Genomic DNA, 72089 nt, shown 5'->3' on the forward strand with positions numbered 1-72089 from the left:
AAAGTGTCCACCATAAATACCTATGCATGGCATTTCTAACCATTCCAAGTAATTCTCATGCGCTACCTTTAAAACCTTCAAAATGCTTCTCAATTTGTGTTTATGTTTCATAGCTCATGAGGAAGTATGTGGTGTTTAGCTTTCAACCTTGTCATTTACTTTTGACGGACTCTCATATGGACTAGTGGCACATCCGCTTATCCAATAATTTTGCAAAAAGAGCTGGCAATGGGATTCCCAGTCCCAAATTAATTAACCTAAATAGACACTCCTCCATGGTTTGTGATTGTTGGACGGCACCCGAAGATTCGGTTAGCCATGGCTTGTGTAAGCAAAGGTTGGGGGGAGTGTCATCATCATAATAAAACTAAAATAAAAAGGCACTCCTTCATGGTATGAGATTGTTGGCAGGCACCCGAGGATTCGGTTAGCCATGGTTTGTGTAAGAAAGGTTGGAAGGAGTGTCACATAAATATGCAAATAATTCATGGGAGCCGCTCTTGAGAGTCCGGTTGGCGAGGTAGTTGGTGTACCCATTACCATTCGTTGACAACAACAAACACCTCTCAAAATGATTTTACTCCTGATTTCAAAAAATGAAAAGCTCTAGCGCATGTTAATCCCTGCTTCCCTCTGCGAAGGGTCAATCTTTTACTTTTATGTTGTGTCTCCATTATTTCTTTGAGCACTATCTTGAGAGCACAACTGTCATTCTTAGTATAATATGCTTGTCTCAAAATATGATTGATTGTGGTATAACTTTGATGCTTTTATCTTTGACAATCACTACTTCTAGTCTTTCTATGAACTCCAGAGGTGCCCGGGCATTTATGTTTTGCCAATCAAATACAGGCAAGCGAGATACCACTTTATCATACTCTCTTATGAACATTGCAATCCTGCTTACATACATGATTCATGATGCTTATTATTAATTGTTGGTACCTCTCCATGATTGACATAGCTGTTAGATGATCCTATTTGCATATATCTCATTATGAACTGCTTAAGTATTAGCCATAGCATGAGAATATATACATCATATGAGCAAATGTGTTCGTGAAAGTTCTTTTATCGCTCAGTTGTTAACTGAATTGCTTGAGGACAAGCAATAAGCTAAGCTTGGGGGGAGTTGATACGTTCAAAACGTATCTACTTTCCCGAACACTTTTGCTATTGTTTTGCCTCTAATTTGTGTATTTTGGATACAACTAACACGGACTAACGCTGTTTTCAGCAGAACTGTTCTGGTGTCTCGTTTTTGTGCAGAAATCCAACTTTCGGGAAAATCCTCGGAATTTATGCAGAAGGCCCTATTTTCCCAGAATACTGACGGAGCCAGAAGGACAATTAAGGTGGAGGCTCGAGGGCCCCACACCATAAGGCGGCGCGGCCTAGGGGGGCCCGCGCGGCTCTATGGTGTGGCCCCCTTGGCCGGCCTCCGACGCCCTCCTTCGGACTATTTATCGGCCTCGACCTAAAAACGCAGGGAGAGAAGTCGAAGTCGCCAGAAACCCTCCAGAATGCCGCCACATCGCGAAACTCCGTCGCGGGAGCCAGAAGTCTCCGTTCTGGCACTCCGCCGGGACGGGGAATTGGAGGAGATCATCGCCATCATCACCGCCAACGCCTCTACATCAACCAGCCATGTTTCCCCCATCCATGTGTGAGTAATTCCCCCGCTGTAGGCCGAAGGGGATGGTAGGGATTGGATGAGATTGGTCATGTAATAGCATAAGATTGTTAGGGCATAGTGCCTAGTGTCCGTAATTGGTACTTTGATGATATTGTTGCAACTTGTTATGCTTAATGCTTGTCACTAGGGCCCGAGTGCCATGATCTCAGATCTGAACATGTTATTGTTTCATCATGATATTCATTGTTTATTGATCTTACCTGCAAGTTGTATACACATGTCACTGTCCGGAACCGATGGCCCCGAAGTGACAGAAATCGGGACAACCGGAGGGGATGGTAGTGATGTGAGGATCACATGTGTTCACGGAGTGTTAATGCTTTGCTCCGGTACTCTATTAAAAGGAGTACCTTAATATCCAGTAGTTTCCCTTGAGGCCCGGCTGCCACCGGCTGGTAGGACAAAAGATGTTGTGCAAGTTTCTCATTGCGAGCACGTACGACTATAATTGGAACACATGCCTATTGATTGCTTTGTACTTGGACACCGTTTTATTATTATCTGCAAATGCCCTGCTATGATTGTTACATGAGTTTCTCTCATCCATGCAACGCCCGTTCATCCGTCCCCGTGCTTACAGTATTTTAATCCTGCTGTTTACTAAAATCACTACTGCTGTCTTTGTTACTCTGCTGCTGTTATTTCACTATCGCATCGCTATAAAACTGTTACTACTGATAAACTCTTGCGAGCAAGTCTGTTTCCAGGTGCAGCTGAATTGACAACTCCGCTGTTAAGGCTTCCAAGTGTTCTTTGTCTCCCCTTGTGTCGAATCAATAAATTGGGTTTTACTTCCCTCGAAGACTGTTGCGATCCCCTATACTTGTGGGTCATCACACATCACCAAACCCTGCAAAAACAAGTTAGACGCCTCTAATTTGGTTTGCATATTTTACGTGGTTTAGGGTTTTCGAGTAAGATCCAATCTACCTACGAACATGAACCACAACGGTGATACTAGTGTTGACAATAGAAGTGTAAATTACAATCTTTACTATGGTGGGAGAGACAGACACCCGCGAAGCCACTTATGCAATACAAGTTGCATGTCAAGCGTGGAGCAAGTCTCATGAGACGCGGTCATGTAAAGTTAGCCCGGGCCGCTTCATCCCACCATCCCGCAAGAAGCAAAGTACACAAACTAAAGCAACAAAAGCATCACCGCCCACAAAATCATTGTGTTCTACTCGTGCAACAGATCTAGGCATAGACATGGCTCTGATACCACTGATGGGGTTCGTAGCATAGAAAACAAAAATTTTCCTACCGCAAGACGAATAAAACCAACAAATCTAATCTATGGAACACCCAAGATCTAATCTACAAGATCGAAGCAACGAGATGGAGATGAGACTAACCCTCGAAGATTCCAAAGTCTACGAGATTAATCTTGTTGTTGATGTAGACGATCGTCCCCGGTGCTGCAATCCGGCAGCACTTCCGTACTCGGTCGCGCGTACGATGTCGATGAAGCTCCTTCCTCTCCCCGTTCCAGCGGGCAGCGGAGGTGTGGTAGATCTCCACGGAATCCCAGCAGCACGACGGCGTGGTGGTGGTGGTGGAGAAGAATTCCTGCAGGGCTTCGCCCAAGCCGGAGCAGGAGAAACTGGGAGGGAGGAGAGGTGGCAAATTAGGGTTGCGTACGGAGCAGCTTTGGCCAGCCAAACTATCCCACTATATATAGTCGGGAACTAGGGTTAGGGTTTCACAAAACCCATCTAGTGTCGGCGCCTGGTGGGCCCACACAACACCCTGGCGCGGCCTGGGAGGGGCCCGCGCCGGCCTGTTGTGTGGCCCACCCCTGGCTCTTCTCCTTCTCCCCTTTGGACTCCGTCTACGTGACAGAAAAATAAGAACTTCTGTTTTTATTTCGTCCAATTCCGAGAATGTTTCCAGAACAACTTTTCTTGAAATACAAAACAGCAGAATTCTTCCAGAACAATTCCGGTCCTCCTCGTGATGTCTTGGATCCCATCCGAGACTCCGAACAACATTCGGTCTCCATCTCATATTCTGAATCTACCTATGCGACATCGAACCTTAAGCGCGTCACCCTACGGTTCGTGAACAATGCAGACATGGTCGAGACTCCTCTCCGAGCAATAACCAATAGCGGGATCTGGAGATCCATAATGGCTCCCACATATTCAACGATGACTTAGTGATCGATTGAACCAATTACATACAATGCCAATTCCCTTTGTCTCGCGATATTTTACTTGTCCGAGGTTCGATCATTGGTATCTCCATACCTTGTTCAACCTCGTTACCGACAAGTACTCTTTACTCGTACCGTGGTATGTGATCTCTTATAAACCATTCATATGCTTGCAAGCTAATCAGATGACATTCCACCGAGAGGGCCCAGAGTATATCTATCCGTCATCAGGATGGACAAATTCCACTATTGATCCATATGCCTCAACTCACACTTTCCGAATACTTAATCCCATCTTTATAACCACCCATTTACACAATGGCGTTTGATGTAATCAAAGTACCCTTCCGGTGTAAGTGATTTACATGATCTCATGGTCGAAGGACTAAGACAACTATGTATCGAAAGCTTATAGCATTTTGAACTTAATGACTTGATCTTATGCTACGCTTATTTGGGTGTGTGTCCATTACATCATTCAACTAATGACATAACCTTGTTATTAATAACATCCAATGTTCATGATCACGAAACCATGATCATCCATTAATCAACAAGCTAGTTTATACAAGAGGCTTACTAGGGACTCCTTGTTGTTTACATAACACACATGTATCAATGTTTCGGTTAATACAATTATAGCATGGTATGCAAACATTTATCATAAACACAAAGATATTATAATAACCACTTTATTATTGCCTCTTGGGCATATCTCCAACAGTTGGGCCTCCAAGAGCAGAGATTTGTAGAACAGCAGCAAGTTTCCCTTAAGTGGATCTCCCAAGGTTTATCGAACTCGGGGAGGAAGAGGTCAAAGATATCCCTCTCAAGCAACCCTGCAATCACGATACAAGAAGTCTCTTGTGTCCCCAACACACCTAATACACTTGTCAGATGTATAGGTGCACTAGTTCAGCGAAGAGATAGTGAAATACAAGTGGTATGAATGAATATGAGCAGTAGTAACGGCGCCAGAAAAGTGCTTGCTGGCGTGCAGTTGATGGTAGTAATATTGCAGGAAGTAAAGATGCAGTAAAACAGTAAACAAGCGATGATTGCAGTATTTGGAAACAAGGCCTAGGGATCATACTTTCACTAGTGGACACTCTCAACATTGATCACATAATAAATAAGTTCTCTTCCTTTGTGCTACATATACTCTTGTTTGATAATGAACACCATTCGTTGTGTAGGGCTACAAGAGCACCTCAATGCCGGAGTTAACAAGCTCCACAACATTCGGCATTCATATTTAAGCAACCTTTAGAGCATAATAGATCTTTGCAACTAAAACCGAGTACTAACATAGCATACACACTGTCACCTTTACACTATGAAGGGGGAATAAATCACATCAATACTATCATAGTAATAATTAACTCCATAACCTACAAGAGATTATGATCATAACCTACGCCAAGAACTACACGATGCACACACTGTCACCATTACACCGTGAAGGAGGAATAGACTACTTTAATAACATCACAAGAGTAGCACATAGACTAATAGTGATACAAAGCTCATATGAATCTCAATCATGTAGGGCAGCTCATGAGATCATTGTATTGAAGTACATAGGAGAGATATTAACCACATAGCTACCGGTACAGCCCTTAGCCTCGATGGAGAACTACTCCCTCCTCATGGGAGACAGCAGCGGTGATGAAGATGGCGGTGGTGTCGATGGAGATGCCTTCTGGGGGCACTTCCCCGTCCCGGCGGCGTGCCGGAACAGAGATTCCTGTCCCCCAGATCTTGGCTTCGCGCTGGCGGCGGCTCTGGAAGGTTTCTCGTACCGTGGCTTTTCCGTATCAAAGATTTAGGTCAGGGACCTTTAAATAGGCGAAGAGGCGGAGTCGGAGGGGGTACAGAGCCGCCACACATTAGGGTGGCGCGGGCCCTAGCCTGGCCGCGCCAGCCCCATGTGTGGGCCCCCTGTGGCTCTCCTCTGGTGGCTCTCGGGTGTTCTGGAAGCTTCGTGGAATTCTAAGATGCTGGGCGTTGATTTCGTCCAATTCCGAGAATATTTCCTTACTAGGATTTCTGAAAACAAAAACAGCAGAAAACAGGAACTGGCACTTCGGCATCTCGTCAATAGGTTAGTTCCGAAAAACGCATCAAAACGATATAAAGTGTGAACAAAACATGTTGGTATTGTCATAAAACTAGCATGGAACATAAGAAATTATAGATACGTTTGAGACGTATCATGGACCTATGACATGTGTCAAAGTGTGGTTCAAGATGTAATGGTGCAAAAGTAGCTCCCCTAAACCCTAGCCCCTAAACTGGGGAGGCTTCGAGCCCTAAACCCCTCTAAACCCCTAAACCATGACACCGGAGCTACAGAACCATGCATCATAAAGCCTAACCCTAACCCTAAACCCTAAACCTATACCTAACCATAAATACTTACCTTTAACCTAAACCCTAGCCCTATACCCTAGACCCTAGCCCTAACCCTACACCTAACCCTAACCTGTAGATCAGGCACACCCTCGATCGTGTGATAATGGCTCTAGCTGCGGGTATATGTGCCAAAGGGTCCCAATCTTGGTTCTCCATGTGTATATGTCCCAAACAAACCTAAAAGAATGAAAATGTACATTGGTGCACCCTCGCGCGGAGAAATCTAGGGGGGTAGACCCGCCGGGGCACACGTTCCGCTGTTTTGGGGGGAGGAGGAGGAGAACGACCGCCGGAGCACCGAAACCCCACCAAATCTTGCATGTGGACCTATGACATGTGTCAAAGTGTGGTGCAAGGTCTAATGGTGCAGAAGTAGCTCCTCTAAACCCTAGACCCTAAACTAGGGAGGCTTCGAGCCCTAAACCCCACTAAACCCCTAAACCACGACACCGGAGCTGCAGAACCATGCATCATAAACCCTAACCCTAACCCTAAACCCTAAACCTATACCTAACCATAAATACTTACCTTTAACCTAAACCGTAGCCCTACACCCTAGACCCTAGCCCTAACCCTACACCTAACCCTAACCAGTAGATCAGGCACACCCTCGATCGTGTGATAATGGCTCTAGCTGCCGGTATATGTGCAAAAGGGTCCCAATCTTGGTTCTCCATGTGTATATGTCCCAAAAAAACCTAAAAGAATGAAAATGTACATTGGTGCACTCTCGCGCGGAGAAATCTAGGCTGGTAGACCCGCCGGGGCACACGTTTCGCTATTTTGGGGGGAGGAGGGGGAGAACGACCGCTGGCGCACAGGAACCCCACCAAATATTGCATGTGGACCTATGACATGTGTAAAAGTGTGGTGCAAGGTCTAATGGTGCAAAAGTAGCTCCCCTAAACCCTAGACCCTAAACTGGGGAGGCTTCGAGCCCTAAACCCCACTAAACCCCTAAACCACGACACCAGAGCTGTAGAACAATGCATCATAAACCCTAACCCTAACCCTAAACCCTAAACCTATACCTAACCATAAATATTTACCTTTAACCTAAACCCTAGCCCTACACCCTAGACCCTAGCCCTAACCCTACACCTAACCCTAACCAGTAGATCAGGCACACCCTCGATCGTGTGATAATGGCTCTAGCTGCGGGTATATGTGCCAAAAGGTCCCAATCTTGGTTCTCCATGTGTATATGTCCTAAACAAACCTAAAAGAATGAAAATGTACATTGGTTCACCCTCGCACGGAGAAATCTAGGGGGGTAGACCCGCCGGGGAACACGTTCCGCTGTTTTGGGGGGGAGGAGGGGGAGAACGACCGCCGGAGCACCGGAACCCCACCAAATCTTGCATGTGGACCTATTACATGTGTCAAAGTGTGGTGCAAGGTCTAATGGTGCAGAAGTAGCTCCTCTAAACCCTAGACCCTAAACTGGGGAGGCTTCGAGCCCTAAACCCCTCTAAACCCCTGAACCACGACACCGGAGCTGCAGAACCATGCATCATTAACCCTAACCCTAACCGTAAACCCTAAACCTATACCTAACCATAAATACTTACCTTTAACCTAAACCCTAGCCCTACACCCTAGACCCTAGCCCTAACGCTACACCTAACCCTAACCAGTAGATCAGGCACACCCTCGATCGTGTGATAATGGCTCTAGCTGCGGGTATATGTGCCAAAGGGTCCCAATTTTGGTTCTCCGTGTGTATATGTCCTAAACAAACCTAAAAGAACTAAAATGTACTTTGGTGCACCCTCGCGCGGAGAAATTTAGGGGGGTAGACCCGCCGGGGCACACGTTCCGCTGTTTTGGGGGGAGGAGGGGGAGAACGACCGCCGGAGCACCGGAACCCCACCAAATCTTGCATGTGGACCTATGACATGTTTCAAAGTGTGGTGCCAGGTCTAATGGTGCAGAAGTAGCTCCTCTAAACCCTAGACCCTAAACTGGGGAGGCTTCGAGCCCTAAACCCCTCTAAACCCCTAAACCACGACACCGGAGCTGCAGAACCATGCATCATAAACCCTAACCCTAACTGTTGGAGATATGCCCAAGAGGCAATAATAAAAGTGGTTATTATATATCTTTATGTTTATGATAAATGTTTATATACCATGCTATAATTGTATTAACCGAAACATTGATACATGTGTGTTATGTAAACAACAATGAGTCTCTAGTAAGCCTCTTAACTAGCTTGTTGATTAATAGATGATTAGTTTCATAATCATGAACATTGGATGTTATTAATAACAAGTTTATATCATTATATGAATGATGTAATGGACACACCCAATTAACCGTAGCATAAGATCACGTCATTAAGTTATTTGCTATAAGCTTTCGATACATAGTTACCTAGTCCTTTCGACCATGAGATCATGTAAATCACTTATACCGGAAAGGTACTTTGATTACATCAAACACCACTACGTAAATGGGTGGTTATAAAGGTGGGATTAAGTATCCGGAAAGTATGAGTTGAGGCATATGGATCAACAGTGGGATTTGTCCATTCCAATGACGGATAGATATACTCTGGGCCCTCTCGGTGGAATTTCGTCTAATGTCTTGCAAGCATATGAATAAGTTCATAAGAGACCACATACCACGGTACGAGTAAAGAGTACTTGTCAGGAGACGAGGTTGAACAAGGTATAGAGTGATACCGATGATCAAACCTCGGACAAGTAAAATATCGCGTGACAAAGGGAATTGGTATCGTATGTGAATGGTTCATTCGATCACTAAGTCATCGTTGAATATGTGGGAGCCATTATGGATCTCCAGATCCCGCTATTGGTTATTGGTCGGAGAGAGATCTCAACCATGTCTACATAGTTCGCGAACCGTAGGGTGACACACTTAAGGTATGATGTTGTAATAGTAGAACTTGAATATGGAATGGAGTTCGAAGTATTGTTCGAAGTCTCGGATGGGATCCCGGACATCACGAGGAGTTCCGGAATGGTCCGGAGAATAAGATTCATATATAGGAAGTCATTTTATAAGTTTGAAAATGATCCGGTGCATTTATGGAAGGTTCTAGAAGGTTCTAGAAAAGTCCGGAAGAAATCACTTTGGAAGGCGGAGTCCCGGAGGGACTCCACCACCATGGCCGGCCAACCCTAGAGGGTGGAGTCCCAGGTGGACTCCACCAAAGGTGGCCGGCCACCCCCTCCCAAGGAAAGGTGGGAATCCCACCTCAAGTGGGAATCCCACCTTGGGTAGGTTTCATATCATATGGAAGGTTTTGGTTTGGGGTCTTATTCGAAGACTTGTAGACCAACTCTTGGGTGTTCCACCTATATAATGAGGGACAAGGGGAGGGGGCCGGCCACCCCAACACCACAAGGTGGCCGCACCCTATAGTGGCCGGCGCCCCCCTCTCCCAAACCCTAGCCGCCCCCTCTCCTCCACCTCTCCCGCAACGCTTAGCGAAGCTCCGCCGGAGTTCTCCATCGCCACCGCCACCACACCGTCGTGCTGCCGGATTCAAGGAGGAGCTACTACTTCCGCTGCCCGCTGGAACGGGGAGAAGGACGTCGTCTTCATCAACACCGAACGTGTGACCGAGTACGGAGGTGCTGCCCGATCGTGGCGCCGTGATCAAGATCTTCTACGCGCTTTTGCAAGCGGCAACTGATCGTCTACCGCAGCAACAAGAGCCTCATCTTGTAGGCTTTGGAAATCTTCAAGGGTGAGTCTCGATGATCTCCTCGTTGCTCCCGTCTTCTAGATTGCATCTTGGCTTGGATTGCATTCTCGCGGTAGGAAATTTTTTGTTTTCTATGCAACGAATCCCTACAGTGGTATCAGAGCCAGGTCTATGCATAGATGGTTGCACGAGTAGAACACAATGGTTTTGTGCACGTTGATGCTTATGTTGTCTTTAGTTTGAGTACTTTGCATCTTTGTGGCATAGTGGGATGAAGCGGCTCGGGCTAAATTTACATGACCGCGTTCATGAGATTTGCTCCACGCTCGACATGCAACTTGTATTGCATAAGTGGCTTTGCGGGTGTCTGTCTCTCCTACTATAGTGAAGATTCAATTTACTCTTCTATTGACAACACTAGTATCACCGTTGTGGTTCATGTTCGTAGGTAGATTGGATCTCACTCGAAAACCCTAAAGCACGTAAATTGTGCAAACCAAATTAGAGAACGTCTAACTTGTTTTTGCAGGGTTTGGTGATCTGATATGGCCATAATGTGATGATGACTATGTATGAGATGATCATTATTGTATTGTGGCAACCGGCAGGAGCCTTATGGTTGTCTTTAAATTTCATGTTGAGTAGTATTTCAAAGTAGTTGTAATAGTTGCTACATGGAGGACAATAATGAAGACGGCGCCATTGACCTTGGTGCTTCGCCGACGATGATGGAGATCATGCCCGTTGATGATGAAGATCATGTCCGTGCTTTGGAGATGAAGATCAAAGGCGCATAGACAAAAGGGCCATATCATATCACATATGAACTGCATGTGATGTTAATCCTTTATGCATCTTATTTTGCTTAGATCACGACGGTAGCATTATAAGATGATCCCTCTCACTAAAATATCAAGATAATAAAGTGTTCATCCTTAGAAGCACCGTTGCCAAGACTTGTCGTTTCGAAGCATCTCGTGATGATCGGGTGTGATAGACTCAACAAGTGCATACAACGGGTGCAAGCCAGTTTTGCACATGCGGATACTAAGGTGGCCTTGACGAGCCTAGCATGTACAGACATGGTCTCGGAACACGTGATACCGAAAGGTAGAGCATGAATCATATGATTGATATGATGAACACTTTGACTGTTCGCCATTGAAATTACATCTTGTCTCGTGATGATCGGACTTGGTGTGGTGGATTTGGTTCGTGTGATCACTAAGACAATGCGAGGGATATTGTTTTGAGTGGGAGTTCACCTAGTTTTTAATTATGTTGAATTAAAATTTGAACTCAATTTGTCATAAACATTAGTCTAAACTATTGCAAATATATGTTGTAGATATGGCGTCCCCAATCAATTTTAACCAGTTCCTAGAGAAAGAAAAGCTTAAGAGCAACGGTAGCAACTTCACCGACTGGTTCCGTCATGTGAGGATCTTCCTCAATGGCGGAAATCTGCAATATGTGCTTGATGCACCGCTAGGTGACCCTCCTGCAGAAACTGAAACCGATGAAGTAAAGAATGTTTACGCGACTCGGAAAACTCGGTACTCTCAAGTTCAGTGTGCCATCCTGTGCAGTCTGGAAGCCGATCTTCAAAAACGTTTTGAGCACCACGATCCACATGAGTTAATCAATGAGTTGAAAACTATCTTTGAAACTCATGCGGCCGTGGAATGCTATGAAGCATCGAAACACTTCTTCAGTTGCATGATGGAAGAAGGCAGCTCCGTTAGTGAGCACATGCTCGCCATGACCGGGCATGCGAAGAAACTCAGTGATTTGGGAATAGTGATTCCTAACCGACTGGGGATTAATCGTGTCCTTCAATCACTGCCACCTAGTTACAAGAACTTTGTGATGAACTACAATATGCAGAACATGAACAAAGAGTTACCTGAACTCTTCTCCATGCTGAAATCTACCGAGATTGAGATCAAGAAAGAGCACCAAGTGTTGATGGTCAACAAGACCACCAGTTTCAAGAAACAGGGCAAGTCTAAGGGAAAATTCAAGAAGGGTGGCAAGAAAGCTGCCACGCCTCCTGTGAAACCTAAGACTGGCCCTAAGCCTGATGCTGAGTGTTATTACTGCAAGGAGAAGGGACACTGGAAGCGTAATTGCTCCAAGTATTTGGCGGATCTGAAGAGCGGCCTTGTCAAGAAGAAGAAAGAAGGTATATCTGATATACATGTTATAGATGTTTATCTTACTGGTTCTCGCACTAGTACCTGGGTATTTGATACTGGTTCGGTTGCTCATATTTGTAACTCGAAACAGGAACTAAAGAATAAACGAAGACTACTAAAGGATGAAGTGACGATGCGCGTTGGAAATGGATCCAAAGTCGATGTGATCGCTGTCGGCACACTTCCTCTACATCTACCTTCGGGATTAGTTTTAAGCCTCAATAATTGTTATTTTATACCCGCGTTAAGCATGAACATTATATCTGGATCTTGTTTAATGCAAGACGGTTATTCATTCAAGTATGAGAATAATGGTTGTTCTATTTTTATGAATAATATCTTTTATGGTCGAGCACCTGAAAAGAATGGCTTATTTCTATTAGATCTCGATAGTAGTGATACACATATACATAACATTGATGCTAAGCGAATTAAATTGAATGATAATTCTACTTATATGTGGCACTGTCGTCTTGGTCATATTGGAGTGAAACGCATGAAGAAACTCCATACCGATGGATTACTTGAATCACTTGACTTTGAGTCACTTGATAGATGCGAAGCATGTCTAATGGGAAAAATGACTAAGACTCCATTCTCTGGTATTATGGAGCGAGCTACTGACTTATTGGAAATCATACATACCGATGTGTGCGGACCAATGAGTGTAGCATCGCGCGGTGGTTATCGTTATGTTCTAACCTTCACAGATGATCTGAGTAGATATGGGTATATCTATTTCATGAAACATAAATCCGAAACTTTTGAGAAGTTTAAGAAATTCCAAAGTGAAGTAGAAAATCAACGTAACAAGAAGATTAAATTTCTACGATCTGATCGCGGAGGTGAATATCTGAGTTATGAGTTTGGCATGCATTTAAAGAAATGCGGAATACTTTCATAATTGACACCGCCGGGAACACCTCAACGAAACGGTGTGTCCGAACGTCGTAATCGAACTCTCTTAGATATGGTTCGTTCTATGATGTCTCTTACTGATTTGCCGTTATCATTTTGGAGTTACGCATTAGAGACAGCCGCATTCACTTTAAATAGAGCACCATCAAAATCCGTTGAAACGACACCATATGAATTATGGTTTAATAAGAAACCTAAGCTGTCGTTCCTAAAAGTTTGGGGTTGCGAAGCCTATGTAAAAAAGTTACAACCGGACAAGCTAGAACCCAAAGCGGAGAAATGCGTCTTCATAGGATACCCTAAGGAAACTATAGGGTATACTTTCTATCACAGATCCGAAGGCAAGATCTTTGTTGCTAAGAACGGAACCTTTCTTGAGAAAGAATTTCTCACTAAAGAAGTGACTGGAAGAAAAGTAGAACTCGATGAGATTGATGAATCTTCACTCATTGATCAGAGTAGCGCAGTACCGGAAGATGTTCCTGTGCCGCCTACACCGTCAACAGAGGAAGCTAATGATGATGATCATGAAACTTCAAACGAGATAACTACTGAACCTCGCAGATCGACAAGGGAACGTGCCACTCCTGATTGGTATGATCCTTGTCTAAATGTCATGATTGTGGACAACAATGATGAAGACCCTGCGACGTATGAAGAAGCGATGATGAGCCCAGATTCCAACAAATGGCAAGAAGCCATGAAATTCGAAATGGGATCCATGTATGATAACAAAGTGTGGACTTTGGTAGACTTACCTGATAGCCGCAAGGCTGTCGAGAATAAATGGATCTTCAAGAGAAAAACAGATGCTGATGGTAATATTACTGTCTATAAAGCTCGACTTGTCGCAAAGGGTTTCCGACAAATTCAAGGTGTTGACTATGATGAGACTTTCTCACCTGTAGCGAAGCTAAAATCTGTGAGGATTTTGTTAGCAATAGCTGCATTTTTCGATTATGAGATTTGGCAGATGGATGTCAAAACGGCGTTCCTTAATGGAGACATTGAGGAAGAGTTGTATATGGTACAACCCAAAGGTTTTGTCGATCCTAAAAATGCTGACAAAGTATGCAAACTTCAGCGTTCAATTTATGGACTGAAGCAAGCATCAAGAAGTTGGAACCGACGCTTTGATAAGGTGATCAAAGACTTCGGGTTTATACAGTGTCATGGAGAGGCCTGTATTTACAAGAAAGTGAGTGGGAGCTCTGTAGCATTCCTAATATTATATGTAGTTGACATATTATTAATTGGGAATGATATAGAACTATTAAGCAGTGTAAAGGGTTATTTGAATAATAGTTTTTCAATGAAAGACCTTGGTGAAGCATTATATATATTAGGCATCAAGATTTATAGAGATAGATCAAGACGTCTAATAGGGCTATCACAAAGTACATACCTGGACAAGATTCTAAAGAAGTTTAGAATGGACGAAAGTAAGAAAGGATTCTTACCTATGTTACCAGGCAAGGTCTTGAGTAAGACTCAAGGTCCGGCTACGGCAGAAGAAAGAGAAAGGATGAGTCAGATCCCCTATGCCTCGGCAGTAGGCTCTATCATGTATGCCATGCTATGTACTAGACCGGATATAGCACATGTTGTTAGTTTGACTAGCAGATATCAAAGTGATCCAGGAATGGAACACTGGACAGCGGTCAAGAATATCCTGAAGTACTTGAAAAGAACTAAGGATATGTTTCTTTGTTATGGAGGTGACCAAGAGCTCGTTGTAACAAGTTACACCGATGCAAGTTGGAACACTGATCCTGATGACTCTAAGTCACAGTCTGGGTACGTGTTTATATTGAATGGTGCTGCAGTAAGCTGGGCAAGCTCGAAGCAGTGCACGGTGGCAAAGTCATAAACAGAATCGGAGTACATAGCAGCTTCAGAGGCTTCATCAGAAGCGGTATGGATGAAGAGGTTCATTGTAGAGCTCGGTGTGGTTCCTAGTGCATTGGACCCATTAGTCATCTACTGTGACAACATGGGTGCCATCGCCAATGCACAAGAACCAAGGTCACACAAGAGGCTGAAGCATATCAAGCTGCGTTATCATTCGATTCGCGAGTACATCGAAGATGGAGAAGTAAAGATTTGCAAAGTACACACTGATCTGAATGTAGCAGATCCGTTGACTAAAGCTCTCCCTAGGGCAAAGCATGACCAACACCAGAATGCCATGGGTGTTAGGTACCTTACAATGTAATCTAGATTATTGACTCTAGTGCAAGTGGGAGACTGTTGGAGATATGCCCAAGAGGCAATAATAAAAGTGGTTATTATATATCTTTATGTTTATGATAAATGTTTATATACCATGCTATAATTGTATTAACCGAAACATTGATACATGTGTGTTATGTAAACAACAATGAGTCTCTAGTAAGCCTCTTAACTAGCTTGTTGATTAATAGATGATTAGTTTCATAATCATGAACATTGGATGTTATTAATAACAAGGTTATATCATTATATGAATGATGTAATGGACACACCCAATTAAGCGTAGCATAAGATCACGTCATTAAGTTATTTGCTATAAGCTTTCGATACATAGTTACCTAGTCCTTTCGACCATGAGATCATGTAAATCACTTATACCGGAAAGGTACTTTGATTACACCAAACACCACTGCGTAAATGGGTGGTTATAAAGGTGGGATTAAGTATCCAGAAAGTATGAGTTGAGGCATATGGATCAACAGTGGGATTTGTCCATTCCGATGACGGATAGATATACTCTGGGCCCTCTCGGTGGAATGTCGTCTAATGTCTTGCAAGCATATGAATAAGTTCATAAGAGACCACATACCACGGTACGAGTAAAGAGTACTTGTCAGGAGACGAGGTTGAACAAGGTATAGAGTGATACCGATGATCAAACCTCGGACAAGTAAAATATCGCGTGACAAAGGGAATTGGTATCGTATGTGAATGGTTCATTCAATCACTAAGTCATCGTTGAATATGTGGGAGCCATTATGGATCTCCAGCTCCCGCTATTGGTTATTGGTCGGAGAGATATCTCAACCATGTCTACATAGTTCGCGAACCGTAGGGTGACACACTTAAGGTTTGATGTTGTAATAGTAGAACTTGAATATGGAATGGAGTTCAAAGTATTGTTCGAAGTCTCGGATGGGATCCCGGACATCACGAGGAGTTCCGGAATGGTCCGGAGAATAAGATTCATATATAGGAAGTCATTTTATAAGTTTGAAAATGATCCGGTGCATTTATGGAAGGTTCTAGAAGGTTCTAGAAGGTTCTAGAAAAGTCCGGAAGAAATCACTTTGGAAGGCGGAGTCCCGGAGGGACTCCACCACCATGGCTGGCCAACCCTAGAGGGTGGAGTCCCAGGTGGACTCCACCAAAGGTGGCCGGCCACCCCCTCCCAAGGAAAGATGGGAATCCCACCTCAAGTGGGAATCCCACCTTGGGTAGGTTTCATGTCATATGGAAGGTTTTGGTTTGGGGTCTTATTCGAAGACTTGTAGACCAACTCTTGGGTGTTCCACCTATATAATGAGGGACAAGGGGAGGGGGCCGGCCACCCCAACACCACAAGGTGGCCGCACCCTATAGTGGCCGGCGCCCCCCTCTCCCAAACCCTAGCCGCCCCCTCTCCTCCACCTCTCCCGCAACGCTTAGCGAAGCTCCGCCGGAGTTCTCCATCGCCACCGCCACCACGCCGTCGTGCTGCCGGATTCAAGGAGGAGCTACTACTTCCGCTGCCCGCTGGAACGGGGAGAAGGACGTCGTCTTCATCAACACCGAACGTGTGACCGAGTACGGAGGTGCTGCCCGATCGTGGCGCCGTGATCAAGATCTTCTACGCGCTTTTGCAAGCGGCAAGTGATCATCTACCGCAGCAACAAGAGCCTCATCTTGTAGGCTTTGGAAATCTTCAAGGGTGAGTCTCGATGATCTCCTCGTTGCTCCCGTCTTCTAGATTGCATCTTGGCTTGGATTGCGTTCTCGCGGTAGGAATTTTTTTGTTTTCTATGCAACGAATCCCTACACTAACCCTACACCTAACCCTAACCAGTAGATCAGGCACAACCTCGATCGTGTGATAATGGCTCTAGCTGCGGGTATATATGCCAAAGGGTCCCAATCTTGGTTCTCCATGTGTATATGTCCCAAACAAACCTAGAAGAATGAAAATGTACATTGGTGCACCCTCGCGCGGAGAAATCTAGGGGGTAGACCCGCCGGGGAACACGTTCCGCTGTTTTGGGGGGAGGAGGGGGAGAACGACCGCCGGAGCACCGAAACCCCACCAAATCTTGCATGTGGACCTATGACATGTGTCAAAGTGTGGTGCAAGGTCTAATGGTGCAGAAGTAGCTCCTCTAAACCCTAGACCCTAAACTGGGGAGGCTTCGAGCCCTAAACCCCTCTAAACCCCTAAACCACGACACCGGAGCTGCAGAACCATGCATCATAAACCCTAACCCTAACCCTAAACCCTAAACCTATACCTAACCATAAATACTTACCTTTAACCTAAACCCTAGCCCTACACCCTAGACCCTAGCCCTAGCCCTAACCCTACACCTAACCCTAACCAGTACATCAGGCACACCCTCGATCGTGTGATAATGACTCTAGTTGCGGGTATATGTGCCAAAGGGTCCCAATCTTGGTTCTCCATGTTTATATGTCCCAAACAAACCTAAAAGAATGAAAATGTACATTGTTGCACCCTCGCGCGGAGAAATCTAGGGGGGTAGACCCGCCGGGACACACGTTCCGCTGTTTTGGGGGGAGGAGGGGGAGAACGACCGCCGGAGCACCGGAAGCCCACCAAATCTTGCATGTGGACCTATGACATGTGTCAAAGTGTGGTGCAAGGTCTAATGGTGCAGAAGTAGCTCCTCTAAACCCTAGACCCTAAACTGGGGAGGCTTCGAGCCCTAAACCCCACTAAACCCCTAAACCACGACACCGGAGCTGCAGAACCATGCATCATAAACCCTAACCCTAACCCTAAACCCTAAACCTATACCTAACCATAAATACTTACCTTTAACCTAAACCGTAGCCCTACACCCTAGACCCTAGCCCTAACCCTACACCTAACCCTAACCAGTAGATCAGGCACACCCTCGATCGTGTGATAATGGCTCTAGCTGCCGGTATATGTGCGAAAGGGTCCCAATCTTGGTTCTCCATGTGTATATGTCCCAAAAAAACCTAAAAGAATGAAAATGTACATTGGTGCACCCTCGCGCGGAGAAATCTAGGGGGGTAGACCCGCCGGGGCACACGTTCCGCTGTTTTGGGGGGAGGAGGGGGAGAACGACCGCCGGAGCACCGGAACCCCACCAAATCTTGCATGTGGACCTATGACATGTGTCAAAGTGTGGTGCAAGGTCTAATGGTGCAGAAGTAGCTCCTCTAAACCCTAGACCCTAAACTGGGGAGGCTTCGAGCCCTAAACCCCTCTAAACCCCTAAACCACGACACCGGAGCTGCAGAACCATGCATCATAAACCCTAACCCTAACCCTAAACCCTAAACCTATACCTAACCATAAATACTTACCTTTAACCTGAACCCTAGCCCTACACCCTAGACCCTAGCCCTAACCCTACACCTAACCCTAACCAGTAGATCAGGCACTCCCTCGATCGTGTAATAATGGCTCTAGCTGCGGGTATATGTGCCAAAGGGTCCCAATCTTGGTTCTCCATGTGTATATGTCCTAAACAGACCTAAAAGAATGAAAATGTACATTGGTGCACCCTCGCGCGGAGAAATCTAGGGGGGTAGACCCGCCAGGGCACACGTTCCGCTGTTTTGGGGGGAGGAGGGGGAGAACGACCGCCGGAGCACCGGAACCCCACCAAATCTTGCGTGTGAACCTATGATATGTGTCAAAGTGTGGTGCAAGGTCTAATGGTGCAAAAGTAGCTCCCCTAAACCCTAAACCCTAAACTGGGGAGGCTTCGAGCCCTAAACCCCTCTAAACCCCTAAACCACGGCACCGGAGCTGCAGAACCATGCATCATAAACCCTAGCCATAACCCTAAACCCTAAACCTATACCTAACCATAAATACTTACCTTTAACCTAAACCCTAGCCCTACACCCTAAACCCTAGCCCTAACCCTACACCTAACCCTAACCAGTAGATCAGGCACACCCTCGATCGTGTGATAATGGCTCGAGCTGCGGGTGTATGTGCCAAAGGGTCCCAATCTTGGTTCTCCATGTGTATGTCCTAAACAAACCTAAAAGAATGAAAAAGTACTTTGGTGCACCCTCGCGCGAAGAAATCTAGGGGGGTAGACCCGCCGGGGCACACGTTCCGTTGTTTTGGGGGAGGAGGGGGAGAACGACCGCCGGAGCACCGGAACCCCACCAAATCTTGCGTGTGGACCTATGATATGTGTCAAAGTGTGGTGCAAGGTCTAATGGTGCAAAAGTAGCTTCCCGGTGTGACCTTCCTCACATTTGGGCGATAACACTCAGCAGATTTTCCGAAGCGTCGATTGCTCCGAAACCCTCATATATGTGGGGGATGAACATGGAGAGTAATTTTGTATTGCATTGTCTTAAGTAACACTAATAAATAGTCATCAAAAAGTAAAACTAATTAAAAAATAAATATAAGTATTAGATGAAATAAAATAGAGAGAAAAAACAAATAAAATGAATGGTGGCGCACGACAAAGAAAGATTCGCACGGCAAAGGAGCCTTTGCCGTGCATCTTGTCTTGCCGCACGGCAAAGGGTGCGCCACGGCAACGTCCAGACCCTTTGCCGTGCATCTTTTCTTTGCCGTGCGGTGTGCAGGATCTTTGCCGTGATGCTTTTCTTTGCCGTGCGTGCTTCTTAGGCTTTGCCGTGCAAAGCTTCTTTGCCGTGCGCCACGGCAGAGTATGCCGTGCGGCAGTTGCTCGAAATCGTTGCCGTGCGATTTGTCTTTGCCGTGCGTGCTGCTTGCTCCGCACGGCAAAGATTTCTTTGCCGTGCAGCGGCTCACGGCAATGATTGCCTGCATGGCAACGGCAATTTTTCCCGTAGTGATAATTTAAATTATATAGGTCAAATTAGCGACCTAGGGATACAGGTAGTAATAAATGTCACACAAGCTTTTTATTCTTTTTGGTTCGCCGGTATTTCAGTGAACCTTCATCTTGGTTCGGTGTTCAGTTTTAAACCGATATCACAGTGGAAAATAACTGATCAAAACAGCAACAGACCATCAATTTTGGCCAGATTTTTAACACGGATCTTGGAACACGTAATTTGGCACTAGAGCGAGGGGACTTACTGTAGTTGTCGCCGGTTAGCGAGGACGTGGAGTGTTGCAACTCGTACGATCGAGTTTTTAGACATAAAGCAGTTTTTAGACATAAAGCATCCAGTTTCCAGCTTTAAATTAATAAAGCCCCACGGCTTGACGTTACATCAGTACACAACACGATATTTGCATAGCACGATCTCCCTCTAAAACCCCTCCAAAATCTAATACATCTCGGTAAAGCCTGCTAGTCCAGGAGACCCCAACATCGCCCTAACCCCAAGGAAACTGCTGGGCGTCCCCCGGGGGATCTGATTCCCCAGCCCCCGGGTCCCCAGCCGTCGGATCAACCATTTTGACGGTTAGATTTGCATGTAGCAAAAAAACATCTCCGGCAGCAAAAAATCACCCCCGGCAGCAAATGACTGAAGCAAAAAACGGTTCGTTTAGAAAAAGAAAATAAAAAGGCTGGGCTCGCCGGAGACCTCACCGGAGACCTCGCCGGAGACCACGTAGCAAACATATTACGCAGATGTAGCAAAACCGCAAATAAATTGTAGCAAATATTTTTATTCATATGCTGCAAATCCTCAGTGACGTGTAGCAGCACTGCCCAAGGTAGCAACTCCGGCCACCCAAGGTAGCAGCGCACATGTCGGCCGGCTCCGGTGAGAAACCTCGCTAGTGTCGACCACGATGGTAGCACCACCGACGGACGAAAGTAGCGGACACCGTCGCCACTTGTAGCAGCGCCGATGGCCGGACGTAGCAGGCGCCGCCGCCGCTTGCAGCAGAGCCGCCGGCCTTTGGTAGGGCCGGATGTAGCAGGCGCCGCCGCTTGCAGCAGAGCCTCCGGCGTTTGGTAGCAGCGCCGCTGGCCGTACGAAGCAGGCGCCACCGCTGTTTGCAGCAGCGCCGCCGGCCGGACGTAGCAGGCGTCCTCGCCGCTTGCAGCGGCACCGCCGGCCGGACGTAGCAGCACCACCGGCGGGACGTAGCATACGCCGCCTCCTTCGGTAGCATCGCCGCCGTCCGAACGTAGCATACGCCGACAATGGATGTAGCATCACTGGCGGGCGGCATGTACTATGGTGGGCACTCGCTAGTGGTCGCAGCGGCGCCGCCCACCGTTTGTAGCACAGACGGTCAAGCCTCGTAGCACGCCCCCGTTCCCTTGAAGCGCTGGCGGCAGCAGGACTGCCTGAGATCATGGAGAAGGCCTGCGACAACAACATGCAGAGGGTCGGGGCTTGCAGCACTACCACCATGGGGGACGGCCGGCGGCGCTCCGTGGGGATGGCCGGTGCGCAGCGGCTTCACGAGCTGAGGAGGTGGTCAGGGTAGCCTGAAGCCGCGCGCAAGAGAGGCGGTGCTCGGCTTGGGCGCCGACGAGGACCCGGCGCGGCATCTGTAGGAGGAGGAGATCGGGGGAGGCGACGGCCGTGCAGGGAAGGCGCGGGAGAACGGCGGCTCGGCGGCTCGGCGGAGGAGTGCGCGAGCGGAGGATGTGGAGGGGATCAGGGCAGGGGAGCCGGCGACAAAGAGGTCCTCGGCGGCGGCGCCATGGCCGCACCTCATAGCGGCGCGAGGAGTCAAGGACGGAGAGCGCGCGCGGACGAGCTCAGGACCCTCATCTCCATCTCCGGGAGGAAGCTCCGGCCAGCAGGGCACGGGCGGGCGCGACGCCAGGCGGTGGCGGCTGCCGGCCGCGCGGGGCAGTAGCAGAGTCGTGCGAGCGGATACGATTCTTGTGGTGGACGATGGGTTGGTGGGGCCTGGGAAAGAGACGTCCTCACGTTCGTGTCCGTAGCCGTAGGATTGATGCGATCCAACGACGCGCGACCCGGAGGTTGCGTCGCTCGCAGCCTCCGGGGGATCTGGATCATTTTCCTAACCCCAATCCACGTGAATTGGGCAAACACATTGAAAAGTATACACCGATGCTTTCTGGATGGCTACATAAAGCACACTTGCCATCAAACTGGTAATGTCTTTTTAGAATCTAGTCATTGGAAGGGAGGCGCCCCTTAGCTAGGTGCCATGTGAAAATCTTGATTTTTAAGGGAGTCCCCGCCTTACATCTTCTTTGGTGTGACCCCCACTGGTACAAATATTGGATAGAGGAAACTTGCAAACGCTTCCAGAGACTGAGACACCCTCTGAGTGTTAGTCCATAGAGCTCTGCCAGCAGTTGTTGCCATTGTAAGACCTCAGCTCTGTCAAAAAGCCCTGACATCTGGATGAGACGTGCGCGCATGGGGGCTAGATGTGTTGTCCCTATACTAGATCTAATGTCCCCGCTATGAAATGAGAGAGGAAGGGGTGACTAGCTACCCAGGGGCTTTCGTTTTTTTACCCTCTCGTTTAGGGTTTCTGTGCTCTGGCGGCGTCCCTGTGCCCGTCGTGAGATCGCTCGCTACCCAGCCCACCACCCTCGCCCGATCCGATCCCAGTTTCCCTCGTGGCCGAGGCCTGCCCTCGCTTGCGCTGTCGTCTGTCTCGTGGTGCCTCGACGCCCCACGTTCCTCTAGATCCTTGCAGCATGATGGGAGATACGGGTGCCCACGCCTCTGATGCTGCGGGAGGGAAGGAAGAGGAGATTGAGGACATGCTTAGTCACTTGGAATTGAATGAGGACGAACTTGACGATGTGGTCATAGGCAGTGAAGATGCAAAGGAATACAAAAAGGAGGCCCGATGGCTCGCGATCGGGAAAGTGTTGACGCCGAGATCGTTTAGCTCTGAGGCCCTTTTCGAGAAGATGAAGAGCATCTGGAATCTCTCTCGCGATCCGATATGCAGAGAGGCGGGTGAGAATCTGTTTATTTTTCAGATGCATTGTTTAGGTGATTGGAAAAAGGTTGTCCATCAAGGTCCTTGGACGTTCCGCGGTTGGGGCCTGCTAGTAGAAGACTATGATGGTCTGAGCGACCCTGAGGAATTTGTATTCAGAGGGATGCATGTGTGGGCTCAGATACATGGTATTCCAGAATTATACCGTAAAAAAGAGGTTATTGATGACCTTGCTCGGCGGATTGGTGCTGTCAAAGAAGTTCAGATGACCCCAAAGCTGTATTTTGAAGGCAATTATGTCCGGCTCCGTGTCAAGGTTGATACCACTAAGCCTCTGATGCGCTTTGTTTCCCTAACTATTCCGGATGAGGGACGAAAGAGGTTGGCAGTAAAGTATGAAAAAGTGCCTTTCTTTTGCAAGCGCTGCGGCCTATTTGGTCATGATCACGAAGAATGTGGTGATGGTGTGTGGGATGATAAACAGCTGCAGTATGGTACCTGGATGCTAGCTGTTCGAAGGTCCACGCAACCCGCCCAAGCCCCTAGGCGCTTTACCCCAAAGGTTCCGGCCCACGGCGGTTTTAGTGGTGGGGGAGGTCTTCGTGCTAATGTGCCTAGAAAGAGATCGTACGGGGACGCAGGCCTTGATAAGGACGATGATCTACAAAACACGGCTGAAAGTCCGCTGAAGAATGGCCTGCCCATTGTTCCCTTTGAAAAAGAATCTGAGAAGGGCGCAAGAAAGAAACTTGAGCTACAGCCGGGAGATCCTGAAAATAATGGAGGTGCCATCGCCTCCCTGATGAGCTCTGATACTGATGGTACAATGGAGGTTCCTCCTCCCCCTCCACCCTATATCAAAAATAAAGATAGATCGAAGGTACGAAAAAAAGATGAATCTGAAATTCCCTCGGCATCATCGGCGGCCTCCTCCGAGGAGGACCGCCGGGCCCAATGAGTCTACTAGGTTGGAACAGCCGGGGAGGGGCACCCGCGACTGTTCATGAACTAGTCACTCTAGTTCAAACTTACAAGCCCTGTTTGGTTTTCTTATGTGAAACCAGACAATCGGAGGAGCGTGTTAAAAACCTTCGTTTTCGGATTGGTATGAAGAACTGTTTCCATGTAAAGGGAGAAGGTTCTGGCGGAGGTATTGCCCTTTTCTCTCAAGAGGGCCTGGTGGTGGAGCTCCTCTCTTTTAGTAATCGCTACATTGATACTCATATTAGTGGTGGCCCTTTTGAATCAAAGTGGCGGGGCACTTTCGTGTATGGAGAACCACGTGCAAGTGAGCGGCATCATATGTGGGCGAAACTTCGACAGATTAAACCTCGATCTCAGGAACCATGGTTAATGTTGGGTGACTTCAATGAAGCGATGTGGCAAGAGGAGCATTTTTCTCAGTCCAAAAGATCTGAAAGGCTAATGATGGACTTTCGGGAAGTCCTATCACACTGTGATCTGTATGATATAGGCTTTACTGGCACTCCGTGGACTTTCGATAACAAGCAGAAGGGTTCTCGAAATGTGAAAGTTAGACTGGATAGGGCGGTGGCTTCCCCAGCTTGGTCTGCTATCTTCCCGTCGATGAGACTCACTCACCTCACCTCATCTAGGTCTGATCACTGCCCCCTCCTCCTCTCTGTTGATTCTGGACCAGGCCGTGCTCCTTCCAGACCCATAAGGAGATATGAGATCATGTGGGAAAGGGAACCATCGTTGGCTCCGGCAGTTGAAGAGGCGTGGTCACGCCGCGTTCCAATTCATGACCTGGGCGACATCAATACATCGCTGAAAACTGTTATGAGCAGCCTATATAATTGGAAATCTGTACACATAGGGTCTGTTCCAAAAGAATTGGAGAGAAAACGGAAGCTGTTGGGAGAGCTCGCTCTGTTAACCGATGATGAAAGCATTGCCAAAAAAGATACCCTGTCAAAGGAGATGGACGAGCTTCTGTATAAGGAGGAAATGATGTGGCTTCAATGCTCCCGTATTTCCTGGCTGCGTGAGGGTGATCGAAACACCAAGTATTTTCATAGACGAGCCTCTCGTCGGAAAAAGAAAAATCGCATTAGCAAGCTGAAGAGAGCGGATGGCTCTTGGACCGTCGATGCAAAAGAAATGGAGGAAATCACTCGTACGTTCTTCCAGGACCTCTACTCTAAGGATGACAACACGGATCATAGGATCATTACTGACTTGCTGCAGTGCTGTGTGGACGAAGAGATGAATGACCGCCTCTGTGCTCCGTTTTCAGAGAAGGAGATCAGCGACGCCTTGTTTCAAATAGGTCCTCTTAAGGCGCCGGGCCCGGACGGTTTCCCGGCCAGATTTCTGCAGCGGAATTGGGATATTCTGCGAGAGGACGTTGTCGTTGCTGTCCAAAAATTCTTCTCTGATGGTGTGATGCCTGAACAAGTTAATGACACAGCAATTGTTCTTATTCCAAAAAAGGACAACCCGGAAGAAATCAAGGATTTTAGACCAATAAGTCTCTGTAATGTGGTGTTCAAGGTGGTCTCAAAATGTTTGGTTAATCGGCTACGCCCATGCCTCCAAGACATAATATCACCAACGCAGAGTGCTTTTATTCCGGGAAGACTCATCACAGATAATGCTCTTATTGCGTTTGAATGTATCCACTCGATTCAGACCGGCTCGGCACAGCGAAAGAATTTTTGTGCGTATAAGTTGGATATGGCCAAAGCGTACGACCGCGTGGACTGGAATTTTCTTGAAGGGGTTTTAGCGAAGCTGGGCTTTCATGGTAAATGGATCCGGTGGGTGATGGCTTGTGTGACCACCGTACGCTACTCGATTCGCTTTAACGGAAATATGATGGACCCTTTTATTCCCACACGTGGACTGCGCCAAGGTGATCCCCTTTCGCCATACCTTTTTTTGTTTGTTGCTGATGGTTTGTCAACTCTTATCAGAAAGGAGATTGAACTGGGAGCTCTAAAAGAGATGCATCTGAGCAGGAGAGGCCCGGGTATTTCCCATCTTCTCTTTGCGGATGACTGCCTCCTTTTCTTTGATGGCCATATTGACCAGGCGCGGGTGGTGAAAAATATTCTAGACAGATATGAGGAAAGTACAGGGCAGTTGGTTAGTCTGGGCAAGTGCTCTATCTTGTATGGCGACCAGGTCCCGGTGACCACACAAAATGATATAAAGGAATTGCTGAAGTATGAGACTGCCTGTTTTGAAGAGAAATACCTCGGATTGCCTGTGCCTGATGGCAGACTGAAAAAAGGTAAATTGCAATCAACAAAAGACAGATTTTTGAAAAAAGCAAACGATTGGGTCGAAAAGTATATGTCTAGTGCTGCGAAGGAAATCCTCATTAAGGCGGTATTACAGTCCCTCCCTACATATGCTATGGGCGTATTTAAATTCCCTGTGGGCCTGACTGAGGATTTTTCAAAAATTGTTCGAGATTTCTGGTGGGGTGATGAAGAGAACCGACGGCGCATGCACTGGATGTCCTGGGAAAAGATGACGCGGCCAAAAAGCCAAGGAGGTGTTGGATTTCGTGATCTCCGCATCTTCAACCAAGCGTTGTTAGCTCGGCAAGCCTGGAGATTAATCCATTTTCCTGATAGTCTTTGTGCGCGAGTGCTCAAGGCTAAATACTACCCGTCGGGCGACCTTCTGGACACTGCCTTTATCCAGAAGACATCACAGTCTTGGCAGGGTGTTATCCATGGCTTGGAACTCCTCAAAAAAGGGGTCATTTGGAGAATTGGCTCGGGTACGCAAGTGAAAATATTCAGAGATAATTGGCTTCCTAGGCCTGACGCCCCTCGCGTGTCACAGAGACTTGCAAACAGCCGTCGCCGCTGGGTTTCTGAGCTCATCGACCCGATATCGAGACAGTGGGATGAAGCCCTGGTGCGGTCTTGCTGCCCATCATCGGATGCTGACTCCATTTTGTCTATCAAGTTACCTAGCAGACCTTGTGATGATTTTGTGGCATGGATGCCAGAGAGCAATGGCTTATTTTCTGTTCGATCTGCATACAAGCTCGGTATGGAACCGGCCTACTCCAGATTGAGCCTTGGACAGTCAAGTGCAGAGCCTTTGGGTGATCGTGGGATTTGGAACATTGTCTGGAAGGCAAAGGTACCTAATAAACTGAGGGTCTTCGCTTGGAAGACGGCCACTTCGACGCTTTCTGTGATGTCTAACCTACACCACCGCATTCAGACTATTAGCCCTATATGCCCTATCTGCGGCAATGAAGAAGAGGATGGCCACCACGCTCTAGTCCGGTGCACGATCGCTCGTGCGCTCAGGGTAGAGCTGCGTGTCCCCTGGCAGCTCCCCCCGGAAGAGGCCTTCGCTTATACGGGATCGGAATGGCTCCTTATCCTGCTGCAAAACCTCCCAGGTGAGTTGCGGTCAAAAGTTCTCTTTCTTCTCTGGCGGGTTTGGCATCATCGAAACAATATTATTCATGGAGATGGGAAAGCCTCAATCTCTGCCTCTGTCCCGTTTTTGGTAAACTACTTTCAGACTTTTAATTCTTTGACGAATCCAGTACCAGACGCAAAGGGGAAGTCTCTTAGTCCCCAGGATAGCGCGATATTTCATGCGGGTTCAGGTACTCCTAGCTCCTGGACAGCTCCAAGGTCTGGTGAAGTGAAGGCGAACGTGGATGCGGGATGGGATGCGGTCTCGAAGAAGGCGGGTATTGGCATCATTATTAGGGATTGCACAGGTAGTGTGATTCTTTCGGAGTGGAAGCCGATCCGAGGTTGCATATCAGCTGAAGAAGCGGAAATCCAGGCGGTGGTTGCGGGATTGAAGCATCTTATAAACCTGCGTCGATGGCCTGCTTCTCTCGAGACAGACTGTCTTCGTGTGGTTCATGTCCTAACCGGCTCGGATAAGGATCGGTCGGGCTCTTGGTGCCTGTATGAGGAGGCGCGGGAACTCCTGAAGATCTTCACTCAAATATCTGTTCGCAAGGTTGATCGTCATAGTAATGGGGCTGCTCACTGTTTAGCTAGACTTGGTAAGACGGGAGAAGCTGGCATGTTATCTGGTGCAACACCGATCTGCGCATTGGCTGTTGTTGCACGTGATTGTAATTTGTAACCATACTCTGTGCTTACCGCGGGCAAGTTTTTAGACGCACTCTTTTCCTTCCAGGGTACCGAAGGGGACTGGAAGGTTTTTAATGAGGCGGGCTTGCTCTGCTTAATATAGTGTGGTTCCTTTCAAAAAAAAAAAAGAGAGAGGAAGGGGTGACTGAAATATAGAAAATGGTTTGCCACACACTTCTCATTGCTATGTTGCCCTTTATATAGGGGCTTGGTTGACTACAAAGTCAAAAAGTAACATCACATGGTTCATGACATCTACCATGTCATTGCCAATATACATGACGTCTAGCACGTGCTATGCACTATGCATGATGTCTAGCACGTCCTATGCAATATTCATGACATTTACCAAGTCACGTGCACTATTCATGACATCTAACATGTCATGCCATACCTACTTTCTGAAACACAAGCCTATCCTAACAATCACTCCCTAGGCTTGAGTTTCGGCGACACCTCCACGATGCCGATGCTTGAGCACTTGACCAAGGGGCTTGATCAGCATGTCAATGAGCTGATGTTCGGTTGGCATGAAATCAACACAATCTCCTTCCTCTCCACACAGTCCTAGATGAAGTGGAACTTCAGCTCGATGTGCTTCGATCGCTAGTGGAAAACGGAATTCTTAGGCGAGCGAGATAGCCGACTTGTTGTCGAGCTTGATTACCACCTGCTCTGCCCTGTAATCAAGCCAGCCAGATTCCCCCGGCAAGCAGTCGTGGCAGCAGTCACATACTCCGACTTGTAGCTGGAGAGAACCACGATCTTATGCTTCTAGGACTACCAGGTCACCGGACTGCTCCCAGAAAGAACAGCGTGCCGGACGTACTCTTGCGCTAGTCGATCTGCCCACCCAAGTCGTTGTCGTCGTAGCCGACTAGGCGTGGTGCACCTGAGCTTCTGTCATACCTACACTCGAGTCCCAGGGACCGGCGGTGTAACGTAGAATGCGATTCAAGATTGCTAGGTGCTCCTCCGTTGGACCCTCCATGAAGCGCGACAAGAATCCGACGGTGAAAGTCGGATCGGGTCGGGTGTGCACCAAGTATTGGAGGCTCCCGACGATGCTCTGATACTCAGTCACACCGGTCGCGGGTGCCGTGTTGTGCCTGGACAGCTTGAAGCGCGCCTCCATGGGAACATATGGTTAGCGGTTCCCTATTAGAGTTACTATCCCAAGGTATTTTTACGGGCGGACTTTCTTCAGACACCGAATTTTAGATAATAAATAATATATGTTCGTGCGCATCAATGGATGCGGATTTTAGATAATAAATAATATATGTTCGTGCGCATCAATGGATGCGGAGGTCCGGTGAGGGTGTGGGAGGTTAGCCTCCTTTTTTGAAAAAATAATAACACTAGTAACAACCGTCGTTACTCCTTAGCTCATTGTGTCTAGTAAAACTGACCTAGTTAAAACTGAAATAGCACATGCATCTCTATAGAATCACATTGGAACAACATTATTTTAGAAAAGAGAATTGCATGTTTTAGCAACAGAAATGACGATTTTATTTTGTGCAGGCAATTTGTACGTGTGCAACACTCTGTGCTAAAAAATATACATAACTTATTGGCCAAAATTCTAACAAGTAATGCTCGTCTAAACATAGAAATAGTCATCCTTTTTGTAAGTAAAGAGAAAACCATGATTATTTGACACCATAGAGTATTATTTTTAGGGGAGGCTCTACCATGAATGGTCTGTGACCAGCATGATGTTTAGCTTTATATTTAGCGAGTATACGATGTCATATCAAAGCTTTACGTTTTTTGTTGATGCTGAGCGAACTGTACGGGATAATCGGTTTAGTTCGGATGTTCAGCCCGTTTGGTGCTTCCGCTTTCCTCTGTCCGCTTGCAAATGGGCCGGGCCTATCGTTAGCCCACTTCCTAGAAACGGTAGGGAAACCCTTGAGCTTAAAGCAAGATCGGTTAGTGGCGCGCACCGCCGCAGGTGCACAGAACGGTTCTGAAACCTTCGGCCAAGAAAAAAGGAGCACAGTTGTGAACCAAATTCTTTTTCTTCTGAGGAAAAAAAACAAAGAATGGTCGAGGAAAAACATGCTAGTACTGTGCCCTTTGCCATATGTGCCATCGAGAGAAGCTACGGTGTTTGACTCGAGTTTCCTCTGCAGATTGCAAAGCCCACAGAAGCGGATCATGGCGTCACGGAGCCCGACTCTCCCCGCCTCCGTGGAACCTGCGCTGCTCTCGTCAGCCTCCAGGAGGCGTATCCACCACATGTGGTCATGTCCACATTGACATCATGGCCGCACTGCCGTTGCGACGATGGGCTGTGCACGGTTTTGTTGGCAGCCAGCAGCCACGCTGCAAAGCTTTACATTTTTTGTTGATGCTGAGCGAACTGTACGGGATAATCGGTTTAGTTCGGATGTTCAGCCCGTTTGGTGCTTCCGCTTTCCTCGGTCCGCTTGCAAATGGGCCGGGCCTATCGTTAGCCCACTTCCTAGAAACGGTAGGGAAACCCTTGAGCTTAAAGCAAGATCGGTTAGTGGCGCGCACCGCCGCAGGTGCACAGAACGGTTCTGAAACCTTCGGCCAAGAAAAAAGGAGCACAGTTGTGAACCAAATTCTTTTTCTTCTGAGGAAAAAAAACAAAGAATGGTCGAGGAAAAACATGCTAGTACTGTGCCCTTTGCCATATGTGCCATCGAGAGAAGCTACGGTGTTTGACTCGAGTTTCCTCTGCAGATTGCAAAGCCCACAGAAGCGGATCATGGCGTCACGGAGCCCGACTCTCCCCGCCTCCGTGGAACCTGCGCTGCTCTCGTCAGCCTCCAGGAGGCGTATCCACCACATGTGGTCATGTCCACATTGACATCATGGCCGCACTGCCGTTGCGACGATGGGCTGTGCACGGTTTTGTTGGCAGCCAGCAGCCACGCTGCATGCTATGTGTGTGCTCGCCTGAGCCAAGGTCGGGAATGTTCCCGAAACTGAGCAGATTTTGAGCGAAATAAAATAAAGGCATGCGCTAGCCTACAGCTGGCTGTAAAAATCGGAAGCATCAGCCGCCTCCACCACAGTCCGATCTAGTTAAGTGAGTGAATCCCGCGCGTCCGATCGCGGTATAAAAACGATTTATATGTGTTCTTTTTAAAAAGTATGTAACAGTTATCTCCAACATTTTTTCGCCGGTGTCCGATCACGGTACAAAAACAATTTGTATGTATCACTATTTTCCAAAGTATGAAATATTTATCTTCAATGTTTTTTCGCCGGTGGTACAAAAAATCCGGTAGTGGTACAAAAGGATTTTAAATATTATTTTTCTCTGTGTATCGAAAATGTTACATTGTTTTGCAACATTTCTCAGCAGTATAACGAACATTTTTGCGTAAATTTTCAAACATTATAGAAACATGTATGTAACATTGCTGCAATCACTCTGCGTAATATGTACCAAAATCATTGTGCCACTTTGCTCGTACTAACACACCAAAAATTATGTAGACATCGAACAAATTGGAACATCATGTGTAACATTGGTACCACCATTGGTGCAAATTTCTCTGTACCAAATTTCATGAAAACACCACCATGCCCGATTTGAGGTCCCAAGCATACCTGGCCAACGGGCCGGGCTTTGGCGTGTCGGCCCGCAGCACGCGAAAAAAGCCTGTCATGGGCTCAGCTTGGCCTGTGAGGTGCCAGCCCGGCCCGGCCCGTTAGGCGTAGGCCCGTGAGGGCACGCGACCGGCCCATGCAGCACTGGGGTTCGAACTCGCAACCTCCACCATTCCGTGCGTACACCTAACCACCACACCAGCGAAACATTGCTGATACACATGGAATTCGGCTCTCCTTAAAGAAATTTTCCGGGGGTCATGTTAGTGATTCCCAGGCCCGCGTGCTAAATGGGCCGCCGTGTCGGCCCGCCTAGGTTATGTGCCATGCCGGGGCCGGGGGGGCGGGGCACGTGGGCCGGCACGGCACGGCCCGCCAGCTCACGGGCCACCTGCGTGCCGTGCCGGGCCAGGCACGTGAAGCTAGGGCCGGGCCAGTGCCGGGCCGGCCCGGCCCGTTGGCCAGGTATGGTCCCAGGCAACTGAATCAGCCGATGACGAAGAAGCATTCGGTGAAAACCCCGGTGCTTTGTCCCATGGTGTGCGGAGAACGGCGCTGGAGATTGATGTTGGCCAGATCGAAGGAGATCCACGACGTCGCAACTGACACCCAATGGGTCAGCCGCCGGGAAGACCTTTCCCGCATCGACAGCGAGGGGCGCGTGGAGACTGCAGCCGAGGAAGGGGAAAAGCCCGGCGCGGCGACGAGAGCGCACGGCGCGGCAGCGGGAGCGCGTGGTGGCCGGCTTCCAGCGGCGACCATAGCTGGGGTGCGCGGCTGCGGCGGCATGGGGCGGGAGCTAGCAGCGGCAGCGGCGGCCTGAACGGGAGCGCGCGGCTGCGGCGGCGCGAAGGCCAGCATGGAACAACACCCGAGAGATGATGTGAGAAAGGTGGGGCGTGGAGCTGTTCTCACCCGCCTGTAGCTACAGCCGGATGGAGAATAGACTTTCCATAAGAAAAAAGCTACGTTTCTCCGATTAGACTAGTCACAATGAAAAGTATCATAAACTAGTATCATACATATAATACTAGTTTATGATACAACACCTACAATGCATAGTATCATGAATTAGTATCACAGTTCTATCATATTTAATGTGTTGTAGAATCTCAATGCAAATATGTGTACATGATGTATTTGCCACTAAAATTTCTAGTTTTACGTGCTATGATATGGTATCTACCTATGATACTACTCTCACCTCTCTCTTCATTAATTGATGTGCCACATCAATTTTTTTTCCTACATGGCATGCATAATACTACCTATGATACTTTCATTGTAGCTAGTCTTAGGCAAACCTGTACTCGGACCAAGTCCCAACAACGAGCACACAACACTAATTAATAATTAGCCAAGGTTGTTCCTACCGATCTCTCCCTAATTATGATTGTTGATCTTCCCTGCTTCTCCGGTCTTACTACCTCTGATGCGTGCAATTAACACACGTCCGTTGGGAACCCCAAGAGGAAGGTGTGATGCGTATAGAAGCAAGTTTTCCCTTAGAAAGAAACCAAGGTTTATCGAACCAGGAGGAGTCAAGAAGCACGTTGAAGGTTGATGGCGGCGAAGTGTAGTGCGGCGCAACACCAGGGATTCCGGCGCCAACGTGGAACCTGCACAACACAATCAAAGTACTTTGCCCCAACATAACAGTGAGGTTGTCAATCTCACCGGCTTGCTAAAAACAAAGGATTAAACGTATTGTGTGGAAGATGATGATTGTTTGCGAAGAACAGTAAAGAACAATTGCAGTAGATTGTATTTCAGATGTAAGGAATAAGACCGGGGTCCACAGTTCACTAGTGGTGTCTCTCCCATAAGATAAATAGCATGTTGGATGAACAAATTACAGTTGGGCAATTGACAAATAAAGAAGGCATAACAATGCACATACATATATTATGATGAGTACTATGAGATTTAATCAGGGCATTACGATAAAGTACATAGACCGCTATCCAGCATGCATCTATGCCTAAAAATTCCACTTTCAGGTTATCATCCGAACCCCTTCGGGTATTAAGTTGCAAGCAACAGACAATTGCATTAAGTATGGTGCGTAATGTAATCAACACAAATATCCTTAGATAAAGCATCGATGTTTTATCCCTAGTGGCAACAGCACATCCACAACCTTAGAACTTTCTGTCACTGTCCCAGATTTAATGGAGGCATGAACCCACTATCGAGCATGAATACTCCCTCTTGGAGTCACAAGTATCAACTTGGCTAGAGCCTCTACTAGCAACGGAGAGCATGCAAGAACATAAACAACTCATATATGATAGATTGATAATCAACTTGACATAGTATTCAATATCCATCGGATCCCAACAAACACAACATGTAGGATTACAAATAGACGATCTTGATCATGATAGGCAGCTCACAAGATCGAACATGATAGCACAATTAGGAGAAGACGACCATCTAGCTACTGCTATGGACCCATAGTCCAGGGGTGAACTACTCACACATCGATCCGAAGGCGATCATGGCGATGAAGAGCCCTCCGGGAGATGATTCCCCTCTCCGGCAGGGTACCGGAGGCGATCTCCTGAATCCCCCGAGATGGGATTGGCGGCGGCTGCGTCTCTTGAAGGTTTTCCGTATCATGGCTCTCGGTACTGGGGGTTTCGCGACGAAGACTTTAAGTAGGCGGAAGGGCAAGTCAGAGGGCGTCACGAGGGGCCCACACAACAGGCCGGCGCGGCCAGGGCTTGGGCCGCGCCGCCCTAGTGTGTCGCCACCTCGTGGCCCCACTTCGTATCTCCCTCGGTCTTCTGGAAGCTTCGTGGAAAAATAAGACCCTGGGCGTTGATTTCGTCCAATTCCGAGAATATTTCCTTACTAGGATCTCTGAAACCAAAAACAGCAGAAAACAACAACTGGCTCTTCGGCATCTCGTCAATAGGTTAGTGCCGGAAAATGCATAATAATGACATATAATGTGTATAAAACATGTGAGTATCATCATAAAAGTAGCATGGAACATAAGACATTATAGATACGTTTGAGACGTATCAAGCATCCCCAAGCTTAGTTCCTACTCGCCCTCGAGTAGGTAAACGATAACAAAGATAATATCTGAAGTGACATGCTATCATAATCTTGATCAATACTATTGTAAAGCACATGAGATGAATGCAGCGATTCAAAGCAATGATGAACACAATGAGTAAACAACTAAATCATATAGCAAAGACTTTTCATGAATAATACTTTTAAGACAAGCATCAATAAGACTTGCATAACAGTTAACTCATAAGTAATAAATTCTTAGTAGAAAGCTTTGAAACAACACAAAGGAAGATATAAGTTTCAGCGGTTGCTTTCAACTTCAACATGTATATCTCATGGATAATTATCAACACAAAGTAATATAACAAGTGCAATAGGTAAACATGTAAGAATCAATGCACACAGTTTACACAAGTGTTTGCTTCTAAGATAGAAAGAAGTAGGTAAACTGACTCAACAATAAAGTAAAAGAATAGCCCTTCGCAAAGGGAAGCATGGATTACTATTTTTGTGCTAGAGCTTTTCATTTTAAAAACATAGAAACAATTTTGTCAACGGTAGTAATAAATCATATGTGTTATGTATAAGACATCCTATAAGTTGCAAGCCTCATGCATAGAATACTAATAGTGCCCGCACCTTGTCCTAATTAGCTTGGATTAACACGGATTATCATTGCATAACATATGTTTCAACCAAGTGTCACAAAGGGGTACCTCTATGCCGCCTATACAAGGGTCTAAGGAGAAGGTTCGCATTGGATTTCTCGCTATTGATCATTCTCAACTTAGACACCCATACCGGGACAACATAGACAACAGATAATAGACTCCTCTTTTAATGCTTAAGCATTCAACAACATGTAATATTCTCATAAGAGATTGAGGTTTTGTGTCCAAACTGAAACTTCCACCATGATTCATGGCTTTAGTTAGCGGCCCAATGTTCTTCTCTAACAATATGCATACTCAAACCATTTGATCATGAAAATCTCCCTTACTTCAGACAAGACGAACATGCATAGAAACTCACATGATATTCAACAAAAGTAAAAGTTGATGGCGTCCCCAGAAACATGGTTACCGCTCAACAAGCAACTTATTAAGAAATAAGATACATAAGTACATATTCTTCACCACAATAGTTTTTAAGGCTATTTTCCCATGAGCTATGTATTGTAAAGGCAAAGAATAGAAGTTTAAAGGTAGCACTCAAGTAATGTACTTTGGAATTGCAGAGAAATACCATGTGGTAGGTAGGTATGGTGGACACAAATGGCATGGATTTTGGATCAAGGGTTTGGATGCACGAGAAGAATCCCTCTCAATACAAGGCTAGGTTAGCAAGGTTGTTTGAAGCAAACTCAAGTATAAATGGTACAGCAAGACTCACATATGAATATATTGTAAGCATTATAAGACTTTACATTGTCTCCTTGTTGTTCAAACACCTCAACCAGAAAATATCTAGACTTAGAGAGACCAATCATGCAAACAAAATTTCAACGAGCTCTATGTAGTTCTTCATTAATAGGTGCAAAGTACATGATGCAAGAGCTTAAACATGATCTATATGAGCATAACAATTGCCAAGTATCAAATTATTCAAGACATTATACCAATTACCACATGCGGCATTTTCCGTTTCCAACCATATATCAATGAACGAGGTAGTTCAACCTTCGCAATGAACATTAAGAATAAAGCTAAGAACATATGTGTTCATACGAAACAGCGGAGCGTGTCTCTCTCCCATATAAAGAATGCTAGGATCCGATTTTATTCAAACAAAAACAAAAACAAAAGCAAACAGACGCTCCAAGTAAAGCACATAAGATGTGACTGAATAAAAATATAGTTTCACTAGAGGAACCTGATAATGTTGTCGATGAAGAAGGGGATGGCATCCCCAAGCTTAGATGCTTGAGTCTTCTTGAAATATGCAGGGATGAACCACCGGGGCATCCCCAAGCTTAGACTTTTCACTCTTCTTGATCATATTGTATCATCCTCCTCTCTTGACCCTTGAAAACTTCTTCCACACCAAACTCGAAACAAACGCATTAGAGGGTTAGTGCATAATTGAAAATTCATACATTCAGAGGTAACATAATCATTCTTAACACTTCTGTACATTGCACAAAGCTACTGAAAGTTAATGGAACAAAGAAATCCATCAAACATAGCAAAACAGGCAATGCGAAATAAAATGCAGAATCTGTCAAAACAGAACAGTCCGTAAAGATGAATTTTACAGAGGTACTTAACTTGCTCAGATGAAAATGCTCAAATTTAATGAAAGTTGCGTACATATCTGAGAATCACGCACGTAAATTTGCAGATTTTTCTGAGTTACCTACAGAGAACCATGCCCAGATTCGTGACAGCAAGAAATCTGTTTCTGCGCAGTAATCCAAATCTAGTATTGATTTTACTATTAAAGACTTTACTTGGCACAACAATGCAATAAAATAAAGATAAGTATAGGTTGCTACAGTAGTAACAACTTCCAAGACTCAAATATAAAACAAAAGTGATGTAGTAAAATCATGGGTTGTCTCACATAAGCGCTTTTCTTTAACGCCTTTCAGCTAGGCGCAGAAAGTGTGAATCAAGTGTTATCAAGAGATGAAGCATCGACATCATAATTTGTTCTAATGATAGAATCATAAGGTAACTTCATTCTTTTTCTAGGGAAGTGTTCCATACCTTTCTTGAGAGGAAATTGATATTTAATATTACCTTCCTTCATATCAATAGTAGCACCAACAGTTCGAAGAAAAGGTCTTCCCAATATAATGGGACAAGATGCATTGCATTCAATATCCAAGACAACAAAATCAACGGGGACAAGGTTATTGTTAACCATAATACGAACATTATAAATCCTCCCTAAAGGTTTCTTCGTAGCATTATCAGCAAGATTAACATCCAAATAACAATTTTTCAATGGTGGCAAGTCAAGCATATCATAGAGTTTCTTAGGCATAACAGAAATACTTGCACCAAGGTCACATAAAGCATTACAATCAAAATCATTGACCCTCATCTTAATGATGGGCTCCCAACCATCTTCTAACTTCCTAGGAATAGAAGTTTTAAGTTTTAGTTTCTCTTCTCTAGCTTTTATTAGAGCATTTGTAATATGTTTTGTAAAGGCCAAATTTATAGCACTAGCATTGGGACTTCTAGCAAGTCTTTGTAAGAACTTTATAACTTCAGAGATGTTACAATCATCAAAATCTAAACCATTATGATCTAAAGCAATGGGATCATTGTCCCCAATGTTGGAAAAAATTTCAGCAGTTTTATCACAAGCAGTTTCAGCAGTTTTAGCAGTTTCAGCCAGTTTTGTACGCTTTGCACTAGGAGTAGAAACATTACCAACACCAATTATTTTACCATTGATAGTAGGAGGTGTAGCAACATGTGAATCATCAATCTTACTAGTGGTGGTAATAGTCCAAACTTTAGCTACATTATTCTTTTTAGCAAGTTTTTCATTTTCTTCTCTTTCCCACCTAGCATGCAATTCAGCCATCAATCTTATATTCTCATTAATTCGAACTTGGATGGCATTTGCTGGAGTAACAATTTTATTATCAATATCCTCAGGTTTAGCAGCCATTATTAATTAAAGAAGATTGTGACGCAGACATGTATGAGATTCGGTTTTCAGCATTTGAAATCTTAGTTTGCAAACCCGAAATCTCCATATTCAAGTTTTCAAGTTGATTTCCTATATTTTTCAACAAGGTAGATTGTTTATTCATAGTTTTAGTAAACAATTGATTTTGCTCATATTGTGATTGCATAAAGCTCTTAGTGGATCTTTCAATTTCTAGCATCTTTTCCTCATATCTACCATAAAAATTACCATAATCATTACCACTAGCAGGATATGGCCTATAGTTGTTACCAGAATTGTTCCTATAAGCATTGTTGTTGAAATTATTATTTTTAATGAAGTTCACATCAACATTTTCTTCTTGAGCAACCAATGAAACTAAAGGAACATTATTAGGATCAACATTAGATCTACCATTCACAAGCATAGACATAATCACATCAATCTTATCACTCAAGGAGGAGGTTTCTTCGACAGAATTTACCTTCTTACCTTGTGGAGCCCTTTCCGTGTGCCATTCAGAGTAATTTATCATCATATCATCAAGAAGCTTTGTAGCCGCCCCCAAAGTAATGGACATAAAGGTACCTCCAGCAGCTGAATCCAATAGGTTCCGCGAAGAAAAATTCAGTCCTGCATAAAAGGTTTGGATGATCATCCAAGTAGTCAGTCCATGGGTTGGGCAATTCTTTACCAAAGATTTCATTCTCTCCCATGCTTGAGCAACATGTTCATTATCTAATTGCTTAAAATTCATTATGCTACTTCTCAAAGATATAATTTTAGCGGGAGGATAATATCTACCAATAAAAGCATCTTTACATTTAGTCCATGAATCAATACTATTCTTAGGCAAAGATAGCAACCAATCTTTAGCTCTTCCTCTTAATGAGAAAGGAAACAATTTTAATTTTATAATATCACCATCTACATCCTTATACTTTTGCATTTCACAAAGTTCAACAAAATTATTAAGATGGGCAGTAGCATCATCAGAACTAACACCAGAAAATTGCTCTCTCATGACAAGATTCAGTAAAGCAGGTTTAATTTCAAAGAATTCTGCTGTTGTAGCAGGTGGAGCAATAGGTGTGCATAGGAAATCATTGTTATTAGTGTTTGTGAAGTCACACAACTTAGTATTTTCAGGAGTATTCATTTTAGCAGTAGTAAATAAAGCAAACTAGATAAAGTAAATGCAAGTAACTAATTTTTTTGTGTTTTTGATATAGAGAACAAGACAGTAAATAAAGTAAAGCTAGCAACTAATTTTTTTGTGTTTTGTTTTAGTGCAGCAAATAAAGTAGTAAATAAAGTAAAGCAAGACAAAAACAAAGTAAAGAGATTGGAAGTGGAGACTCTCCTTGCAGCGTGTCTTGATCTCCCCGGCAACGGCGCCAGAAAATATGCTTGATGCGTGCAATTAACACACGTCCGTTGGGAACCCCAAGAGGAAGGTGTGATGCGTATAGAAGCAAGTTTTCCCTCAGAAAGAAACCAAGGTTTATCGAACCAGGAGGAGCCAAGAAGCACGTTGAAGGTTGATGGCGGCGAAGTGTAGTGCGGCGCAACACCAGGGATTCCGGTGCCAACGTGGAACCTGCACAACACAATCAAAGTACTTTGCCCCAACGTAACAGTTAGGTTGTCAATCTCACCGGCTTGCTGAAAACAAAGGATTAAACGTATTGTGTGGAAGATGATGATTGTTTGCGAAGAACAGTAAAGAACAATTGCAGTAGATTGTATTTCAGATGTAAGGAATAGGACCGGGGTCCACAGTTCACTAGTGGTGTCTCTCCCATAAGATAAATAGCATGTTGGGTGAACAAATTACAGTTGGGCAATTGACAAATAAAGAAGGCATAATAATGCACATACATATATCATGATGAGTACTATGACATTTAATCAGGGCATTACGACAAAGTACATAGACCGCTATCCAGCATGCATCTATGCCTAAAAAGTCCACTTTCAGGTTATCATCCGAACCCCTTCGGGTATTAAGTTGCAAGCAACAGACAACTGCATTAAGTATGGTGTGTAATGTAATCAACACAAATATCCTTAGACAAAGCATCGATGTTTTATCCCTAGTGGCAACAGCACATCCACAACCTTAGAACTTTCTGTCACTGTCCCAGATTTAATGGAGGCATGAACCCACTATCGAGCATAAATACTCCCTCTTGGAGTCACAAGTATCAAATTGGCCAGAGCATCTACTAGCAACGGAGAGCATGCAAGAACATAAACAACTCATATATGATAGATTGATAATCAACTTGACATAGTATTCAATATCCATCGGATCCCAACAAACACAACATGTAGGATTACAAATAGACGATCTTGATCATGATAGGCAGCTCACAAGATCGAACATGATAGCACAATTAGGAGAAGACGGCCATCTAGCTACTGCTATGGACCCATAGTCCAGGGGTGAACTACTCACACATCGATCCGGATGCGATCATGGCGATGAAGAGCCCTCCGGGAGATGATTCCCCTCTCCGGCAGGGTGCCGGAGACGATCTCCTGAATCCCCCGAGATGGGATTGGCGGCGGCTGCGTCTCTGGAAGGTTTTCCGTATCGTGGCTCTCGGTACTGGGGGTTTCGCGACGAAGACTTTAAGTAGGCGGAAGGGCAAGTCAGAGGGCGCCACGAGGGGCCCACACAACAGGCCGGCGCGGCCAGGGCTTGGGCCGCACCGCCCTAGTGTGTCGCCACCTCGTGGCCCCACTTCGTATCTCCCTCGGTCTTCTGGAAGCTTCGTGGAAAAATAAGACCCTGGGCGTTGATTTCGTCCAATTCCGAGAATATTTCCTTACTAGGATTTCTGAAACCAAAAACAGCAGAAAAGAATCGGCTCTTCGGCATCTCGTCAATAGGTTAGTGCCGGAAAATGCATAATAATGACATATAATGTGTATAAAACATGTGAGTATCATCATAAAAGTAGCATGGAACATAAGAAATTATAGATACGTTTGAGACGTATCAACCTCCATACCGGATTAATGGGCAATTACGCATTTCGAGAAACAAATTTAACTATGAATTTGGTCAACAAAATATGAGATATATGCCACAAAAATTATACCGTTGGATTCGTATTCAAATTTTTTTTTCAATAATATAATTTTTGAGATATATATCTTATATTTTATTGACCAAATTAGTAGTCAAACTTGTTTCTCGAAATGCGTAATTGCCCATTAATCCGGTATGGAGGTAGTAATTAACTTCATGCCTATTTGCATCTTGCATTTGGGGGTTAGTGGTAGTAGGGTTCGGGAGAAATCTTTGCTGAAATTTGGGCTTGGCCTTAGCCCATATCTTAATACAAATTCTGAAATTCTCTTGGCCCATGTGGGATCAAAGTTTAGTCCCACATTACTAATTGAGAGAGAGTTGGAGTGGTATATAAGGTGGGTTGTTCTAGTTCCTGTAAGTGAGTGAGTAGACAGCCCTCGCGCACTCCGTCATGCCGCCCATATACGACCGCCTCTTTCTAGATCATTGTGGCACCGCCTTCATCTTGCTCACCCGTTTTTCGGCGTGCACCGACCATCGGGACAGTATGCCTACGAAACCATGTCTCTCGTTGACATGTACGGGTGAGGGGCAATCAGGTTTTTAAGAGCGCTTACGCGTGACTATTGGCAACACGACGTTGTCCGACGACGAGTTCCCGAACGACGACATCTTCCCGGACATTGATGACCTCTTAGGCAACCTCTGCTGCGGCCAACGATGAAGTATGTGTTTCTATCCTTTTTGTTTCAGATCTTTCTAGAGGTTCTAGTACTGTTGTTTGGGTCAGAATCTCTATTTGATTGCATGTTACGTTGAGAGTCGCATATTCTAGATAAATGTAAGTATTTGTTAGACTCGTAGACTCTGGAACCTTATAAAGATGCTTAAAGATAATAAAATGGATACCAACAAATCCAAAATACATAATAATACACGAAAGTAGTGCCCCCTGCTAAATTCATTATATAAAATTATGTGTCTTCTTATATTGTTAATTAGCCAAGCTTTAAGAGGAACTTCCAATGTGGAAAGGCTTCGCCAAGTCCACCCAAAGAAGTGGAAGGTCCTAAGAAAAAATAACCTAGTGTAAAGTTGTAAACCATAGTACACAATCCCTTTGTTCTTAAATACTCTATATTCTAGTTCTCAATTTTTCCAGAATTAATCTATATTTTAGCTGTGTAATCAATAATAAATAGCACATAAAGCAAAACAGTCTACCTCTCTCTATTTAGATCTCATTAATTCTAATGTACCTAGGATTGGTTGTTCACATATCAAACTAATATTATTAAATAACCTTTCTAATTGGTCTTAAAATGTGTAGAACGTAGACTAACAGAGAATAGAGGGAGTAATTCACTACATCAAATGATAGACATGAGTTTGAAGTGGAAGGTTTTAACGGTAAGAACCACACTTATATGGTTAATTTATCAATTTTGATAGGAAAATTAAAATCGATATTCTGATGCTGAAGGGTGTAGCAACTAAAAAAATAGTGAAAAAATAAGTTATAAACAAGTATAAAATTAAATTCCTTACGCCCGCGCGACGGTCGCTCGCTCCCGAGCCGATCGACCCGGCCAGACCTAGGGCAAAGGTTGAGACCGAGGTTTAGGCTGGCGCCGCACCTCTACGGCCGCACGAGGCCTTGACCTAACATTGGACGAGACCTCGCCGGAGGAGACTGGATTGATAGGGTTTGCGAGGCGCTCGTCGTGGCCTCAACACTCTCAACGCTCAACCTACTACGAAAGTCGGTCACGGTTCTTGCTCCCATGCTAAAAGCAGATTCAGATGCAACCGTAGATGCAGTCATTGCTAGCACATCACATGCGATTGCAGCAAGTGTGGGATAGGTTATAGAGTTCATTCCACCATTTTAGTATGTCAAAGTCAGCAGATCTCGGAATCGGGCTCTCATTCAAATATCGGTCATGCTCTGTGATTACTTGATCTTGGTTATGCTCATTAAGGTGGTTATCCCAGTCATCAAAGATATCGTCTGTTGTGAGCATTTGACTATGATCTTGTCCTGCTGGTTGCGATAAGTTGGTGCTGTCATTCTTGAGTTAAGAAAAATATTCGTTGAAGAGACTCCTAAAAGTTTTCTTCACTCTGTCAATCCGTGGCTGAGGATCATTCGGAAAGGCTTGTTTGAGACGAAACTCCACATGCTTAAGCTTGAAACGCGGGTCAAGTATCACCAGAATTGAAAGGTTCATATATGAGCTATACCAATACTAGTTGAACTTTACTTTCATGGCACTGACCATCGGTCCAAGATCATTATTAGAGGCTTCAGTATGCAGAGTGTTCTTTATTTTCCACATCTCATGGAAGTAAAGATTTGATGTTGGGTACGATGTACCCAAGATTATCATGGTTGCATCGTAAAATAACTTCAACACCTTGCAAAGAACTACTGCCCTCCCAATCTTTCGCAGAGGGAGCATACGTGTAATTGGAGTCTTGCTTGGCCAAGGAAGCAAATGCTCAACTATATTCCATGGCTGTCTCAATCATCAGGTACGTTGAATTCCAGCGAGTGGAAGTATCCATAGTAGGCCACTTAGCAACAGGGAGCCCAGCTTTGGCAATTACATCCTTGAACCTTTTTTTCGGCCCTCTGAAGATCTAATATATTTTACACTCTCCCGAATGTTGTTGACAATAGCATCCACGTGGTCTAGACCGTCCTTAACAATGAGATTTATTACGTGTGCTGCATAACGATTGTGTAGCAACTGTCCACTCACTGGAAGAGCCATCTTATCCACCAAATTGCGCTTTAACTCAAAGACCATTGAGTCATTAGCCCGATGCATTGTCCAATATGATCCCAAATATCTTATACTAAATATTCCATTCATGGATGCATTCAAGAAGCTGATTGAACATCTCAATTCCTGTGTGAGGTGTCTCAACAACGAAGAACTTGATAACTCACTTCTTAACTTCCCAATCTGCAGTGACGTAGTGACAAGTTATGCACATATATCCTAGAGTCTGATTCGATGTCCACATGTCTGCTGTCAAAGAAAATCTGAAGTTTGCATCCTTGAACATTCCCGGTAGTGCCACCTTCTGCTCTTTGAATGCATCAATACAATCATTTCTGGAGGTTGTCCGACATATCGGCTTGAACAATGGGTTTAGACTTGCTACAAATCTTCTAAATCCATCATATTCCACGAGGATAAACGGAAGCCCGTGCAACGCAATCATCCTGACAAGCTCCTTTCTTGCAGTCACTGGATCAAAGGTCCTATTCTGATGAAAAAGGAACACAGTTGTGAACCAAATTATTTTTCTTCTGATGCAAAAAAAACAAAGAATGTTCGAGGGAAAACACGCTAGTACCGTGCCCTTGCCAATGTTGCCATATGTGCCATCGAGAGAAGCTACGGTGTTTGACTCGAGTTTCCTCTGCAGATTGCAAAGCCCACAGAAGCGGATCATGGCGTCACGGAGCCCGGCTCTCCCCGCCTCCGTGGAACCTGCGCTGCGCTCGCCAGCCTCCAGGAGGCGTATCCACCACATGTGGTCATGTCCACATTGACATCATGGCCGCAATGCCGTTGCAAGGATGGGATGTGCACGGTTTTGTTGGCAGCCAGCAGCCACGCTGCATGCTATGTGTGTGCTCGCCTGAGCCAAGATCGGGAATGTTCCCGAAATTGAGCAGATTTTGAGCGAAATAAAAATCGGAAGCATCAGCCGCCTCCACCACGGTCCCATCTAGTTAAGTGAGTGAATTCCGTGCGTCTGATCGCGGTATAAAGACGATTTGTATATGTAATAATTATCTTCAACATTATTTTGCCGGTGACCGATCGCGGTACAAAAATGATTTGTATGTATCACTTTTTTCCAAAGTATGTAATATTTATCTCTAATATTTTTTCGCCGGTGGTACAAAAAATCCGGTAGTGGTACAAAATGATTTTAAATATTATTTTCTCTGTGTATCGAAAATATTACATTGTTTTGCAACATTTCTCAGCAGTATATCGAACATTTTTGCGAAAATTTTCCAACATTATAGAAACATGTATGTAACATTGGTGCAATCATTCTGCGTTATATGTACCAAAATCATTGTACCACTTTGCTTGTACTAACACACCGAACAAATTGGAACATCGTGTGATACCATTGGTGCAAATTTCTCTGTACCAAATTCCATGAAAACACCACCATGCCCGATTTGAGGTTCCAGGCAACTGAATCAGCCGATGACGAAGAAGCTTTCGGTGAAGAAGCCGCTGCTTTGTCCCATGGCGTGCGGAGAACGGCGCTGAAGATTGATGCTGGCCAGATCGAAGGAGATCCACGGCGCTGCAACTGACGCGCAATGGGTCAGCCGCCGGGAAGATCTTTCCCGCATCGACAGCGAAGGGCGCGTGGAGACTGCAGCCGAGAAAGGGGAAACGCCCGGCGCAGCGACGAGAGCGCAAGGCGCGGCAGCGGGAGCGCGAGGCGGCCAGCTTGCAGCAGCGGCCATGGCTGGGGTGCGCGGCTGCGGCGGCCTGGGGCGGGAGCTAGCAGCGGCTGCAGCGGAGCGAAGGCCAGGATGGAACCGCAGCCGAGAGAAGATGAGAGAAAGGTGGGGGCGTGGAGCTGTTCTCACCCGGCTGTAGCTACAGCCGGATGGAGAATAGACTTTTCCATTAAAAAAAAAAGCTACGTTTCTCCGATTAGGCAAACGTGTACTCGGACCAAGCCCTAACAACCAGCACACACTGAAACACTAATTACTAATTAGCCAAGATTGTTCCTAACGATCTCTGCCTAATTATGATTGTTGATCTTCCGTGCTTCTCCGCTCTTAATTAACTTCATGCCTATTTGCATCTTGCATCTGGGTTAGTGGTATTAGGGTTCAGGAGAAATCTTTGCAGAAATTTGACCTTGGCCTTAGCTCATATCTTAATACAAATTCTAAAATTCTCTTGGCCCATGTGGGTTGGCAAGTTGTGGGATTAAAGTTAGTCTCACATTGCTAATTGAGAGAGAGTTGGAGTGGTATATATGGCGAGTTGTTCTACTTCTTGTGAGTGAGTGAGAAGAGAGCCCTCGCGCACTCCGCCGAACCGCTCATATACGACCGCCTCTTTCCAGACCATTGTGGCACCGCCTCCGTCTTCCTCATCCCATCTTTCGGCGTGCACCGATCGTTGGGAAAGTAGGCCTCCGAAATCCTGTCTCTCGTAGATATGTACGGGTGACGGGTGATCAGGTTTTTTAGGAGCGCTTACGCATGACTTTTGGCAACACGACGTTGTCCGACGACGAGTTCCCGAACGACGACTTCTTTCCGGACCCATTGGCAATCTCTTCGGCAATCTCTGTTGCGGCCAACGATGAACCGTATGTGATTCTGTCCTTCTTGTTTCAGATCTTGCTAGAGTTTCTAGTACTGTTGTTTGGAGTAGTTGTGATAGGTTTATCTTATCTAGATGTTATATGTTCATCTACTTTGTTGATCTTCATGTTTAGTTTACATGTTGTTTATGTAGTCATGATTTATCGGTTGTTTATTCGAATTAAATCATATGGTAATTTGCTTATATATTCAACAATCCTTGTCGGCTCGTCCGGCACCGACCTGTGACGCCTGTGGGTGTCGCTATTCCTTCTTGAAGGACGTCGAGTGTACCTCTCCTCCACTTCACCCCGAGTATCGGGGGAAGCCCTGGTCCAATTCGCTCGTTCGGGCAACAACGCCGTGTTAACTACACATCCCTTTCTGAAGATGATGCATTGGTACTTGATGATCGGGGTGCTTGACGCGTGGTGGGACAACTTCGGAGGGCGCTAGCAGTTGTGGGACGCCATCGTTCCGTCGATCTTCCATTAGCTTCTTTTGTATCTTTTTTTCAGTTGGGCATGTTTGTGCAGTTGTCCTAGCACTTTCTTTTTTTCTGACTCTTATAGTGTGGTTGCCTTATTTATAAAGCTGGACGAAAGCCTATTTTAAGGAGAAAACGTACTAAAACATCAGAGCATGGTCTAGGTAATATTGTTATTTTATAATAATGCATGAAGTGTCTGAATCACCAAAAAAACAAGCATGGTCAGTGAGAATATGGGTTAGAGAAGAAACCTCGGTAGTAGGAATCTGTGTTTGATTGCATGTTATGTTGAGAGTCACATATTCTAGATAAACTAGATGACCGGTTGCGCTATCGCGCAAATGGCATAATCAAGTCAGAATTTAAACTATAAGTTTAGCTTATTTTAAGATTAAGAATTGGCCTGGAATTTAACTTCTTTTGTATCTTGCAGACACATCATTACATCAAGGTGTTGTAGTGAGATATGACAATTTGGTACGATTTCACACTATTTTTTCAGTTTTTATGTTTTTGTATAAGTTCCTCCACCAAATTATGGTTAGTGTACCGAAAGAGGTAGTATTATAAAAGAAGCATTAAAAGATAATTGCTAATTCCAAGAAGAATGTATCTCAAGACAAAAGAGTTGATACCACTATTTTTACGGTTAGAAGTGTCAATTTTGAAAACATATCAGATACGGAGGGGTAGTCTGGTCAGATATCAACTAAATCTCAATATGCGCCTTGTATTTTGGTGAAAAGGGAAAAAATAATACGCCTTGTCCAAAGAAACGGAGGGAGTATTGGGTTATGTGTGCGCTTCCACTTTTACGTTCTGGTCGTGCTTGGTGTACTAATATTATTGTTAGGAATAACACGGTGAAAGACACGTTGGTGGTTCTTTTGTATCTTGTTCCACTAATGAAAAATTTGAAACAAAAAGTTGCAAACCTTATGAAAAATATTTATGTTGTAGCATATAACCAAACAAAATTACATACAATGGAAGTAGTTTTCAAAAGAAAATTAAGCGTAGTCTCTCAATTATCAAATAAGTGATATATTAATGATATAAACAATAAGTAGGATTCAAGGCATCACATTCCCTTTGAAAAATGTAAGATCAATTCCCAAATTGCTCATTTGGGAAGTATCCATGCGGGTAAGTGCCTATTTGTATTCGTGCAGGTGAGTGACAGAATTAGGACGGGTGTGCCACTTGCGCATATACCAGGGTTGGTCCTGAAATGATTGGGACAATCGGCTCGGTGGGGCCTTGTGGCGTGCTTGAGGCGATGGCTCCCCTGGCAGTGCGGTGTCCTCGGTAAGAGTAGGGCGACCTTGCCAGCAACCTTCATTTCTGACATGTCCCGAGGTACATCAGCTCCCTCCCGTCTCTTCTTAGATTTTCCTATGGAATTCATGATTTATGCAGAGATATTTTCTTCAGATAAGAGGTAATGAAATTAGTGGTGGTTATTAATCTTGGAGGCACAAACTATAACCAGCAAAGTAAATTGGAAAATGTCCCTAACGCTACTTGGGATACTGGTCCAATTTTCATACCGGCTCCATATAAGAAATGCATTGAGATCAAACGACATAACTAAGCGTCCCCTTGAAAAGATAATGTAATCTCCTCACAGAATGATGCAAAATTCTTCATCTTGCATGAGAAGACTCCTTCCGCTTGACAGACGATCAACCAGATTCAGAGCACCAACATAGATAATAGAACACTCAAGAGAAGAAGCAACTTCATAACTCCCATGCTCTTGAAGCACATGCTTCAGGCAAGTTTAAATGGTTCAGCCTTTCTTGCATATTTTTTTCAGGCAAGTTTAAATGGCTTAGCCTTTCTTGCATATTTTTCGGCTAGTCCTGTACTCATATGTAATATCAGCATGAAGCACCGAATGCTTACCACACTCGTGGATTGAGGATGGAGACATGCTCCACTCTTTGAAGCATGTGATATGGTAAAGGGCCAAGCAACATCTTCACTGTTTCGCAAATGTTAATAAGCCAACCTTCTGAAAAATTATACTTTGCTACAAACAAGAATACATGAAAATCTCATTTGCTTCATTTGCCATAACTGAGTCAAACAATCATGAACTTCTGCACGACGCTCTTAATACATTTCCTGAAGATCAATTACTGAATGATTTGAAGATATGAAACCTCGTGTTGTTCCTCGCCTCCTCCTCCGGCAGAGAACTCGCTGACCACACCACCTCCGGATCAGGCCCGACTGCTGCCATCATCCTTGAGGATGAGCCCAAGGTAAACCGAGCACGGTGCTGCGCAAGGCAACCCCTTCATCTCCTGCTCAACCTTGACCCCTCCCGAAGTTACTCTTCTCCCACGGCGCTTGCCTCCACTGGACCAAGAACATCGCCACCGTACCTGGCCATGGAGCCGCGAGACGGCGAGCAGTGGTAGAGCTTGAAGCAGCAGTATCTTGGTGATTGATTCTTCAGATGACATCGGCTCAGCGCATTCAGTGACGCCTCCCTTTGAGGCAGGCCGCCAATCTCTTGGAAACATGAGCCAAAGCAAGCTCACCAAGGTACACAGCTATGGTCACCTGCACCTCCGGCACGCCTGCATTTAGTTATTTATAGAAGAAGCTCCTACTTAATACATCAAATCAACTCAAATTACATATTCACTTTGAGCACTTAACAGATTCACGTTATTTTTAGATTTCCTCTTTGCAGTTACAAAGATCCATAGTATCATAAACTTTGAGAAATAGCAAAACTAAGGTAGATACTACATGGTGAAGGAAAAAAGATGTTCCAAATTAGCTCACAGGCTACCAATCAGTGATTTCTCACACAATCTGTAACCTAATTCTGCCATTCACGATCTCCTACAATGCACAAGAGCCAGTAATCTACATGACATTAATTATGGAAAGCAAACACACAAAATGATTTATCAATTACCTAGAAAGCAGGAACCATACATATTTGTTTGCCTCACCACAGAGCAACTAAGCAGGGACATGGTGCACCCCTCACAGCAAAAGGAAACTCATACAGAACTTGCAAACTAAAATCATTGGAACATTCTGAAGAATAAGCTAAGTTCCTTTACAAGATGAAAAGCAGCACCATGGCTGTCGCTGGGCTGCACAAAGGCTTTCTGGTTGATCTACAGCTTGCAAACAGCGAATTATGAATCTTTGGACGAACCGGGGAGTAAGCAAGGCGCAGGGAACCTACAAGCACTGAAATTTGATCATTCCCATCATGGAGGCTCTCAACGGGAAAACAATATTGCTTTCATAAAAAGGAAACTATCCAATCCATTTCCCAGTAGGATAAAAGAGAAGACACATGTGCAATATATTCTTCGCAGTGACAAAGTAAATAAGCATCACATAAAAATAGTATTTTGCACATGCTCAAACCTCCATCTCCATGCTTTCTTAATGAAATTAGTAATGATGATGGGAAACATAATAAGGTAGAGCTGTGCAGGCCTTCATGGGAGAAGAAAAATCAAGCAGATGAGTTCATGAAGAGTTTAGGAATATATTCAATAACAGAATTTTGCTACCATTTTCTCTGCACCTGAAGTAAATTTACCAATGCAAGAATAGAATGTATCCAGCTATCTTAAAGCATACAGCTGTGAAAAAGGCCAAACAGAATTCAAGATCAAAGATCTCCATTATTATATTCAAGACTAATTTCAGTAATCTGAGAAATGAATAAAAGAATATATTTTTTTATCAGATTTCAGTAGTCCTTTGAGAAAAGAATATACGCAAAAATGATCAAGCAAGAAACTATAATGTACATACAAGAAACAAAAAGGTACCACAAGCTGAATTTCAGGAACATTGCATCAAATGATAGCTTTGCAGTTCGGCAAAATGACATCACAGAGATATTCGTCTCTCATAACCAACATGTAGACATCATTTTGTTCGTCTATTATTAACTAACTATCTGTTCTCAACAGTAAGAAGAAACATGAGAATGAGAACACTTTGCATCTGTTCTTATCAGCAATGAAACGGAACCAAATAATAATAAAACTAAGCATGTATTCTTAGCAGTAAAATAAACACATCACGCATGTATTGATTCCTGTCAGGATCTGAAATACTTTGGACATCTCAGAAATTTGGGAAGAAACATAAGGGTATCAAATTAAACACTTACACCTGATAACAAAAGCACCACTGGCTAGAATATGCACCAGGTTTAACATGCCATTAAATGAAAAGGTAGCTCTGAATTGCCGAGCTATACACAGATCTTTTTTTTTAGAATGAGCTATACACGGATATTGACCAGATTGGATCACCCAACCACACTCACGGTCACATTCTGCTCCCAGGGAAAACCAGAATAAAACACACCTACACTCTAAGTGATACCTTGCCTTCACCCATGCTCACATCTATCTCAGCAATGCTACTCATTTTGAGAGAGTTGTAAAGCTACTCCTATGCATTGCACAAGCCATCGTCAGTTTTATATACTGATAGTGAAAATCTGGGATCGAGCACACCTATTATTTATCAGACCATATATTCAGTGCAAATGTGCAAATATAAAAAAGTTTTCTTAAAGCAAAACGACATTGCTCACACTTTATCTCTCCCATCATCTTTGAGACAGAGAATCTCAGTTACACACTATATGCAAAGTGAACCGATGAGCAAAAGCTGGCTGGACATGCTGATCAACAATCTTTTTTTTTTGTAGCACACCCACCTAATCTAGCTTCTTTTGTAAGGACTGCAAACTAATTTTAATAGAAGTACTGAAGCATAAAAGAGAACTACTACTGAAGGAAAAAAACATACAGATAGGAATCTGCAACTCACCGTCTGCAGCCCCTTCCAAGTCCGTGGGCGTGGGCGCCTGGGAATATAGTCAGCGTGGTGTCCGAACTTCACCTCAGCATTTATATGCTGAACTTCCTCCTAGATGATCCATCTTCTTTCCCACAGTATTCCTGAATCAATGCTGCCAGAACACAAAGCACTGGGTTACAAAAAAAAATCAATGGGAGGTGATAAACTGACAAGAGAATTATATCGGAAGAATATGGAAATGCTTTACTTAAATTGCTCACGAAAATGAACTGCCCATAAAACAAGGGCAATTCTCAACAGGCGCTTCATCTTTAGCCAGTCTGTCTAGAGAGCGACATCATCACCACCCTGCCAATTGAAATTCAGAATATATCATGATTGCAAAACAACATCAGAAGCGTTCATCCAGTTCAGCTACAAATAAAAATGTTTTCAGCCTGGGATCTTTATTTTGTTGTACTCAAAACGGCAACCAATATCGTAGATAACATGATTATTATACCTCATATTGCAAGCGAATAAAAGGCAACGATTGTTGTATCATGCTATATAAGGAGAAACAACTCAAGAGGGATTTGCCTGAATTATGTCTACCCCATATTGCATACGACAGCTATTTAATATACCAGACTTTCCTATCTGCCATGAATCACACGTTCCTTGCCACTTCAAACTACATCGCAGGGATGTGAAGGACAAAGAGTCACATCTCTGGTAATGTAAGTAGTTTATATAGAGGAAAATGGTACAAAGTTGAGACAACTCGACATTTTTACTATAGGCAGGAGTAAGTAAGTCAAGCGACTGGATTATGACATGTACCTCACGGCAACAACAGTGAAATCCAGCTCATATAAGTTTTGCCGCATTTCCCAATACCTGTATTCCGAGAGACAACAACGCATCACCAAAAAGCCTTAAAAAACATGAATGGTAAGAACTAAAGCATAAACCAGACAAACCATTAGAATTAGCAGGAGTATTCAGCGCACCACCTGGCCAAAATTGAATCGAGACCCAGCCAAATCTCAACATCAAACCAAATCTTGTGGGAGAAAAAAAAATAAAGACGGGACACATGTTAGAGATTAGGATGGAAAGCTGCCCAGAATAAATCAAGGCGGAGAAGGCTGCACCTGCATCTGCATGTACAATAGAATCCGGGAGACTGGTTCCACAACCATAAAATAATCTTGCCTCCTCTCATTCTTTTGATCCTCTTCTCTCGCCAACTGCCAGGCACTCCTCAACCAATACGTAATGCAAACTGCAAGAAAGGTGTTGGAATTCGATCAACCAATCAGGGAACAAACTGAGTAATTTAGAACCTAAAAAAAAATTGATGCGAGGAGAAGGAACATTTCTAAACAAAGAAGAATGACCTAAATATTTCTCTATGTTTTTTGCTGTCACATATTTCTCTATGTCGAGACAGTCTAAATAGGCAACATGATAACACCATTAAAAGGGATGCTATAACAGTGACAAAATAGATTGCTTACTAAAATAGAATCCGGGAGACTGGTTCCACAACCATAAAATAATCTTGCCTCCTTTCGTTCTTTTGATCCTCTTCTCTCGCCAACTGCCAGGCACTCCTCAACCAATGCGCAATGCAAACTGCAAGAAAGGTGTTGGAATTCGATCAACCAATCAGGGAACAAACTGAGTAATTTAGAAGGAACCTAAAATTGGTTCACTCATTGTACATCATTTAATCATGGTTTGATAAAATTGTAAAATAAGTCCTTACACATTTGGCAAGCATACAACTGTCTTTCCCTTTTCATCAAAGCAATTAAGAGATGAATTATCTTACCATAGAAGCAAAAGCTTGGAATGCAGGAGATCGAAGGTGATAATCTGAAATAATCTTCCAGAATTTATATATAGGCATACCTCCACGTAAAAGTTCAAGCCAATTTTCAAAAGAACGACTTTCTATGATCAAAAAACTCCTCCTGCAAATAGTCATATAAAATAACAATAATTATGCCTAGCTAAAATAGATATCTAACAAATTCACCAGAGGAAGTTTATGCTACCATTTTTCAATGGAAAGATAAACTAAAATACAAAATATAGATAGCGACATAATAGGCTAGCAATTTCCAGTGCTGACATAAACTAAATGCAAAAAATAGACTGGAAAATTCACTCAAAGTAGAAAATGAATCTTAGTCTAAGCAAGCCAATACATACTGCAGACTAAGAGTCTAAGATTAATTTATCAATAGACATAAAGAGAGGTGAGACGGGGATAGTTAGTTATCTTGTACTACTACACCCAGAATTAGCAAAGGAAATGACATCCTAAGAAAAAAAGAACAAAATCACAAAGTACGAGTATGAATCTGTAGTTCTTGATAGATCTCTAGTAAGGTTCAAAGATGAACAAAAAATCGCGATATTTCAAAAATGGAAAGAGGAGCATCTGTATACTATATATACTGTATATTTAAAACTGCATATATTTGCATTAATAAGTTGTACTCCCTCCGTCCCGTGGAGAGTGTCAGACCCGCAATACAAAGTAACTTTTGCAAAAAAGTCTAGAAACAGTGAAAACGCTTCAAGATAGGACTTCCGGTTTGAATTTCAAACCTCGATCTTCCCCGACCTCCGTCTCCGTCTTCCGCCGTCGAGGTATCATCTTGTCGTCGCCCCCCGTGACCAATCTATCAGCAATTACGACGGGGGCGAGGTCAGCAAACACAGCGATTCTATCTGGGACCGTCGCCCCCGTCGTGTTCCTGAACCGTGATCTCCATTGCAGAGCTCGCGGCGCTCGCCACCGGCTGCTGTCAGCTCTGTGCGCCGTGCTTGCCTACTCCACAGCGCCGCGCCTGAGCTTGCCTCGCTAGCCGCCCACTGCTCTCTGCACCGCGGACGCCTATGCTCCTCCTATGCTCCGCGTGCGTGCCTCGCTGTGGCGCTCGCTGTCAGCCACGAGCTCCTCCCTGCGGCGCTGCTGGTCCTCCGCTGCGCCTCCGCTGCGCCTCCGCTGCGCTCGTCGTTGTCCTCGATGGCTTGACCTCCTCCCTCCCCTGAACGAGCTCGCCGCCCTCCCCTGAACGAGCTCGCCGCCCTCCCCTGAACGAGCCCACCGTCCTCATCCCTGAACTGTTACCTGAAGAAGGTACTGCAGTTTAAAATTCAGTTTCAGAAAAATTAATGCAAACATTCAGTTTCAGAGAAACTTCAGTTTCACATGTGGTGCATGGATCTATCTTGGAACAATATTACTGAAAATATTCCATCAACTATATTTTGATACAAAATTCGTTCTCCTTCCAATCATCATGGAATTGTAGCTAATACAGTAATAACAACGAAGCTGTGAAATTCAGAGAAACATATGAAATCAGTAGATGTTAACCGGTGGCTGCAGAGTTACACAGAATTCTTTTGCGTATGGATCCTCATTGTATGAGTTCACAGTCCGTTAAAGAAGATAAAATAAAACAATGGATGTGACTAAAGTAGCTGTGGCCTGTAGATTATTTTTCAGCAGCCAGTTCAGCCTGTAAATAGTTTCAAAAATATCCCTATTCAACTACCGAGCCTTAAAATATTTCAGCTATATTAGAATTGTCAATTGGCAAATAATTGGCAGTGAAATATTCACAGACAAGCTAACTATTGTCTAAGAATACCAGCAACTGAAATGTATTGCTCAGGCATCGTACTTACACTTGATCTCCGCACAACTCTTGCTTGGTTCACAAACTGATGCAGACGTCACTTCATTTTCCTGTAACCACACATGCAACCTAGGATGTGGAGCATCAGTAAGAAACATCAGAAAGAAGTATGAGAGTATGAATGATAGGCAAGAAACATCAGTATAACAGTAAGAAAAAGACCCTGTGCTGATGCATCAGTAATGACAGGCAATAAACATCAGTATAACAGTAGTTTCTCACAGTTAAGATTTATATGATGACAGTGCATTTTATTGCACCAACATAATGCAGTTGTTGACCGGGCGTCCTCAACTTTCAGGTAGTTGTTGTGCAGCAAGTAGCTTTGGTTTTCAGCTACGACAATTTCTCTTCTTAGCCTAGCGAGTATATACTGGACAGGACAGTGCACCCAACGAATCAACGGAAAATTGGAGCCCAAAATCAAGGGAAGAGAAAGAGGCAGATATATTCGTCTCACCGTGGGAGCAGCCGCCATCGACTTGGTCCACGCGGCCAGCCAAATCGCACCGTCGACCAGGTCGTCCTCATTGACGATTTAAGCACCATATTTCATGAAAAAATTGAGATATTGTACACCACATAATTTTGGACCAGATATTTTAATCAGGGTCAGGTTCAAAACACAAATCATGAGGTCTCCAAATATCCGCACTGCAACTACCCTTATTTCATGAAAAATTGAGATATTGTACACCATATAATTTTGGACCAGATATTTTAATCAGGGTCAGGTTCAAAACACAAATCATGAGGTCTCCAAATATCTGCACTGCAACTACCAAAAATCTGCGACTTCAGATTTCCATATACCTTATTTTACACTGTTAGATTTCTGAAGTATTGTAACAAGTCAACGACCATATTGAATACAACCAAAGATCCAATTAGCAAATTAGCATGACTCAAAATATCTGAAAATCATATTAGAATGTCAATAACTCAATATAATACATATTAGCACAAGCCAACAGGAAATTAATAAAATATATCTAAATATAACCACACAGTAACCTTTTGAATGCACGGTATCCAGTTCCCACTTACCATGAGTGAGTTCCATGGTCAGTGTGCATGCAAAGTTCCATCAAGCAAGATATGATGTAGCGAAACACGGTTTCTGCTGGTAAGATCAAACGAATTAATTAGCACCAACAAGCCACCACATCAAAATTGCTTCCAGATGATTGCCAAAACAATTAGCTAAAGCACAAACATAGCACAAGTACGCATAAATAATTTTTGAATACTTATTCATAGGAGATTAAATCAAATAACACAACTGAACCAGTTAGATGGTATATTAGTAGAGTGTATTAACCATGAGTAAATGACTAAATACATAGAAATGCAAATTCATAATTCTTACATAATCTGTGTCAGTTCCACTTCTGCTCATTGCAATCAGTTTTAGTCCAGTCAACTATAGGTAATTGTACAGTACTATGACTATGACAATGAGATTTCAGTGAATGCCAGGTCATACATTAATGTAAAATATATCCATCAGGGCTTCAACAACATGCTTGCAAATATATTTCTCAAAATCACCATTACCTGTATAACCAGCACGGAGAACTCAAAACTATCAATTCCAGACAGCTAAGAATTTTCAAAATAGATAGAAAATGTATCTCTTGATGTGTCTCCCTAACTCATCTATCTTCTGCGTATCTATTTATAGGATCATAAGTATGAGTTAATTCCAATAAAATCAATACAAGAAATAAGAGATATCATTGTATATGGAACCAGTTCCACATCTGCACATAGTATAGCATTGGGACATCAAATAGATCTAAAAAAATAAGAAAAGTACCGAAAAGCAGGAATTTCGAGTAACTTTTTTACTTTGCAAATATCATGCCCAAGTGAAACTGAACAACTTCAGATGTAAATAAATAACGGTAAAAATATATTTTCCATGTGTTCTGATTACTCGCCTTTTGTGCAAGTACAGAGGAGCAAGGATCCCCACCTAAAAATATACCTCAAGAACAATTCAGAGAATGCCTATTTCCCATATATTCTGTTATTATATGTTTATTAATTGCAGAGAACAAATCTAGAACCCGTAGTTTGACATCCTTTATAAACTGAACCATAAGCCAACTAAAAACTGCTCTAGATTTTCTCATCCTACATAATATGTTGACCCGGGAAACAAATGAAAGAAGCTAAGCCACACCATAACCAACCTTCAATTTAGTAAGCAAGAGGTAGCTATCTAGGACAACAAAAAACATTTTTTTGGAACAAACTCAAGTAAGGGTGGGATTTCTTGAAAATTTCACGAGCAGCCTTTAAACGGCAGAACGTCACTTTATGGAAATATATCACAGGCACATAATTTTCAATAGATACAATACTAACTAAGCAATGCACCTAGGGTAATAGAACACAAAAACACAACCAAAGAGGGCATGAAGCCAGAACTATTATTGATCTCTTCTTGATTCTCTTTTCCTGGTAAAAACCAAAGTGTCTGTTTGACATGTGGAAATATATCAGTATTAATTATCCCAACAATAGAAACCCTGGTGCCTGATGGGAATGTAGGGTTTCTTACCAGCGGAGGAGATCCCGCGCGCCTCGGTTGAGGGCCTGAAGGGGATCCGGCGGCGGGGAAGGGGGAGGCTGGTGCCTGGGAGGCGACGGAGGGCGGAGCCGGGAGGCGGCGGTGGGACGGGAAGGGAGGAGAGGGGCGCGCGGGCGGGCGGGTTTGGAGAACTCGTTGTCGCCGCTGCTGCCGCATCCAACCGCCCTCATCGCTCAGCGCGCGCTGCAGGCCGCCGCCTCTTCCAGCCGCGGCGTCCTCCCTGCCGGCGGTGGCTCCCGCATCCAGCCGCCTCCGAGAGGAGAGCGGCGTCACTCCTGCCGATCGATCTGGTGCGAAGGGCCAAGCAGGGAGGTGGGGATAGCTGAGGGGAGGAGGTGCTGGCCTGCTGGGCCGGGGAAAGACGGGACGGCGCTGGACCGGCCGGGGACGGCGAGGAGAGACGTGGAGGCGGCGGATTCGGGAGGAGGAGAGTGGGGGGGATGAGAGGAGGCGGGGCAGGGGATTGGGAGAGGAGGGGAGGCTCCCGATAGGCTAGGGTTTCCACCGTGGGCGCACTGAAAAACGACGGGAGAAAGGCGACCTGAGCGAGTGACTTCGTTGCCTCTGCTCGCTGACCCCACGCCCGCAAGGCCCCATCTGTCATGGACCTACTTAGACAAACAAAGAGTGAAAGAACAATTACTGCATCCGACGGCTGTGGTGAAAAGTGGGTTTGCAAATTTACTGTTGCAACGTGATTGGACGAACCAGATTCATTTGCCCCTCTTAGATGGCCTGGTTGAGAGGGTAGTCTAGGATCATTTATAGGAGAAATGTAAGTATTTGTTAGACTAGTAGACTCTGGAACCTTATAAAGATGCTTAAAGATAATAAAATGGATACCAGGCCAGCAAATCCAAAATACATAATAATACACAAAAGTAGTGCTAAATTCATTATATAAAATTATGTGTCTTCTTATATTGTTAATTAGCCAAGCTTTAAGAGGAACTTCCGATGTGGAAAGGCTTCACCAATGTCCACCCAAAGAAGTGGAAGGTCCTAAGGAAAAATAACGTAGTGTAAAGTTGTAAACCATAGTACACACTCCCTTTGTTCTTAAATACTCTATATTTTAGGTCTCAATTTTTTCCAGAATTAATCTATATTTTAGCTGTGTGATCAATAATAGCACATAAAGCGGAACGGTCTACCTCTATATTTGGATCTCATTAATTCTAATGTACCTAGGATTGGTTGTTCACATATCAAACTAATACTATTAAATAACCTTTCTAATTGGTCTTAAAATGTGTAGAACGTAGACTAACAGAGAACAGAGGGAGTAATTCACTACATCAAATGATAGACATAGAGTTTGAAGTGGAAGGTTCTAACGGTAAGACCACACTTATATGGTTAATTTATCAATTTTGATAGGAAAATTAAAATCGATATTGTGATGCTGACGGGTGTAGCAACTAAAAACATAGTGAAAAAATAAGTTATAAACAAGTATAAAATTAAATTCCTTACGCCCGCGCGACGGTCGCTCGCTCCCGAGCCGATAGACCCGGCCAGACCTAGGGCGACGACTGATAGGGGTGGAATCGAGCCGACCCGACCCGACCCGACTGGTGGCTCGGCTCGACTAGGCTCATGAAATCTCGAGCCGAGCCCTGGCTCGTCATGTTGCTATAATCTGCCTGGTAAGAAGGCTCGAAGCTTGGCTCGATGGGCTCGTGGCCGAGCCAAGAAATTTTCCCAACATCTTCGTTCTGCAGTCTGTCATGTACGCGCCTATTTCCATCCGTAGGCGCTTATGTACCTGTCGCTATTTGTGGGCAACCGGTCATCGAAAAGGAGCTACAGTGGTTTATGTATGTGGATTTAGTCTGATAGTACCGGTTGCTTCTTGGAAGTTGTTTCCCCAGTCTTCATTAGATTAGATGATTTTGTTAAGTTGTAGTACCGTAGCTATGACCATTGGAGGCATCCTTTGATCTTTTTATTTATTGGTCCTTCCTAACATGACGATTTTTTTTACAGAGTTGAGTTATGCAACAAACCTAATTGATTAGTCCGGTTGAGTAATTTAGCAAAACTTGTACATTAGTTCAGACTTAAGAATGACATGCGCGTACGCACAAAGGTCTTAAATAAACTGTTTATTGGACTAAGTGCATGTGTTATGTATGACTCTCTCTATTAGACTAAGTGCATGCATTCATGTGGTGAACTTGTAATATATGCTAGTATTGTTGCCATTATTAGTAGTTTAAGAAAATTAATAGATAATGTTATGAATGTATTGATGCTCAATTGTTGTTTATAATTGTAAAATGTTACATTTTTATCAAATATCATGGCAATTGTTTTATTACATCGAGCCTTCGAGCCTGCTTGCAAGCTTTGTCGAGCGGGCTTGTCGAGCCTCGAGCCTTGATCGGGAGGTTTAGGCTTGGCTTGTCCAACCTTCGAGCCGAGTCGAGCCCGAGCCAAGCCCTGTCGAGCCTCGAGCTTCAAGTCCACCCCTAACGGCTGAGACCGAGGTTTAGGCCGGCGCCGCACCTCTACGGCCGCGCGAGGCCTTGACCTAACATAGGACGAGACCTCGCCGGAGGAGAATGAGTTGCTAGGGTTCGCGAGGCGCTCGTCGCGGCACCAACGACGGAGGCCGAGACGGGAGAGGCCGAGCCCACTACTTGATCGCGCGTCGTTGGAGATGACAGCATGGCCGCGGGTGAAGGGCGAAGATGTGGAAGATGGCCGGAGTGGAGAAGTCCGGTGAACTGAAAAAGAAAAAGAAAACAGGAGGTGGAAAATGAAAACTAGAAACCGGCCCACTTCCTTATTATTTGAATTTCTTTGGATTTACTTAAATAATTTGTATTTGGAACATTTTAGGCTCTCTAAGCTATTGGTTTGTTGACTTTGGGAAATCAGAAATGATTGCAAGCAACTACGGGTTTTGTGGTGCCAATGAACATTGAGTTCGCAAGGTAAATACTAAATAGCCCTTGTCAGGCCATAGGGGAAATTACTTTTTTTTTTTTGAGCGTTAGGGGAAATTAGTTATGCTTGGGAAGCTCACATGATGGGCCTAGCCGGGGCCTCCCCACTTCCACTATCCGCTTGTAAATGGGCTTTGCCCGTTATTGTCCCGGTTACAAGAAACTGGAGGAAACATGCACAAAAAAAAAACTGGAGGAAACCGATTGAAAGCAAAATACAGTGGTGGTGCGCCACTGAGTGCTGCGAGTGCCTACGTGTACGCGTCAGCGCGCAAGGTCGAAATGCTTCCCGAATTGGGTGACTTCTTTTGGGCTTCTAGCCCAGCTTATAGGTCCCAAGCAGCTGAAGCCCAAAAGAAGGGGACAGTTTCTGCTGGGCTTCTTCTCACCGCGAAGCTGGTTTCCTGTCTCTACAGGGAAACTGGTATCGAGCAGTTTCGGAGAGCTTCCCGAGCTTCTTCTCTAAACTCCCGAATCACTATCCATCCCTACCCTTTTCGTTACTTCTATTTACAACAGTACTGCCATTCTAGGAATAACGTTTGGGCCAATGAAATATCTTTCGACCGTGAGGACCCAGTCCCTGACCCGCATCGCACTATCTCCACACACCTGCCTCATGGCGCTCATGAGCCGGATCTGGGCTCCGCGCTACTGCCTCCGCTCCACCACCGCTGACCACGCCGCCGTCTCTGCTGCTCCGGTTGCTGAGCGCGCCGCCCCGCACTCGCCGACGCTCGCAGCCGCCCCGCGCTCGCCGTCGCTCGCTGATGGCGTGTAACTCACACGTTCGTTGGGAACCCCAAGAGGAAGGTATGATGCGCACAGCAGCAAGTTTTCCCTCAGAAAGAAACCAAGGTTTATCGAATCAGGAGGAGCCAAGAAGCACGTTGAAGGTTGATGGCTGCGGGATGTAGTGCGGCGCAACACCAGGGATTCCGGCGCCAACGTGGAACCTGCACAACACAACCAAAGTACTTTGCCCCAACGAAACAGTGAGGTTGTCAATCTCACCGGCTTGCTGTAACAAAGGATTAACCGTATTGTGTGGAAGATGATTGTTTGCAGAAAACAGTAGAACAAGTATTGCAGTAGATTGTATTTCAGTAAAGAGAATTGGACCGGGGTCCACAGTTCACTAGAGGTGTCTCTCCCATAAGATAAACATCATGTTGGGTGAACAAATTACAGTTGGGCAATTGACAAATAAAGAGAGCATGACCATGCACATACATATCATGATGAGTATAGTGAGATTTAATTGGGCATTACGACAAAGTACATAGACCGCCATCCAACTGCATCTATGCCTAAAAAGTCCACCTTCAGGTTATCATCCGAACCCCCTCCAGTATTAAGTTGCAAAGCAACAGACAATTGCATTAAGTATGGTGCGTAATGTAATCAACAACTACATCCTTAGACATAGCATCAATGTTTTATCCCTAGTGGCAACAGCACAACACAACCTTAGAACTTTCTCACATCGTCCCGGTGTCAATGCAGGCATGAACCCACTATCGAGTATAAATACTCCCTCTTGGAGTTACAAGCATCTACTTGGCCAGAGCATCTACTAGTAACGGAGAGCATGCAAGATCATAAACAACACATAGATATAACTTTGATAATCAACATAACAACTATTCTCTATTCATCGGATCCCAACAAACGCAACATATAGAATTACAGATAGATGATCTTGATCATGTTAGGCAGCTCACAAGATCCGACAATGAAGCACAATGGGGAGAAGACAACCATCTAGCTACTGCTATGGACCCATAGTCCAGGGGTAGACTACTCACACATCACACCGGAGGCGACCATGGCGGCGTAGAGTCCTCCGGGAGATGATTCCCCTCTCCGGCAGGGTGCCGGAGGCGATCTCTGGATCCCCCGAGATGGGATCGGCGTTGGCGGCGTCTCACGGAAGGTTTTCCGCATCGTGGCTCTCGGTGCGGGGGTTTCGTCACGGAGGCTTTAAGTAGGCGGAAGGGCAAGTCAGGAGGGGGCACGAGGGCCCCACACCACAGGCCGGCGCGGCCAAGGGGGGGGCCGCGCCGCCCTAGAGTTTGGGCACCCCGTGGCCCCACTTCGTTTCGTCTTCGGACTTCTGGAAGCTTCGTGGCAAAATAGGACCCTGGGCGTTGATTTCGTCCAATTCCGAGAATATTTCGTTACTAGGATTTCTGAAACCAAAAACAGTAGAAAACGAATCGGCACTTCGGCATCTTGTTAATAGGTTAGTTCCGAGAAAATGCACGAATATGACATAAAGTGTGCATAAAACATGTAGATAACATCAATAATGTGGCATGGAACATAAGAAATTATCGATACGTCGGAGACGTATCAGCATCCCCAAGCTTAGTTACGCTCGTCCCAGCGAGGTAAAACGATAACACGAGATAATTTACGGAGTGAAATGCCATCATAACCTTGATCATACTATTTGTAAAGCATATGTAGTGAATGCAGCGATCAAAACAATATATATGACATGAGTAAACAAGTGAATCATAAAGCAAAGACTTTTCATGAATAGCACTTCAAGACAAGCATCAATTAAGTCTTGCATAAGAGTTAACTCATAAAGCAATAATTCAAAGTAAAAGCATTGAAGCAACACAAAAGAAGATTAAGTTTCAGCGGTTGCTTTCAACTTATAACATGTATATCTCATGGATATTGTCAACATAGAGTAATATAATAAGTGCAATAAGCAAATATGTAGGAATCAATGCACAGTTCACACAAGTGTTTGCTTCTTGAGGTGGAGAGAAATAGGTGAACTGACTCAACATTGAAAGTAAAAGAATGGTCCTCCATAGAGGAAAAGCATCGATTGCTATATTAGTGCTAGAGCTTTGATTTTGAAAACATGAAACAATTTTGTCAACGGTAGTAATAAAGCATATGTATCATGTAAATTATATCTTACAAGTTGCAAGCCTCATGCATAGTGTACTAATAGTGCCCGCACCTTGTCCTAATTAGCTTGGACTACCGGATCATCACAATGCACATGTTTTTACCAAGTGTCACAAAGGGGTACCTCTATGCCGCCTGTACAAAGGTCTAAGGAGAAAGCTCGAATTGGATTTATCGCTATTGATTATTCTTCAACTTAGACATCCATACCGGGACAACATAGACAACAGATAATGGACTCCTCTTTTATGCATAAGCATGTAACAACAATTAATAATTTTCTCATTTGAGATTGAGGATATATGTCCAAAACTGAAACTTCCACCATGGATCATGGCTTTAGTTAGCGGTCCAATGCTCTTCTCTAACAATATGCATGCTTAACCATAAGGTGGTAGATCTCTCTTACTTCAGACAAGACGGACATGCATAGCAACTCACATGAAATTTAACAAAGAATAGTTGATGGCGTCCCCAGTGAACATGGTTATCGCACAACAAGCAACTTAATAAGAGATAAAGTGCATAATTACATATTCAATACCACAATAGTTTTTAAGCTATTTGTCCCATGAGCTATATATTGCAAAGGTGAATGATGGAATTTTAAAGGTAGCACTCAAGCAATTTACTTTGGAATGGCGGAAAATACCATGTAGTAGGTAGGTATGGTGGACACAAATGGCATAGTGGTTGGCTCAAGTATTTTGGATGCATGAGAAGTAATCCCTCTCGATACAAGGTTTAGGCTAGCAAGGCTTATTTGAAACAAACACAAGGATGAACCGGTGCAGCAAAACTCACATAAAAGACATATTAAAAACATTATAAGACTCTACACCGTCTTCCTTGTTGTTCAAACTCAATACTAGAAATTATCTAGACCTTAGAGAAACCAAATATGCAAACCAAATTATAGCATGCTCTATGTATTTCTTCATTAATGGGTGCAAAGCATATGATGCAAGAGCTTAATCATGAGCACAACAATTGCCAAGTATCACATTACCCAAGACATTAATAGCAATTACTACATGTATCATTTTCCAATTCCAACCATATAACAATTTAACGAAGGAGAAACTTCGCCATGAATACTATGAGTAGAAACCAAGGACATACTTGTCCATATGCTACAGCGGAGCGTGTCTCTCTCCCATAAAGTGAATGCTAGGATCCATTTTATTCAAACAAAACAAAAAAACAAAAACAAACCGACGCTCCAAGCAAAGCACATAAGATGTGATGGAATAAAAATATAGTTTCAGGGGAGGAACCTGATAATATTGTCGATGAAGAAGGGGATGCCTTGGGCATCCCCAAGCTTAGACGCTTGAGTCTTCTTAGAATATGCAGGGGTGAACCACCGGGGCATCCCCAAGCTTAGAGCTTTCACTCTCCTTGATCATGTTGCATCATACTCCTCTCTTGATCCTTGAAAACTTCCTCCACACCAAACTTGAAACAACTCATTAGAGGGTTAGTGCACAATAAAAATTAACATATTCAGAGGTGACACAATCATTCTTAACACTTCTGGACATTGCATAATGCTACTGGACATTAATGGATCAAAGAAATTCATCCAACATAACAAAAGAGGCAATGCGAAATAAAAGGCAGAATCTGTCAAAACAGAACAGTTCGTATTGATGAATTTTAAAATGGCACCAGACTTGCTCAAATGAAAATGCTCAAATTGAATGAAAGTTGCGTACATATCTGAGGATCACTCACGTAAATTGGCTTAATTTTCTGATCTACCTACAGGGAGGTAGACCCAGATTCGTGACAGCAAAGAAATCTGGAACTGCGCAGTAATCCAAATCTAGTACTTACTTTTCTATCAAAGACTTTACTTGGCACAATAAAACACAAAACTAAGATAAGGAGAGGTTGCTACAGTAGTAAACAACTTCCAAGACACAAAATAAAAACAAAGTACTGTAGGTAAAAAACATGGGTTGTCTCCCATAAGCGCTTTTCTTTAACGCCTTTCAGCTAGGCGCAGAAAGTGTGTATCAAGTATTATCAAGAGACGAAGTGTCAACATCATAATTTGTTCTCATAATAGAATCAAAAGGTAACTTCATTCTCTTTCTAGGGAAGTGTTCCATACCTTTCTTGAGAGGAAATTGATATTTTATATTACATTCCTTCATATCAATGATAGCACCAACAGTTCGAAGAAAAGGTCTTCCCAATATAATGGGACAAGATGCATTGCATTCAATATCCAAGACAAGAAAATCAACGGGGACAAGGTTATTGTTAACGGTAATGCGAACATTATCAACTTTTCCCAAAGGTTTCTTTGTAGAATGATCAGCAAGATTAACATCCAAATAACAATTTTTCAGCGGTGGCAAGTCAAGCATATTATAAATTTTCTTAGGCATAACAGAAATACTTGCACCAAGATCACATAAAGCATTACAATCAAAATCTTTAACCTTCATCTTAATGATGGGCTCCCAACCATCCTCTAGCTTTTTAGGAATAGAGGCTTCGCGCTCTAGTTTCTCTTCTCTAGCTTTTATAAGAGCATTTGTAATGTGATGCGTGAAAGCCAAATTTATAGCACTAGCATTGGGACTTTTAGCAAGTTTTTGTAAGAACTTTATAACTTCAGAGATGTGGCAATCATCAAAATTCAAACCATTATAATCTAAAGCAATGTGATCATCATCCCCGATGTTGGAAAAAATTTCAGCAGCTTTATCACAGGCAGTTTAATGATTTTAGCGATTTGAAGCAGTTTCTCGCGCTTTGCATTAGAAGTGGAAACATTGCTAACACCAATTCTTTTATTATTATTAGTAGGAGGTGCAGCAACATGTGTAGCATTAGCATTACAAGTGGTGGTAATAGTCCAAACTTTAGTTACATTCTTCTCTTTATCTAGTTTTTCATTTTCTTCTCTATCCCACCTAGCACGCAGTTCAGCCATTAATCTTATATTCTCATTAATTCTAACTTGGATGGCATTTGCTGTAGTAACAATTTTATTATGATGATTCTCATTAGGCATAACTTTCGATTTCAAAAGATCAACATCAACAGCAAGACTATCGACTTTAGAAGCAAGTATATCAATTTTCCCAAGCTTTTCTTCAACAGATTTGTTAAAAGCAGTTTGCGTACTAATAAATTCTTTAAGCATGGCTTCAAGTCCAGGGGGTGAATTTCTATTATTATTGTAAGAATTCCCATAAGAATTACCATAGCCGTTGCCATTATTATAAGGATATGGCCTATAGTTGTTACTAGAATTGTTCCGGTAAGCATTGTTGTTGAAATTATTATTTTTAATGAAGTTTACATCAACATGTTCTTCTTGTGCAACCAATGAAGCTAACGGAACATTATTAGGATCAATATTAGTCCTATCATTCACAAGCATAGACATAATAGCATCAATCTTACCACTCAAGGAAGAGGTTTCTTCGACAGAATTTACCTTCTTACCTTGTGGAGCTCTTTCCGTGTGCCATTCAGAGTAGTTGATCATCATATTATCAAGAAGCTTTGTTGCTTCACCAAGAGTGATGGACATAAAGGTACCTCCAGCAGCTGAATCCAATAAATTCCGTGAAGAAAAATTTAGTCCTGCATAGAAGGTTTGGATGATCATCCAAGTAGTCAGTCCATGAGTTGGGCAATTTTTAACCAGAGATTTCATTCTTTCCCAAGCTTGAGCAACATGTTCAGTATCTAATTGTTTAAAATTCATTATGCTACTCCTCAAAGATATAATTTTAGCAGGGGGATAATATCTACCAATAAAAGCATCCTTGCATTTAGTCCATGAATCAATACTATTCTTAGGCAGAGATAGCAACCAATCTTTAGCTCTTCCTCTTAATGAGAAAGGGAACAATTTTAATTTTATAATGTCACCATCTACATCTTTATATTTTTGCATTTCACATAGTTCAACAAAATTATTAAGATGGGCAGCAGCATCATCAGAACTAACACCAGAAAATTGCTCTCGCATAACAAGATTTAGTAAAGCAGGTTTAATTTCAAAGAATTCTGCTGTAGTAGCAGGTGGAGCAATAGGTGTGCATAAGAAATCATTATTATTTGTGGTTGTGAAGTCACACAACTTAGTATTTTCAGGGTTGGCCATTTTAGCAACAGTAAATAAAGCAAACTAGATAATGTAAATGCAAGTAACTAAATTTTTTTGTATTTTTGATATAGCAAACAAGATAGCAAATAAAGTAAAACTAGCAACTAATTTTTTTGTATTTTGATTTAGTGCAGCAAACAAAGTAGTAAATAAAACTAAGCAAGACAAAAACAAAGTAAAGAGATTGAGAAGTGGAGACTCCCCTTGCAGCGTGTCTTGATCTCCCGGCAACGGCGCCAGAAAAAGAGCTTGATGGCGTGTAACTCACACGTTCGTTGGGAACCCCAAGAGGAAGGTATGATGCGCACAGCAGCAAGTTTTCCCTCAGAAAGAAACCAAGGTTTATCGAACCAGGAGGAGCCAAGAAGCACGTTGAAGGTTGATGGCGGCGGGATGTAGTGCGGCGCAACACCAGGGATTCCGGCGCCAACGTGGAACCTGCACAACACAACCAAAGTACTTTGCCCCAACGAAACAGTGAGGTTGTCAATCTCACCGGCTTGCTGTAACAAAGGATTAACCGTATTGTGTGGAAGATGATTGTTTGCAGAAAACAGTAGAACAAGTATTGCAGTAGATTGTATTTCAGTAAAGAGAATTGGACCGGGGTCCACAGTTCACTAGAGGTGTCTCTCCCATAAGATAAACAGCATGTTGGGTGAACAAATTACAGTTGGGCAATTGACAAATAAAGAGAGCATGACCATGCACATACATATCATGATGAATATAGTGAGATTTAATTGGGCATTACGACAAAGTACATAGACCGCCATCCAACTGCATCTATGCCTAAAAAGTCCACTTTCAGGTTATCATCCGAACCCCCTCCAGTATTAAGTTGCAAAGCAACAGACAATTGCATTAAGTATGGTGCGTAATGTAATCAACAACTACATCCTTAGACATAGCATCAATGTTTTATCCCTAGTGGCAACGGACAACACAACCTTAGAACTTTCATCCTTTGTCCCGGTGTCAATGTAGGCATGAACCCACTATCGAGCATAAATACTCCCTCTTGGAGTTACAAGCATCTACTTGGCCAGAGCATCTACTAGTAACGGAGAGCATGCAAGATCATAAACAACACATAGATATAACTTTGATAATCAACATAACAAGTATTCTCTATTCATCGGATCCCAACAAACGCAACATATAGAATTACAGATAGATGATCTTGATCATGTTAGGCAGCTCACAAGATCCGACAATGAAGCACAATGGGGAGAAGACAACCATCTAGCTACTGCTATGGACCCATAGTCCAGGGGTAGACTACTCACACATCACACCGGAGGCGACCATGGCGGCGTAGAGTCCTCCGGGAGATGATTCCCCTCTCCGGCAGGGTGCCGGAGGCGATCTCCTGGATCCCCGAGATGGGATCGGCGTTGGCGGCGTCTCTGGAAGGTTTTCCGTATCGTGGCTCTCTGCATCGAGGGTTTCGTCACGGAGGCTTTAAGTAGGCGGAAGGGCAAGTCGGGGAGGGGCACGAGGGCCCCACACCACAGGCCGGCGCGGCCAAGGGGGGCCGCGCCGCCCTAGGGTTTGGGCACCCCGTGGCCCCACTTCGTTCGTCTTCGGACTTGGAAGCTTCGTGGCAAAATAGGACCCTGGGCGTTGATTTCGTCCAATTCCGAGAATATTTCGTTACTAGGATTTCTGAAACCAAAAACAGCAGAAACAAAGAATCGGCACTTCGGCATCTTGTTAATAGGTTAGTTCCAGAAAATGCACGAATATGACATAAAGTGTGCATAAAACATGTAGATAACATCAATAATGTGGCATGGAACATAAGAAATTATCGATACGTCGGAGACGTATCACTCGCAGATGCCCCGCCGCTCGCCGTCGCTCGCAGACGCCCCGCGCTCGCCGTCGCTCGCAGCCGCCCCGCCGCTCGCCGTCGCTCGCATCCGCCCCGCGCTCGCCGTCGCTCGCAGCGGCCCCGCCGCTCGCAGCCGGCGGTTGAAAATCGGCCGCTCGATGACGACCTCGCCGCTGCTGTTTGCTTCATAGACTACCTCAAATTTCAGAGGCATGCCCAAATTTTATCTGCCCTCATTTGAGATGTGAATGTCTGTGCTAGTTTCAATAAAAAAATTGATATCAAATCGTTCTTGGATATATGATGCATTTCTTGTACACTATGTTATAGTTGTTATCACCAGAATTTGACCGAGTCAGAGGTGGGCCGCGATCAAGTTGGACTTGAAGATTATATACGGAAGAAATACGTGAATCGGCCTTATATACAAAGTTTGGGCTAGTTTGCCCTTGTATCTGTAATATAGTAGATCGCATCTTAGATTAGAAGATAGAGTTTGACCCGTGCACGGTTAGGTGCACGCCTAAATTAGAAAGTCCCCTGGACTATAAATATGTATCTACGGTTTATGGAATAAACAACAACCAACGTTCAACTACAAATCAATCTCGGCGCATCGCCAACTCCTTCGTCTCGAGGGTTTCTACCGGTAAGCATCATGCTGCCTAGATCGCATCTTGCGATCTAGGCAGCACAAGCTTATTACGTTGTTCATGCGTTGCTCGTACTGAAGCCTTTTTGATGGCGAGCAACGTAGTTATCTTAGATATGTTAGGGTTAGCATCGTTCTTCGTATCATATGCTATCGTAGTGCAACCCTTGCATATCTAGCCGCCCTTACACCTATCTTAGGTGTAGGGGCGGCACCCCGCTTGATCATTATTTAGTAGATCCGATCCGTTACGGTTGCTCCTTGTTCTTCAAGGATTAGTTTAATATCTGCAACAGTTAGGCCTTACAAAGGGTTGGAGGATCCAGCGGCACGTAGGGTGTCGTTTGCTAGTCCTAGACAGGATGTTCCGAGGATCAACCTCGTGTTGGTTTTTAGGCCTTGTCTAGGATCGGCTTACGATCACCGTGCGTGGCCGCGAGGCCCAATCGTGAGTAGGATGATCCGATTATGCGGTGAAAACCCTAAATCGTCGTAGATCGCTTTAGCTTTATCTTGATCAAGCAGGACCACCATATATTCGTGCACCTCGTACGAATCATGGGTGGATCGGCTCCTTGAGCCGATTCACAGGATAACCTGAGAGCCGATCGAGGCTCGTATTTAATGTTTACGTGTATGCCATGCAGGAAACTAAGCGAGGCATCTCCATCACCTTCCTGACCAGGTATAGGTCAGGTGGCACGCCCTTGCACCAGCATCGGACGTGTGTACCAGAGGCTTTGCGGGCCGTCGCTCGGAGGGACCAGGGCCAGCCGCAGCCCTAAGTTGTTCCCGGCTCTACTGTGTTGCCCGTCGCTGCCCGCCGGTGGGTTTTGACCGCAACAATAGTTCTGGGCACAAATTTAGTGATAATTTTGCAAATCTGTGCTTGTACATTACATATATGATATAGTGAATAATTTATTGAAAATTTTGTTGACTCAACTACGGAAAGGACATTGCTGCAAGTTTGGTTGTCCGAGGAGTTCTTGTATTGTATTCATGAAAAAAATATTAAGACATTTCTTCTATTTTGGAATGTACTGAATTATATTAT

General features: G+C 44.3%; 1 long non-coding RNA gene and 1 pseudogene across 7 annotated transcripts; both read right to left on the reverse strand.

The window, feature by feature from the left end:
- Positions 1 to 43255: 43255 nt before the first annotated feature.
- On the reverse strand, positions 43256 to 45072 carry LOC139833380 (zinc finger BED domain-containing protein RICESLEEPER 2-like; annotated as a pseudogene).
- Positions 45073 to 49392: 4320 nt separating this feature from the next.
- On the reverse strand, positions 49393 to 57278 carry LOC127314359 (uncharacterized). 7 transcript variants are annotated; one of them, XR_011745245.1, is made up of 9 exons: positions 56966 to 57278; positions 54034 to 54175; positions 53717 to 53834; positions 53351 to 53481; positions 53177 to 53259; positions 53037 to 53093; positions 52462 to 52562; positions 52224 to 52365; positions 49393 to 49961 (listed from the first exon to the last, which is right to left on the reverse strand). It is a non-coding gene; the product is annotated as an uncharacterized lncRNA (long non-coding RNA). The 7 variants fall into 7 exon arrangements; XR_011745244.1 differs by lacking the exon at positions 49393 to 49961 and adding an exon at positions 50566 to 50600; XR_007859616.2 differs by lacking the exon at positions 49393 to 49961 and adding an exon at positions 50572 to 51336.
- Positions 57279 to 72089: the final 14811 nt, after the last annotated feature.

This window comes from Lolium perenne, chromosome 1, assembly GCF_019359855.2.
Source record: "Lolium perenne isolate Kyuss_39 chromosome 1, Kyuss_2.0, whole genome shotgun sequence".
Taxonomy (NCBI): Eukaryota; Viridiplantae; Streptophyta; class Magnoliopsida; order Poales; family Poaceae; genus Lolium; species Lolium perenne.